At 33.2% G+C, this 58,009-nt stretch overlaps 9 protein-coding genes across 20 annotated transcripts; 6 read left to right on the top strand and 3 right to left on the bottom strand.

Annotated features, from left to right (window-relative positions):
• Positions 1–239: 239 nt before the first annotated feature.
• On the bottom strand, positions 240–4,583 carry LOC124842435 (iron-sulfur assembly protein IscA-like 1, mitochondrial). Its single transcript, XM_047318912.2, has 3 exons — positions 4,227–4,583; positions 3,141–3,258; positions 240–665 (listed from the first exon to the last, which is right to left on the bottom strand). Exons 1-3 carry the CDS (start codon positions 4,414–4,416, stop codon positions 569–571), a joined length of 405 nt encoding a protein of 134 aa, XP_047174868.1. The 5' UTR covers positions 4,417–4,583; the 3' UTR covers positions 240–568.
• A 594-nt stretch (positions 4,584–5,177) lies between these two features.
• Positions 5,178–11,677, top strand: LOC124842434 (cell division protein FtsZ homolog 2-1, chloroplastic-like). Its single transcript, XM_047318911.2, has 8 exons — positions 5,178–5,372; positions 5,635–6,368; positions 7,641–7,940; positions 8,312–8,402; positions 9,486–9,610; positions 10,240–10,332; positions 11,143–11,208; positions 11,315–11,677. Exons 2-8 carry the CDS (start codon positions 5,742–5,744, stop codon positions 11,441–11,443), a joined length of 1,431 nt encoding a protein of 476 aa, XP_047174867.1. The 5' UTR covers positions 5,178–5,372; positions 5,635–5,741; the 3' UTR covers positions 11,444–11,677.
• Positions 11,678–13,813: 2,136 nt separating this feature from the next.
• GNA1 (glucose-6-phosphate acetyltransferase 1) lies at positions 13,814–20,391 on the top strand. Of its 2 annotated transcripts, XM_088116771.1 has the most exons (4): positions 13,814–13,968; positions 14,068–14,606; positions 20,136–20,193; positions 20,302–20,391. In XM_088116771.1, exon 2 carries the CDS (start codon positions 14,074–14,076, stop codon positions 14,539–14,541), a length of 468 nt encoding a protein of 155 aa, XP_087972897.1. In that variant the 5' UTR covers positions 13,814–13,968; positions 14,068–14,073; the 3' UTR covers positions 14,542–14,606; positions 20,136–20,193; positions 20,302–20,391. The 2 variants fall into 2 exon arrangements, with proteins under 2 accessions (XP_087972897.1, XP_087972896.1); XM_088116770.1 differs by having other exon boundaries at positions 20,136–20,391.
• A 6,470-nt stretch (positions 20,392–26,861) lies between these two features.
• On the top strand, positions 26,862–30,177 carry LOC124842438 (protein BIC1-like). Of its 7 annotated transcripts, none has more exons than XR_015786537.1 (3): positions 26,863–27,586; positions 28,325–28,489; positions 29,797–30,177. XR_015786537.1 is itself a non-coding variant. In XM_088115041.1 (3 exons), the coding sequence occupies exons 1-2, from the start codon at positions 27,078–27,080 to the stop codon at positions 27,889–27,891; spliced, it is 585 nt and encodes a 194-aa protein (XP_087971167.1). In that variant the 5' UTR covers positions 26,863–27,077; the 3' UTR covers positions 27,892–27,939; positions 29,797–30,177. The 7 variants fall into 7 exon arrangements, 6 of the variants coding, with proteins under 6 accessions (XP_047174872.1, XP_087971167.1, XP_087971168.1 ...); XM_088115041.1 differs by lacking the exon at positions 28,325–28,489 and adding an exon at positions 27,816–27,939; XM_088115042.1 differs by lacking the exon at positions 28,325–28,489 and adding an exon at positions 27,816–27,934.
• LOC124842436 (protein CIA1-like) lies at positions 28,568–34,641 on the bottom strand. Of its 4 annotated transcripts, XM_047318914.2 has the most exons (10): positions 34,159–34,634; positions 33,890–34,036; positions 33,572–33,790; positions 33,378–33,442; positions 33,131–33,196; positions 32,967–33,038; positions 31,514–31,576; positions 30,965–31,034; positions 29,552–29,635; positions 28,568–28,881 (listed from the first exon to the last, which is right to left on the bottom strand). In XM_047318914.2, exons 1-10 carry the CDS (start codon positions 34,330–34,332, stop codon positions 28,816–28,818), a joined length of 1,026 nt encoding a protein of 341 aa, XP_047174870.1. In that variant the 5' UTR covers positions 34,333–34,634; the 3' UTR covers positions 28,568–28,815. The 4 variants fall into 4 exon arrangements, with proteins under 4 accessions (XP_047174870.1, XP_087971163.1, XP_087971164.1 ...); XM_088115037.1 differs by lacking the exons at positions 28,568–28,881; positions 29,552–29,635 and adding an exon at positions 30,127–30,359 and having other exon boundaries at positions 34,159–34,639; XM_088115038.1 differs by lacking the exons at positions 28,568–28,881; positions 29,552–29,635 and adding an exon at positions 30,127–30,364 and having other exon boundaries at positions 34,159–34,639.
• A 6,133-nt stretch (positions 34,642–40,774) lies between these two features.
• Positions 40,775–42,194, top strand: LOC124842437 (ribonucleoside-diphosphate reductase small chain-like). The gene has a single exon (XM_047318915.2). It carries the CDS (start codon positions 41,084–41,086, stop codon positions 42,071–42,073), a length of 990 nt encoding a protein of 329 aa, XP_047174871.1. The 5' UTR covers positions 40,775–41,083; the 3' UTR covers positions 42,074–42,194.
• A 1,807-nt stretch (positions 42,195–44,001) lies between these two features.
• LOC124842442 (ubiquinol-cytochrome C reductase UQCRX/QCR9-like family protein) lies at positions 44,002–46,605 on the top strand. Its single transcript, XM_047318921.2, has 3 exons — positions 44,002–44,237; positions 44,322–44,369; positions 46,323–46,605. Exons 1-3 carry the CDS (start codon positions 44,118–44,120, stop codon positions 46,371–46,373), a joined length of 219 nt encoding a protein of 72 aa, XP_047174877.1. The 5' UTR covers positions 44,002–44,117; the 3' UTR covers positions 46,374–46,605.
• Positions 46,606–48,611: 2,006 nt separating this feature from the next.
• Positions 48,612–51,698, bottom strand: LOC124842432 (pentatricopeptide (PPR) repeat-containing protein). Of its 2 annotated transcripts, none has more exons than XM_047318908.2 (2): positions 49,765–51,698; positions 48,612–49,550 (listed from the first exon to the last, which is right to left on the bottom strand). In XM_047318908.2, the coding sequence occupies exon 1, from the start codon at positions 51,693–51,695 to the stop codon at positions 50,247–50,249; it is 1,449 nt and encodes a 482-aa protein (XP_047174864.1). In that variant the 5' UTR covers positions 51,696–51,698; the 3' UTR covers positions 48,612–49,550; positions 49,765–50,246. The 2 variants fall into 2 exon arrangements, with proteins under 2 accessions (XP_047174864.1, XP_087972555.1); XM_088116429.1 differs by having other exon boundaries at positions 48,612–48,926; positions 49,410–51,698.
• A 168-nt stretch (positions 51,699–51,866) lies between these two features.
• Positions 51,867–55,478, top strand: LOC124842433 (heme-binding-like protein At3g10130, chloroplastic). Its single transcript, XM_047318909.2, has 8 exons — positions 51,867–52,243; positions 52,335–52,421; positions 52,520–52,590; positions 53,257–53,358; positions 53,500–53,604; positions 54,329–54,464; positions 54,874–54,983; positions 55,079–55,478. Exons 1-8 carry the CDS (start codon positions 52,024–52,026, stop codon positions 55,151–55,153), a joined length of 906 nt encoding a protein of 301 aa, XP_047174865.1. The 5' UTR covers positions 51,867–52,023; the 3' UTR covers positions 55,154–55,478.
• The last annotated feature ends 2,531 nt before the right edge of the window (positions 55,479–58,009 follow it).

Consider the following 58,009-nt stretch of genomic DNA (forward strand, 5'->3'; position numbering starts at 1 on the left):
GATTAACAATTTTCAATTAATGAAGCATCTCGTGCCATTATAGTCAGGTCAAATGTGAAATACAAACATAATAAAAACGTGAAATACAAGAACTCAATGCAGTTTCTTTGCCTAGGTCCAAGCTTGTGTAGCTTAAGGCCATGCCATTCAACCAGAAATGATAATTCGTAATAATTCAAGTGAAAGCGTGATATATAAGCTGAACAAAGAATTCTAAGAAAAGTTTCTTCAGTTCTGAATGCATTGAATGATATTTTAAACTTAAATTATTTCCAAGATATTATTAAACTACAAAGTACAATTTTCATGATTTAAAGAATTACATGATGAATAAGAATCATCCGAACAAATGATAGGCCTTATTAGCATCAGTTCCAGAGAACTCGTATACTGAGACCATGTCAGTCTCAGTATCCATTTGTTCTGAACACCTAAAGCTCTCGTTTTCCTCGTTGAAACAGGCAGAATTGTAGAAATCCATTAGTTTTACTTGTATGTCTATCTATTCGTGACAGAACTACTTTATACGTGAGGATCCACAGCAAGTTGAATAGCGATTTTAACCATTTCATGACTTAGAAGAGCCACTACTGCCTGTTGTCATGAAAGATTCACCACAACCACACTGGCCTTTAGAATTTGGATTGACGAAAATAAATTCCGATCTGACAGGAGAAGCAAAAAAGAGTAGTGGTTAAAATAAAAGCAAAAATAACAAGGCAGCAGTTCACATTAGGAAAAAAAGAAAGGAAGAAACAGATGAACCAAGCAACAAAAACGAACACAAAAACTGTACAATAATTTTCATGCCCTTTCATTAACAGCGTCCTTCAGTGATGCAGACATTTTTCTACATATATTTGAGATAGAAAAAACACTATTCATTACCAGAGGTAAGCATAACACAACGCACAGGAAATAATTGACTACTCCAAAAGCTCGAATTAACGAACAGTAAGAGTAACAGAGGTGGTATATAGTTTCTGTCACAAGCAGATCAGTGCCCAAACATGTAATTCCTAAATGAAGATAAAACGTAAGCTACATTCCGTTGAAGAGAATCTAATCAAATTAATGTCTTTTAAAGCTTAATATATTAATGCATTTGGGTTTCAATTCTGCCTCTCTACACACACATATTCAGTATTTAGAAATCATAATAATGACAATATGTCTGGATTCAACTCTTACAGCAAATATGTTATGCTTGCAGTAAGAACATATTTGCCTGTGACTTAAACTGTATAATTAGCTGGTTTGCAATAAGGAGAAAGTTTTGTGATGGGACGATTTCATACTATGCAATGTATGTGTTTATCAATATCTGTCATAAGCTTGAATATATTTGTTTTTGAGTAAAAGTTTCTGCACGACTGATTATGTGTCTCTGTTGAATAACTCTGTAAATTACTGATTTAGCGTATCTCATCTATGAAACAAACAGACTTCTGCATGTCATAAGTCCTGTACTTTACACATTGCAAGTGTTAGTTACGCTCTTAACTGTTTTATTGTATAAAGAATTCAGTGAACTAGCCAATGGTAAGCATGGTTATCAAACTCTCGAGTTAACTCGTCCCAAACCTGGCTTCCAAGTTAACTCGGAAGTAAACTCGTTTTCTGTGTAAACTCTGTATAATCGACTGTGAAATCGGTAGATCTGTGTAGAATCTCGAATTTGGAGCGATTCTGCGAGCTTGAAAGTTATATATTTAATGAAATGCATCAAAATTAATGACAATAATCCAAGTATTTATGTTTTACAATATTTATTTTTATGAAAAATATAACTATAAATTTTATTTATTTAAAGTTATATAATTTTGTAGACTTATTTGAATTAAGATATTATTTATATAATTTTTTTTCATCTGAAGTAAAGTCTTACGAGTTTACGAACCGAGTTTACGTAAACTCTCGAATTTGATAACCTTGATGGTAAGGTGCACATTTCTTGAGGTAATCTCAATTACTTAACAGGGATGAAATGCTAATTCTTATTTGTTTTATTTAATCACAGGCCAACATGGTTGGATAAAGAAAGGAGATAAAATAAATTAGAAGTCATTAAATTCGATCCCACAAACACCTCTAGACTACTAGTTTTAATACTCAAAAATTAACAAGCATTAAATTCTGTTACAGTAGTGGAACACATGCACTACTTGTTTTAATACTGTGTTTCTTTTTATCTTTTCAAGGTGGAAGAGCCCGAATGTAACTTTTGTAGACACTTCAACAGATTTGGGTATGGTTTAAAGTGAAGTTGATGCCACCATGACAGTATGACCAGATTCGTCCACAATAGTCTAATTACGTGGTTCTCCTAAAGAATAACAGAAAACAGTTACCAAAACATTCACGCAAACCTCATTGCTAACATGGATATACTTTATAAACTAAATTCCCTTAAAAATGATTCTATACATGTTTTGGAAGTAATAAAGTATGATTATTTGATGATCGAATTACATCATCTGTGTTGAGTACTGAGAAATAAGATTTCAAATCTACCTACTTACATAGTTTGTAGTTCGTGCTCTACATATTAGTTGAATGATACAGATCAATAATTAAGATCAATTAGAACACACAAATATCCGGAAATATTCAATTAGAAGTAAGCGAATAACAAGCTCAAACATCTGATCTACTTTCTTTCATGTGCTATTATGTCATAATGAGTCCAATTTTAACCGCCAGAACCACAATAGACAGAAATCCTCAATATCAACTTTGAATGAGACTTATCCCTAAAATATTCAGTTTTACATCCAGAAAATTGGTACAGCGGATTCAATTAACTAGAGTAAAAATGAATTATTAAAAATATGAATACTTCCCAATTTAAGTCAGTTCCCGTGGAAACTGATAATTGGTAGAGGATGAATTTCTAAATCTAAAAAGAAACCAACAGAAAAAGGGATAAGCAATCAACAACTGATTTTAATGTAGATGGAGCAGTTTAAAACGATAATCTTAACATATCTGAGTCCCAAGTCCCAGCCAAAACATGATTACCGCTTATAGATAGATTTATCATCCCATTCTCAAATCACAATACAACAAACAAAACATAGCAAAAACAGAAGAAAAATACAAGTTGAGCATGAAGAAAAAGTGTTAGGGAAAATATTTACCTCAGTTTGTCATCTACAAAATCCATTTTAGTTCCAATGACATGCATAAGGGCCTTTGGATCAATCAATATCTTAACACCCTTATCCTCAACCAACTCATCAAACCTTCCTTTTTCATCTGTCAAAAACAACAGGAAACTTAAATAATGCATCCATCTCCAGCTCACCACAATTGAAAGTAATAATCAGTAAACAAAAATAGAAAATTCCCAATGTATTAAACTTTTATCCATGTTACTCGTATTTAGGACTTGAGATTTATATGAGAATATATTACCACCAAAGGTCAATTTTGCTAATTTACCTTAGTAGTATTTGACATACCTCAATGCATGTGTTTGACTAATGGTGGGGGGCGAGGGGGGGGGGGGGGGGGGGGGGGGGGTGTGGGTAGATGTGAACTAAGACAAGTTAAGAACGTTTAAATTTTCAATACACTGAATGATGCATGCAGCAGACTTCACCCAATAGATAAAAGTCCTTCTTGTTGACTGTTGCCATCACTTACATTCGTCGTCTTAGAACTTACGTAGTTGGTCACTTCCTTAAGGTATGACTTATTTCATCATCTTAGATGTGACTTCAAATTTTACTTACTCATTTTAATCGTCCATAACTCTTATTTCTGAAGAATATGAATTAAGCATTTTCACGCTAGTGTGCTTAAACGCGGTATGTATATGAAACCAAAGACACTAAACATCCAACGAAAAAACACAGTAAATAAATCCAGATTATGATGAGACGCAATCTCAAAGACGATAAACATAGGAGCATGGCATAAAAATCGACAAAAATCGGTCACTCCCAAGCACCGATGCAAAATTCCTGGAAAAGCAAATCGTCGAACACTCCTTTCGAAGATTAAAAAACCGAATGGATAAACATATGCGTAAGAAAGGTAAGTTCACGAGCATAAGCTAAATCATTTAGGATCAACCTTTCTCCTATGATTAACCGTAGGGATTCCAGGACGAAAAACTCGTAATCAAATTGAATTCAGCTAAGTTATTAGAGAAAAAATGTTCCACAAATCTACAAGATATACGATATTTCCAGAATAGATTAACAGAAAGAGTGAGAGACCTGCGTAATTGAGGGTGTAGGATAAGCCGTTGCAGCCGCGAGCCTTGACTCCGAGCTTCAAGAAGGGCCTCTGACGCTGCTGTAGCAGCTGCCGTATTCGCGAGGCTGCGGCATCCGTCAACGACACGGCTTGGCGGCGCGCCGCCGTCCCTATCTTCTCCGCTGCCACGCTCATCGCCTTCGAAGCCATCGAAAATTAACTATCCGTGTCCCGTTGTTTTAGGACGGTTCCTCTCTTTTTCAGGTTTGGCGCGTGGCCACCACGTTTGTGGCTATGCTAGGCTATTCGTAGAACGTTCCCGATGAAACCTATGCTCTGTGCTTGTGTGGCCTAATTATATCTGTCTGTCACCTCTCCGGTAATTTTATCAGAGCTCAAACAACAATGTACAGTTATTAGACAAATTATATATAAATACATTAATAATTCAAAATAATTTTATATCTAGCTATGTATGAAGCAAATATTACTTATGCGATAAGTCAGTATTTTGACACGAATCATTTACACAGATGCAAACATGCAATTAATAAAATTTACCTTTTTAGATAATAAAATAAAATTCATTTATTGTTCAATAACTTATGTAATAATTTTATACTCTAATATAAATATACATATAAGAAACTTGGTAATTTTTATAATAATTATTTAAAATTTGTAAACTTATTTCTGTGATAAATATTTAAAAATTATTTGAATAATAATTTTGTTGGTTAATGATGTTAAATAATTTATACTGTCAGTGACTATTAACTTTATTTAATTAAGCATAATTTATATTGTCAGTGACTATTAAGTTTATTTAATTAAGCATAAAATATATTTAATTATTCATTTTCATTTAATTTAAGAAGATTAATTTTGTTCTAACAGGTTGTTGAAAAGAAAAGCCCTCTGGTCGAGTAGGGGTTTTCAATTCCAAAGCTGTCCTGTCTGTATATGTTGTTGGCGTTGGCATTGGGACGCTCATCGCACCCAAACAAAACCCACCTTGCGGACCAATTTCATTTCTCACTTATCAACAAAAACAAAATACCTCAAAATGCAGACACGCTCGTTCTGAGAGAATAATTCCACTGCTCCTCTCCATATCACCACTCAAATGCTTCTCTCACTCTCTCAGAATCCTTCAGTTTTCACAGGTTTTCTCTCTTCCTCTAATCTCCGCAATCTTTTGCATTTACTCTTCAACTTTCACATTACACATCTCCATTTTTATGCTTTTTAAGTGTAACATTCGCCGATTCTCCCTTTTCGCGCATTTCATCCACTTCTATTATCACCGTTAACCGCACCGCACTATACTAACTACACTCTGGCGTCGTTTACTTCATTTTTTTCACGCATGACCTAAAATTCGGTGATTCTTTATTGCTTTATTTACTTATTTATTTTCGCTGACAGGTATAGGACGAAGGAATTTCGAGCGAATTGCAACATTCACGTATTGAATTTACTGCTGCTAATTTTTTCGTGAATTTATCAGAAGCCGCTATCTCAGTACTGTGAAAATGGCTACCTATTATGCACCTTCGAATGCTAGAAATTCAGCGGGGGTGCTGGCTATTGTTGGAGGAAGAACAATTTCTGAGAATCACGGTGGCAGATCGTGCTCTTTGAAAATTCAAGAGGGCAAGTACGTGTTTGGCAGCAGCAGAAAGTGTGGTTCGATTCAAGTGAAGTGCTCCACGAATTCCCACAGTATCAGTCGCAAGGATCCTTTTCTGGATCTGCACCCTGAGGTTTCGATGCTTAGAGGAGAAGGAGGGAGTGCATTGAATAACCCTGGACCTAGAATATCAGGTGGAAAGGTGGCTGAAAGTTTAGAAGCCAACATGAATCCAAGTAACTACAATGAAGCTAAGATCAAAGTCATTGGTGTGGGTGGAGGTGGGTCAAATGCAGTCAATCGTATGATAGAGAGTTCCATGAATGGTGTGGAATTCTGGATTGTTAATACTGATATTCAAGCCATGAGAATGTCACCAGTCATTCCTCAGAACCGGTTGCAAATCGGTGAGGAGCTTACGCGAGGTCTTGGCGCTGGTGGTAACCCTGAGATTGGTATGAATGCTGCCAAGGAAAGCAAGGAATCAATACAGGAGGCAGTTTATGGATCTGACATGGTCTTTGTCACTGTATGTTCTGTTAACCACTTTTCCTTAGATATAGCTTATGCTAACTGCATGGCAGGTTTGCATTGTGAATTTTATTTTTAATGCCTTTCTCACCACTACCTGACATGGTTTTATCATATAAGCTCTTTGTAATACCAGAATATATGTTTGTAAAATTAAAATTTGAACTAGGTTGTCGTTGTGTATTGTGTATGTTTCCGTAGAAAAATAAACGACTGGGTAATAGAATATGTCGTGGAAGGTGGAATAGGCCACAAGGCTATAAAGGGACTAAATATGAGGGGTTACACTGGTGTGGGGGCTTAAATGTTTATTATGCTCCCTTTATCATCTGTATGGTGGTGGCATTCAAGTGCATGGTCTAAGTTATTTGACCTTTGTAACTTGGCACTAATTGTTTTGTGAACCTCTCTTTTGGATTTTACATTTCTCCAAGATGTTTAAATTTGGGAGTATCTTAGCTATATCTAATGGCTCTTTATCACATTCATTTTCTATGTATGCTCTTAAATGGTCTTGGACTGTTAATTCTTTTGAGGAGGGGGAACTTTAATAGAGATGAAACAGAGATTGTACAATGAATCCAAAACAAAGTCTTGAATAATATAATCATAAGGTAAGTTTTGACTAAAAACTCCCTCACTAAAATAAAAGAGCACTAGCTCTTTCTGATGAATGAGAATTAACATGTCAAAATTGATAAAACTCCTTACAATAAATAGCAACACCTGTGATAGCTGTGTAAAAAACTGCTGTACACATCAATCACCATACAACTTAGTGGCTGGCATTTCCACTCTCATTGGAAGCTATCATTTATAATCACATGCACTTTGTCATTTTTTCTTTTCTTTGTGAAAATATATATATATTTCATTGTGGATTGCCACCCTTAGATTGTCAACTTGTCTAAAAGTTGCTATAAACATATCATTTTCCTATGACGTCACTTTGAATCATAAATTATGGGTTTTTTTCTTTTTAAGTAAGCAATTAAAAAGTTGAAATATCTATGATGGCAAATAACGTGCATGCAATGTTTTCTTTATCAATTTTAGGAGGAAATTATTAGGACATGTATAAAATTCTGGTCTTTATTGTTTTCAATTTTTTTTATTAATTATAATTGTTGATTAAGGTCTGTTACAAACAAGGAACCAGCAGTTCATGATTTTTTAAATCCTCAACTTTATCATTTTTCAAAATTTTCCAGTTCTACAAAACTGTTCACTGTTGCCAGTAAATTTGAAAAACTAGAAATCATTTGTGCAGGCTGGAATGGGTGGAGGAACTGGCACTGGTGGAGCTCCAGTTATTGCTGGTATCACAAAGGCAATGGGTATACTGACTGTTGGTATTGTCACAACTCCCTTTTCTTTTGAAGGAAGAAGACGGGCAGTTCAAGCACAAGAAGGAATTGCAGCCTTAAGAGATAATGTTGATACACTGATAGTTATTCCAAATGATAAACTGCTGACTGCAGTTTCTCAATCTACACCTGTAACTGAAGCATTCAATTTGGCTGATGATATTCTTCGACAAGGTGTACGTGGTATATCTGATATTATTACGGTATGGAATCACTAAGATCTTTGAACACAAACAATTACATTCCTCTTGCTTCTTTTTTCTCCTATCAAATCTTGATTGTAAATGGAGTAAAGAAGGAAGAAAGAATGATATGGAAACCTTGAGGGATTTTTTGACAATTCACCAGTCCTTACCTGTTTACTAATTTGTTTAATATGTTAGTTCAAAATATGTTTTACCATTAGTTTATTTGCTACAACTCTTACATTTTCTGCTATCAATTTTGAATGCATATAGACAAAAATACTCTGGCCATCCCACTAATCAGATGACCTTGTTATATATTTCCCATGTCTCAAAGTTGATGGTGTTAGTCTGAAATCACTAATATTTATTTTGTTAATTAATTGCAGATACCAGGATTGGTGAATGTCGACTTTGCTGATGTTCGAGCTATAATGGCCAATGCAGGTTCTTCACTTATGGGGATAGGAACTGCAACTGGTATGTATGGGATGGGAACTGCAGATGGAGATCCATTGCTGGTCCTGAATCCTGATCTTCTATTTTACCTAAATAACTAGCGAGTTTTCCGTACATTGTATGGTTATTTCTAATTTAATTAAATTTTAAAATATAAATTTAAAATAAAAAGTATCATTGATTCATTGTTGAGAAATCAGGTATCTTTAATAAAGAAAAATGTATAGTAAATGTCTTCACTGTCACTAGATAATTTATGGTAATAGATAGTAATAAATGAAAGAGATGATACTTTTGAAATTAATAAGATTATGAAAATGAATTATTTGAATTAATACTCATTGATATATATTTGTGAAGGAGGAGGGTTGTGTTGGCCTCTTGGTAGCCAATGTAAAACTCAAATTTTCTATGATATATCAAATTAAAATTCGAATTAGGAATGACTAGATTTAAAAAAATTGTATTTGAGAGGAATACAAATTTTGTGAAAGAAGTGAGATACTTGATGTAGAAGTTACATCTCACGTGGCTTGCTTAGAAAGAGTGTATGTCCTGAAATTCCTCTCGTTTTAAAGCTAGTACTCAAATTTAATATATGGCAATGGGTTGCTTCTAAACCTCTGCTTTGCTAACTAAATTATATTAATGTCTGTAGAGGTATTGTGTTGCTTGAACTATGTATGAAGAAAGGCAATTATAAAAATTACTATCATATGGATCATGTCTATAACTAAAGGGGAAGGATTATTTGATCGAAGTTGTTTTAGAGGCATTGCCTTGAGAGTTGAAAGCTTCAACTTGCAACTGTCTTATATCGCAAATCCAAACAAAGCAAGATGAAGATTGTATAATGAATTCTGAAGGTCGTGGCACTTTAAAGTTGTGGAGAAATACACATTGATGTAGAACATTCATTCCCAGTCCTCGACAATAAAATTATAACCCTGTGCTGATCAATTATTAAAATATAAATATATTATATTATTTCTGTACACTACTTTATGGGGAAGGAGGAGGGCCTCCAAATTGATGAGCATATCTTGTTATAGTTTCATTTATTACTGAAAAATTGAAATTTATCTTGCTTTTTTTATATTGAAGGGAAAACAAGGGCAAGAGATGCTGCGTTAAATGCCATCCAGTCACCTTTACTAGATATTGGCATAGAAAGGGCAACTGGAATCGTATGGAACATAACTGGTGGAAGTGATTTGACCTTGTTTGAGGTAGCTAGCAATTCCTGGTCCTTTACAGGATTATCTTTACTTTATAGTCGTTTGATCTGAGTACGTACAAGATGCTTTTTTCCCCTTATTCTTTCTTTCGTTCTCCTTTTTTTATTTTGAAATACAATCTACCCCTTTTCCTTTGGAATCTGGGTCATATAACAAGCACTGAAGTTACGATTTTCTGAATAATTGAACCTTGTGACCATGTGCTGAATTCCATCATGATACCTAAATGGGGATTAAAAATTGTGAATTGTATAAGTTTTAAATGATTGAGATGATTGTGAATTGTATAAGTTTTACATGGATGTGATATTAGGCAAGGATTAAAAATCTGAGACTTCAAATATATGTTAAAGACACCCAAGTCCATCTAGTAATCCACTTACTATAATTCTGTAGTCATACTTTACAGGCAAGCTAGCTTGTTTTTGAAGCGACTAAATAATTCTTCGAGGCATATGTTGGCATCCATTTCGTGAGCAAAGAAATAAAATAAGCAACCCTTCGGTTCTGAACTCTGAATGGCTACCTGTTTAACAATCTGCAATCTATTAATTTCGTCATACTCCATGTATTTATTATGGTCTTTTGTATGCTATGGATATAAATATTATCATTTGCAGGTAAATGCTGCAGCTGAAGTTATATATGATCTTGTGGATCCCACTGCTAATTTGATATTTGGAGCAGTAATAGATCCATCACTCAGTGGTCAAGTAAGTTAAGCTGTGCAAACCCTTGAATATCATTTATACCAACAATTATATGTCATGTCAATATTCCTCTTCCTATGGATATGAGTTAGGCAACATTACCACTGTGCAGTGCGTTCAAGACCTAGTATTATCCTTTTCTTTCTAGGAAGCACACACACTTCAAAATATTCGCCATGTACGATTATCGTTTTTTTATAAATTACACTTTTCACTTGAAACATGCTTAAATTGCAGTTTTTACTTCTCATCTAATTTGATAGAATAACTGAAAATTTCAAAAAATGTTTTATCATTCTCTCTCATGGGATTAGTCCTTTTTTTTCCTTTCCTAATATGTTTTCTTAACCACTTAGGATTATTATTAGAGTAAGTAAATAAATAAGGGTCCTCTTGGTTGTATGAACATGTTGAATCCATTCATACATTGTAATACATTTCAGTTAATGTCAATTAGTATTTCGTTCTTTCTTATCTATCCTCCTCCTTCTACACCTAAAATACCACAACTCAAACATAATTTTTAAAATTACACTCTCTTTTGAGAGATGAAATGTGCTACTATGAATGCCATTCTAAAGACATTTGTCCTTTCTTTTACAGCTTTTAATGTCACCGAAAGTTAATTTTGAGCATTCTATTGTTTATTTAGGTCTTCAGAGGATAAAATAAAATGTTAAACTCTCCTATGGCTTATGAACTTAAAACATTGATTTTCTCTTTTAAGATTTGTGCTTTTATGTTAATTTTATGCGACATATATTTTTTAATACTCATACTGTTCTATCATTTTTTAAATTTGGCATTTAATAGGTAAGCATAACACTAATTGCAACTGGATTCAAGCGTCAAGAGGAAAGTGAAGGGAGGCCTACACAGGTATGACCTCTTCCCTTCGTGCGCCAATTAGCCACCCCTATTCCCTGTGCCTCCTCCCCTCTCTGGTACAATACCTACATGATGGTGATTTTTGTCCAAAATGCAGGGCAGTCAACTCATACAAGGAGAAACCATTGGTATCAATAGGCGGTCTTCCTCTTTCACTGATGGTGGTTTTGTTGAGATCCCTGAATTCTTAAAGAAGAAGGGGCGCTCACGTTATCCAAGAGTTTAATAACCTTTCTCTCAAGTTCTTTAATCCCTCGCATCTCTTTACCAGACAAATCTTAGGGATACAAATCTCATCAGTTTAGGCATTAGGTCCTGTTTTGCCCTCTTTTACATTTTTAGGTCATTTTGTGTATACAGTGTTCAGGAAAGCAAAGCACTTTCCAAACCTTTGTGTTGAGTTGAGGCTTGTTGGAATGTTCTAATAAATTTATTAGTTTGTACTTTTGTACAGAGAATATATCAGTATGGTCAAGGCTTGTTAGTGTTACCAGCAACTCAAGATTACATTCGTGTACATGACAATTCTTGGTTCCGAAGACAAAACCGAGAACGTTTCACTTTCTCAAAGACCAGGGGAAGCTCTCGTAGTCTATCTATAATGGTCTGTTTTTGAGAAATACAGTACATGAAAATAAAATGGATGAGGAAAAAATGTGACCATAAAGGTGTTTGGTGGAAAGGAAATAGATAAAGGATAAGGAGAAATTTTGACAAAAAATAATAGATTGAAAAAGTATTAATAATGAGACTCGCTTTTTTTTTATCTTCATCTTCTCTGTTTATTTTCTACTAAATTATCAAATTAAAATTCATTTTCTGTATTTCTTTTCTCTTCCAGCCAACCATCAGAAAGGATATTTTTACTGAGAATCGTAGAAGTAAGTTATTCTATTATATTTTAAATATGTTTTCATATAAATTTCTCTTTTTATTTTCCCAATTAATGTTTTAGGATAAATGTGGCATGATAGCATGACTCGTGAAATAGTGTTTATTGTTGATAGAGTAAGACATTGTATAAAATTTGTTACAAAACTTTGTATATTTATTATGAGGATTATGTGATTGATTGACTTGATTCGTTTACAGTGCCGAGTTTTGTAATAAATGAATATTACGAAAATTAATTCTTAGTTATGCATCATGTAATCACGTAAGCCGAAATTAATTACATAAAAGTATGTCGAGTACAACTAATACAATTTGAATATTTAATTTCAGTTTTAAAACTAATTATAAATTTTAAGTCGAAATAGCTTTAAAGAATTTGACGTTGAAATAAAAATATTTATATTAAATTTGGATATGTGTGTATGTGTGTGTATATATATATATATATATATATATATATATATATATATATATATATGGTATTTTGAATACAAATTGTAAGAAGTAGTAACTGAAGTAGAGAGATGGAGTGAACGTATATATATGTATGGACAAACAAAGGCATGTAATTGGGAGGATCAGAAAGGTCACTCACAATTAAACAAAAACGAAAGACAGAAAACAAAGTAAAGGAAAAAGGTGATCTCAGTCTTACCATCTCAATTTCACGCATTCATTCAAGTTATGCCTCCTAAACTAGGTTTTGTCACTATAATAAATCTTAATTATCAATATAGCATTTTTTTATTAATATTATTTTTATCTGCTATAAATATCAATCAAGTTTCTATTTTCTTAAAGGTTACAATTGTTGGCATGCTTAAATGAAGCCCTATGATCAAGAATAAAATATTATTTTCTCTGTTTCAATTTTTTTTTCCACTTTATATGATGTTAATGTTGTCACACGAAGACTAAGAAATACATGTTTTAACACAAACATTAAGGAATATCATAAAAATTATTATGTACCTTCTTTTTCTATTTTTTTTAATTAATTATTAGACATTTACTCCCACTAACTCGGAAAAAAATGTTGAAATAATGATATCATATGATTACTGTTTTATTTCTCTATCCTCCACTTTAATCTATTATGAAATTTATGAAATTGACAGAAGAAGTTGCCATTGATCACAATATTAAAAAATTATTTCTCCCTTTTAAACTTAGGGGAAAAAACTACAAATATATTTTCTGGCACCGGAAGACTGAGTACCTCTCTCATCAAAAGCATGTCAGAACACAAGTGTATTTTGGAATGAAAAAGGAAAAAGGAAAAAGGAATTTTGATTTACAATTGTTATAGAAATTAGGGTTAAATATGTTTTTAGTCCCTAAATTATTGACCGTTTTTGGTTTTCGTCCCTCTTCCAAAGGTACAATTTAGTCCTCAAAAGTTCGTTTTAGTCAAAAAACGAACGTTTTGAGGACTAAAACGAGGACTAAAAACAAAATTTTGAGGACTAAAACGAACGTTTTTTTAAAGAACGAGGACCAAATTGTACCTTACTTTGGAAGAGGGACGAATAGTTTAGGGACTAAAAACATATTTAACCCTATAAATTATAACTTTTGTATTTCTGAAGAAAAAATATTTCTCAAGAAAAATAGAGTGAAAAGTAAGGAGAGAAAATGTTATCTGAATGTAAAAGAAGTTTTACTTTCAAAGTACCATTATCGACGAAGAAAATGATAAATATTAGCACCGTGCGAGAAAAAGAGCGGAAAAAAAAAATCAGATAGCTCAACCTGATTGGCTAAAAGAAAGAATCTCGCACAGACACAGGCAAATGCGGATGAACGTCGATCCTCCAAAATTCAATCATAGGAATCGTGTTTTCTTCAGAACAGAGCGTAAGAACGTGAAAAAAATAATCGGAACCTCTATGATTGCAATTTTTTTTCATTTTAGTTTTTGCATTTCGTAATTGTGATTCGGTTTGAATCTCACAGGAGAAGATGGAAAACAGTGAGGAACAGAAGTACGGAGTTCGGAAATTAGAGATCTCAGACAAGAGCAAAGGCTTCATCAAGTTGCTGCAGCAACTCAGCGTTTGCGATTCCGTCTCTGACACAGACTTCGAGAATCGATTTCGAGAGCTCAGTGCCGTTGGAGATGATCACGTTATCGGCGTGATTGAAGACGAGGCTTCTGGGAAGATCATTGCGACGGGGAGCGTGTTTATTGAGAAGAAATTTTTGAGAAATTGCGGCAAAGTTGGGCACATTGAGGACGTTGTTGTGGATTCCAGTGCACGTGGGAAGCATTTGGGAAAGAGTATCATCAGCTTCCTGACAGAGCATGCGCGTTCCATGGGATGCTATAAGGTCATTCTTGATTGCAGCCTCGACAATAAGGCGTTCTACGAGAAATGTGGCTTCCACCACAAATCTATTCAGATGGCTATGTATTTTGCTCACAACTAGTTTGCTACTGTCTCGCCTTCGTTGATGTTGGAGTCGACAAGCCCTGGGAGGCTAATAATGTTGGGGTAATGAAGCTTCTGGACTCTGTGCTTAATTCAATTACGATTATGTTTCATGCCGTGTGATGTGCTTTTTTTTTTCTGAAACGATAAATTTGGTCGCTCAAATTGACTGATGCTAAGTTGGATTGAGTTTGGTATTATCGGTATCTTACGAGGGCTATTTTTAAAAATAAATTTATATTCTTCATGTTGATCTTCGGTTTAAGCTTTCGACATTGCATAACCTTTTAAAAGAGATTACACGTCTAATATTTCTAATGATTTGGTTGCTACGATAATAGTAGTCCATGATATTGTTAGGCTTTCTTAGTAAATTGATAAAATCCTGTTTTAAATAGATCTCTGACGATTTCGGGTTTTCTACGGCTTCGTATTGGATTATACGTTCGTTTTAAACTAGTCAACTGTAGCCAACATAAAACGGGGCTGATCTTTATGACTACCCTGGTAAGGGGTTAAGACTTGGTTATTGTTGTTTTGTGATGTATTTCTTCTTGGACTATTGGTTTTGTAGACTATTGGTAAGGGGTTAAGTCTTGGTTTCAGTCAACTCGGTATTTCTTCTTACTGGAAAACATTGCATGATTGATTACATTATTATTAGTTGTAGAATTAGATTATGATGTATGTTATATTCAGTTGGATTAAGCTGGATATTGCTCTAAAGGTTTTCTATTAAAATTAGAGCTCTACTGGTAGATTCAGAACTGATATAATAGTGTAAAAATTGGAAAGGTATGGAAGCATTAGGGGAATGGTTTTGATTTGACGGATCCATGATTGTTTGTAGTTTTTACTAATTACTGCTATGTTTAGTTCTTGTTAAATAATTCTGAATATGTACATGGTCCGTTGAATTTTGTATGTTTTTCTTGATGTCACTTATGTAACTACTGCCTATTAGGCGTTGCCTATGTTCCTTGTTTCCTATATTTGATGCTATTTTATATGTTGCTGTTGAATTCAATGTGTATGAATGCTACTCAAATGCTATTTGCAGAGTTTAATATCACTATTGTATCTGAGTCATCATATTGTCTGGGATGACATAATTTTGGACACTTCATAGTTTGCTTGCTCCAATCAGTATCAATCGTTTTCTCCTAGTTTTGTCAACATAATTATCAATTTTCATTTTTTCCTGTGCTCTGGTTCTTTACCTTCCCCAACATAAAAGAGACAAAAAGAAGATTTTTTGCCCCTATAATATCAAACCCCGTCCATCTCCTAGCCTCTGAGATTACCCATTCCCTTTTCTTTTTCCTTGTATTGAGAACTCAAAATTTCTCAGGTGGCACAAGTTGGTCCTCAGTTCCAATTCTGATGTTCCTCCCCTCATAGCTAGTTCTTTCACTTGCCGGCAAGCTTGCTTCTATCATCGACCTCTTTCTTATCAAAGGGGGATATGGTAATTAGAAATCTATTAGTCAAAATAAGGTAGCATACAACATTCGATAGATGTGCTACAATGAAATGGAACACAGTATATGAGTTCTGTGTCATGTTTGGTTCATTTAAAAATATTTTAGAACAAACTTGAGGTTAGAAAATGGTACATTTTGGTTCTGCTGAAAATTGGAACCAAGGAGAAAATAACAGAATAGGATGTTCCATTGTTTTGTTAATGCACGTTCTGCTAGTCATTACAATTATTATTATTATAATTTGTGGATACAATCAAACAGTGTACAAATCTTGTTGATAGGGGGTTGAAGGCTCAATTAAAATATATGTGGTGGTTGATATTCCATTAATGAGAATGAGTGTTGCCACTGCCATGTCTCCACTGTCCGCTAATGATTACACCTAAATTACTCATTTCCTTTGGTAGTGACATAGTTTAGAGAAATTATATTAAATTCAACACAATAAGAGGGTAATGGTGATAAACACTTAGTCGGTTTTGCCAAGCTTATCTGATGGAAAAGTGGCTTGCTCGAAAACTAAATGATGGAAGTGGACCAAGACACTATTCACTGATCTGCAAAATTGACACCAATGATGGAACATGACCCAAATGCAACTCATCCTCACTATACCTATAATGCAAACTACTATGATCCCAAAAACTATCATGCAAACTAAAATAACACGAATGATCACGCATGTTGTTGTGAAGAAGAAAGTTTTTTTTTTCACTAAAGGTTTTCAAAATTTTCACAACTATGAATGATAAAATTGTCACAAACAATTTTCCTTTTTTTTTGTGGAGGATTTCTAAATAGAAGCTAATGATGAAAATGTTCTAAGTAGCTCCGAGGAAGGAGATGTGACTCACAAGTGGACAAGTTTAGAAACCAAGTCCTTCCTAGACAAAGTTTCCTTATATTACTTCTACCAAAGTTTCAAAGTAAAAATCTTCCAAAACATTTTTTCCCAATAATGTATGTAGAGTGTTCCTAGTAGCCAAAGAAAGGTTTATCTACTTGCAAACAAGGAAACACCCTATATATATAGGGAAACAAAAATTAAAGGAATAAAAGCAATGTAAGAAGAATAGTATAATACTTCACTAAACTAGGCAAATTCTATTTGAAAGTGCAAGTGACACTTAGAACCCCTTGACACACATTCACTTCTAAGGTGTGTATAATTTTATTACAATGTTTTAGCCAATGAGATAGGATTGTACCAAAGGCATTTTCCCAAGACAGCAAAGCAAAAAGGAAATAAACAAAAGTTTACAATACAATAAAGCAAAATTACACAAATGTTTTGTGATACAAACAACACACAAAAGAAACAATCTCAAGAACTGTCTTGGACTTCTAATCCTCCTTTTTTCTTCACTCCAAAGTGCTTACTCTCTTTGTGCCACTTCAAAATGCCTCTTTGTAGCCTCCTTTGTCCAAGTATACTGGTAGAGAATCTCTATCAAGCTTCTTCCTACCTTTAGGATGCTACTTTGAGAAGTTAGTCAAATTCCAAAAGAAACACATATTCCAAAGATGTAATCCACTCAAGAGGTCAAAGGAATAAAAGCAACAAAAGTACAATTTGAAAAGCTAAACTCAAAGTGAATATAGATGAGACAAGACTGATAGAATTCCAAAAGAAAAGACAAACTAGAAATAAGGCACACAAGGAGATAAGCACTCAAAAGAAAGTCCTAAGAATGGATTAGAAAAACCAAAACAAACTAAGAATGCAAATGATGTTAATGTATTTGGTCTTTTAATGTTTCACAAATGAAGGAACAAAGAATTCAAGGAAGATCCCCACTGGATATGAATTTAACCAAGAAAGGTTATATAAGTGTAAAGGTTTTTCACTTCCAAGAACAAATTCAATTTTTAATTGATTTTACTTTTGTTTTAATTGATTATGTACTGTTGTTCATCAATTTAAATGTGCTGTCACACTTATTTTCAATTATTTCCCCTTCTTTTGGCTTTTTTTTTTTTATCTTTTCAATTTTCTAGAGGGGTATTGTCTTTTCCTATGTATCAATTTCAAACAACAACTAACATATGATGTTTGATTTGAACTTTAAATTTCTCATCATCAAAGGCAAAGAACCAAAATATAAAATAAGAGAATCCTAAGGAATCAAGTAATATTTAGAAAACATCAAGGAGACACAATAGAAACCTTACTCTAAAGAACTTGTTACGAAACTAAGAACAAACAGGAACTCAAAGGCTTAAATATTTTGTAAATTTTAGATTTAATGATGTAAAACTAAAATAAAAAGGTTAAATCAAGAAGTAATGATAATTCAGACTAAACACGACGTTAGACAAAACATCAAGATGATAAAATTCAAAAAAAGACAACACCAAAAATTGCACCATTTAATCGATTAAAGAAATCATCTAATCGATTAATACTACCATAATCCTATTGAACACATGGAAGGTTCAAGAAGAACAAATGTGTTTGAACCAAGATATAAAAACATAAAGAAATGAACATATCACTCAACACAAACGCATGTAGACATGTTAGGCAAGCATGAAACAATAAGGAATTGAATCAAGAACCATGAACGAAACCCATGCTTTTGATGCCAAAAGGATGCAACCTTTGTTACTTATACCAAATGATGGGAAAGTGGTTTGCTCAAAAACTAAATGATAGAATCGGACCAAGACACTCTTCACTTATCTACAAAATTGACACCAATGATGGAACAAACCCCAAAGGATGGAACATGAAGCATATGAAGGAACAAGCTTTGGTGCCAAATGATGGAAACCCATTTCACACAAGTTGAAAGAGACTCCATGGAGATGATGCATGGGATGCAGAAGCATGTAAAGATGAAGAAAAATGGAGTTTGGAGAGTGGTTTGGATGTGTTTCTTTAAGGAGGTTGGGTCAACCCTCAAGGTAAAGGTCTAGGAGAAGTCAAGAAGATAACCTATCCTAGTGAACTTGGAACAAAAGAAAAGTTGCAAAATTTGAAGAATATCTCTATATCATTTCCAAGTTGAATTTACAATGCTTGAGCACTTCCATTTATAGATGGGGGAGTGAACTCAAGTCTTAACAAGAAGAAAGAAAGAAACGGTGAATCTGAAACAGAAAATCTCTAGATCTTTCCTCAATAGTGACTAGTGCATGTACCTCTGAAACTAAAGAATTCAAGAATCTTCTTAGTTTCAAATGCATGCACCTTTAGAGGATGTTTGGGCCCACAGGCAATGTTTTAAGATTACTTGAGGTCTAAGGTAGCCCAAAGAACCACTTAGCTGCCCTAGTCACTCAAGAGTCATGTTGGAAAGCCAAAACTGGAGTTATGCAGAACGTTTTAATTGATTATGGTATTACATAATAGATTATATAAGAGAACTACACTCTTTGTTAGATGTTGTTTGTTTTAATCGATGTTTTAATCGATGTTTTAATCGATGTTTTAATCGATTAAGTTATTTATATAAACGATTAATTCGGAGACGGTTCAATCAAAATGGCCAAAATACAAACTCAAATGATATGTAAGTTTGATCCAAATATAAAAAATAGAGAAAAGACTTTTTACACAAAGAGAACGATAATCCAGTACAAAATATACTACTACTAATCATATATTTACAATCAAGAAAAAGGATTGGGTCTTCCTACTGGCCCATGTTGTAGCTCTCTGGATGGGTTTCCATCATTATCTTTTTTTATAGGTGAGGAGGGGAATGAAATGGCAGAGGTAGAGAAAATTTTGGAGTTGTACTTAATGACTAGCTGACACTTGGAGTTAAATATTTGTGGCATGTGCCCATTTTCTATTTTATTTTTATAATATGAATACTCACTATGTCTGACTTTTGAATGTTTTTTTTTCCTCATTTATGCAATTTCGAAGATTAATCATAGTTCATGATCTCAACTTAAAAATAGATGGATGCCTAAGTATGGGCATATTTGTACTTCCAATCCCATATGTGCTAGTAGAAGTATGCTAGTAGTTATGGTGTATAAACCAATTCCAAACCATCAATTTTATGGATTGTAGTTTACATTGCTGTTATGATCGCTTACTATTTAATCTATTTAGTATTTTACCCTTGATACATAATTATATTATCTTGTGCAGAAGCGATATGAACGCATTCCGGTGCTAGGGCAAAGGAAGTCAGACTAATGACCAGTTTGTGAGCCTTTTTCAAGTTTTATTATGTTAATGTAATTTGAAGTGAACGTGAGGAGCTGGAAGCACTTTCTATTTTTTGCACTAAATACCTTATGCTTGTCTCTTTCAGGCTTGTGCATGGTTTCGTTTTCTGGCCTTTGAACCATTGCAGAATTCTGTATTTTTTTAAAAGATTTATCTGGAATCATTGTTATGCTAATTGCAGATTTCAACTTAGCTTATCCTTTGAAAGTTAAACGTGGAAAATCATTGATGCTCATTAAATTTCATAAAATTAACCAATGACTGAACAGCTGCCGATATTAGATTGAATGCTGCTGTTTACGGAGTTTATTGTCACCAATTGATGCAACTAAAAAAAACAAGGAAAAATGATAAGCTAGCTTATAATTGTAAGAGTCAAACTAGCCTTGGATAACTTAGGACATTGCGAGGAGCAGGCTGAGGAAGGCCGACTGGTACATTCCTAATAATCGCAGGTCAGCTGAAGTGTGAACGTAGCAAAATTGATTAAACTATATATTTATGAATATCTGTCTTATTTCATTTGCGTTTTATAACCAAGAGTCGGTCAAAATTGTTCCATTAAGCCTTAATCCAGGTGAGCTAAGGTAAGAAAAAAAAAACATGCTGAGCTAAAACCTAAATCATTTTGAAAATACTTTTTAATCGAAGTTGGGTGACTGATAATATAATTTAAGTTGAGTTGAAGAGATGTTGGTTTACGTCAAGTTAAATATATTTTTATCAAGTTGTTTGAGATTGACATGAAGATGATTTAATCAATAATGTCCTAATAAAAAATGTCTTGTTTGCGATTGAAGTGGAGGTTATTTAGGCAATGAAGTCCAAGTCAAAACCAACTCAAGTAAAGTAAAACTCAAATTTGACCGGATTAAGAATAAAGTAAAAAATAATATGTTGAGGTTAATTAATAATTTAGTGAAGTTGAAATAATAGGCTTATATAAAATAAAAATTATTTTAGTGAAGCGGAATTAAAATTATTTAGGATGATTGCAAATTGAAATTTTAAAATTACTTTGATCAAAATCTTATTAAAATTATTTTGATCAAATTGAGTTTAAAATTATTTTTAAGAACTTGAAATAAATACTGTGAAAAGTTAATAAATATAGGATTTATATGTTTTATGTTGAAGGAATAAAAAAATTATATATTTTAAAGGGAGTGAAATTGAACTTTTCTTTATTTAAAAACTAATATAGAATTTCTATTCAAAGTTAATATTCAATTCAGAGAGAAAATAATGAATAATATTTCAAGATAACTTAACAAGAAACTTACCATTAAAGAACATTACATCACACCATTGAAATCTTGAATTTTCAATCATCAAATGTAATAATAATGATTGTTCTTCTTTTGAGATTCCTTGATGCTTTTTCATTCATAATATATTCATTCTTTATTGAAAACTTGGACCGATTTAACTTTTATCCCTCTTCGACAAGAATAATGTTGAAGTTTTTTTTTACTTCAAAATAAATATAAATATTTTTTAACTTCTTTATAAATGATTTTGAAATTAAATGAAAGTTTAGTTTTTTATTAAAATTAATTTAACCTTTCAATGTCAATTCTTGAAATTTTATGGGAAGTATTTTTTTTCTTTTATTTAGTTGTTGGTTTTAACTTATATATTTAAATTCTTCTATAATTTTCTTATTCTAAACTATCTTGTTGCTTTCTTTTATATTTCGTCTAATGAAAATAGGGTTTTCTTAATGATTTTCGTTATCTTTACTTTTATTAGGAAAAAAAATTAAATGTTATATTTAGAATTCTCACAATTCATTGACACATGTTTCTAGGGCATCTCTTTAAAAATGATGACGAATATGACTTTGAAAAAGAGGGGACTAGGTGGTTCCAATGATATATTTATCTCATTGTATAGAGGATATGAAAGCATAAAGTTTGATAAAATATACCATTAACTATATTAAACTATTCAAAATGGGTATATTATTACATAGAAAATCAAGGATATATACCAATCTATGTTTTTACATTAATGTAAAAGTGTCATCCATAACAAATTGTGTTTTTACATTAATGGAGATTGGATGGAACTTAACTTGTGAAAGTGATTTGATTTTCTTTGTTTGAAGTTGCTACCTATGCCTCGTTCTTTGCATTAGCTTTACTAGGTTCTGTATTTACAAAATGTTTTATCATTCTTTCATGGGATTAGGCAGTTTTTTTTTTTTTCTTATCCTAATTTTGTTTTCTTAATTACTTAGGATTATGATTAGAGTAAGTAAATAAATAAGTGGTCCTCTATGTTTTATGAACATAAATGCATTCATACATTATAATACATCTCAATTATTTAGTTACAATATTTTTTTCTTTCCATGTCTAAATTTCCATAATCCAATCATTTTTTTTAATTACACTCTGCTCTTTTGAGAGATGGGAGATAAAATGTGTTACTATTCCTTTAAGTCTTCTCATTTCTTTCACAACTTTCAAAGCGTCCAAAAGTTCATTTTTAGCGTTATTTAGTTTTTCAAGAGTGTAAACTCCCCACCTATATGATTCTAACTTAAAACATGGATCCTCTCTTATGAGATTTGTGCATTTATGTTAATTTTATACTACATACGTTTTCATTGTGACTTATTTTCCAAATTTATCATGTAATTTGGTTAAAATAAGTTGAGTCTAATAACATTTCATTATTTTTTAAATAATATTATATTGTATGACTCTTTAATAACATAGATCAAATATTTATATAGTTAAACACGTTATAAAAATATTCATCATAAGATTGAACGATTGTGATCCTTAAGTTAAACTGTCAATCGACACATCTAATGTTAATTAACTTGTGACAAATTATAATTATTACCAATTAGATGATAATTAGATTGTCATTAATTTAAAGTTATTTTAAAATCTATAATTATAAATTTGAAATAAAAAAAGATAATGACATTTAAGAATATATTGTACAAATAACCTTTAAATTAGACCAAACAAGCTGTAACAAAAAAATAAAAACATCCATATCTTCAAAACATTTACAATGCAACCCAAAACAAACATTAATATCAATATCTACATATTTTTAAGATTTAGGAAAAGAAATAATATCACATATTAAAATTATTAGTATACTTAATAAAATTAATACAATTTCAAATAAATATTCTTGATTTCACATAAAATAATTGTGAATTTTAAACTGAAATGGTTTTAAACAAATATTAACTTTCATCATTAATTTTGAAAAACGGCGACTAATTTAAAATATTTTAAGCTTTTGTTTTAACCATGCCTCCTAATATAGTTAAAGTAATGAAAGCATTTCAATGAGAACCTTTTGTAGTTAATATTTCTTTTTTGTAATAAAAAGCATTATAAGCATTAATCCAAAACCACAATGAAACTAATTGGAGTTTTCATCATTACTCATTGCCAGCTTTTCGGGTTTTCTAGTTGACTGGATCCTAGTTGTGAATAATAAACAGACATAATTGCAGTAAAATAAATAAATAAATAAACAGACATAATTGCAGTAAAATAAATAAATAAATAAACGAACATAATTGCAGTAAATAAACTAATATGATGAAACTTTTTCTGATCATACAAGGAGATGTACAAATGTACGTTGAATTGGATGAAAAGATGTCTTTGTCCATAAGCAAGCTACTGTTTTCTGATAAGGAATTTTAAGTTTCAAAGAATTTAATTATTTCAAATTTAAATAGATCTTAACTTATTATTATTATTATTATTATTATTATATATATATATATATATATATATATATATATATATATATATATTCTCTTAAATTGAATTACTCTTTTAATTTTTTTTTCTATCTAAATTATTATAAACTTTATTGAGATATGAAAAATTAAATTGTTTCAAAATTGAATAGTTTTTTTTTCTGATTTTATTTTATGACATATTTTATTTTAATTGCCCGGGTGCAAATAACGAGTAAAACGAGACAAGTGTTCTACCCATGCATAAAAAAATATATTTAAATATTATTAAACTATATTATAACTTTAATTTTTTTATCATTTTACATAATTAAAAATAATAAATAATTGTAAAAAAAATAATAAAATGTTAGTAGTATATAACAGGATCAATTTATTTCAATTTAATTCAAATTCGTTTATCCCACAGATTAAATTAATTAAGTTTAATTTAACTCACGTTTAAAATAATTAAATTTTTTTCAATTAAATTTCATAATGAGTCAAGTAAAATCATAAATTTAACTTATATTGACATTTAAAATCTCTAATTTAAACCCTATATAAAATAAATTATTCAGTTTTTTTATGAGATAATAATTTTTTAAGCGCTTTATAATATATTTATATCCTATTTTAAGTTTATTTTAATAAATTCTTCAAAAATAACTTAGATTTTTAAAGAGGCATCAGTCCAGAGCTCAATCCACAGTTATTTAATTTTCTTTACATTATTTGTTATATTTAAAAATTTTCTCTCTAGATTTTTTTCTCTTACACTCATCCACAAGTACACATTAATAATTTTTTTTCTGTATATTAGTGGTATCTGTCCTATATATAATTACCCTGTTGAAAGGACACAAACATGATGTGCATCTCAAATTTCACAATTGAATTGATGTTTTTCTCTTGTCAAAAAAGAAAATCACAGTCAATATAAACAATAATGTGGTATAGATAGCTCAAGCTATAATCAAAAACTTTATTTTATTCGTTATTTGGCCGTTTGTGTATGAAATAGTTCTGGAGGGAAGAAAATTAAATAAAGAAAGAAACTATAAAATATTTTAAAAAAATGTTTTATTTCATTTCTTTTGCAAGAATTGATTCTCTGTTATTTTTCGGGTAGTTTAAAATCAGCGTAAGTATTACTTATACAAATTAATTTTGTTTATAGACTAGATTTTAAAATATAATTATTATTGGAGCGATTAAAATCACCCCTATGGTATAATTGATTGTTTTAATACTGACAAATAGTGTTATAAACATAATTATCTATATATTTCATTATAGTATGTATTATGAGAAAATAGTTAATGCATATAAAGTAAGTTTATCGTTTGAATGAAAAATCATGGAGGGTTCGGAAGTGATAAATTAATATAAATATTGTGAATGAGAACAAAGTGAGTGGTATAAACCATCGAGAGGAGTTTATAAAGATGCAACATAATATTTACACAGAGAGATTATGTTCGTATATAAAATATACACTTTGAAGTATTATTCGTATTTGATTATGAGTATTTATAATTAATTACTGTTTATCGTAATAAATCATGTGTGTGTTTTTGTTTTCATTTTTATTTTTCTATTATAATAATAATAACACACGATCATTAAATTCATTTATCGCATCTACTATTTCTTTTAAACCTTTCAAAGAAATCTTATATTTTCTAAACGTTAGTATAAGGAGTTGATTCATAGGTTTTTTCTTTTTCATTTTCCATTTTAACTTTTACCACTAAACCAATATTTCATATGTAAAATACCATTAAAACTATGATTAAAAGATAGTTAAACTTTTTAATTATTTGTACACCGCACAAGTGCAAGTTAATAAGGATAATACAAACGAGTGAAGATATAAACAAGAAATATTAGCTTATTTAAACAAAAAATATATTTATAATACTAAATTTCATTTTTTTAATATTAATTTCAGTGTCAAAATATTATTATAAATATTAGTTAAAAGAGAACGAAAAGTATATTTATAATACGTATATTTTTCGAACATTAACTTTAGTGTTAGAATATAATTGTACATAGAAAGATTGAAAATCCAAAAGATTAAAGACAAAAAAAAATGAAGAAATAAAAAATTTATTTTAATACTTTCAACATTACTAAAGTTAAAGTTAAGAATAATTTTAATTTCTAAAACTTCTTTAAACACAAATCTGAAAAAAATCAAACTTTAAAGTGAATAATACATTGTAATCAATCTAATTCCAATAAATGAAAACATTAGCTTCATAGAATACTTATCTCACCGAAAAAAATAATAATTTAAAAGCACTTAACACTTAGGAGTGGAGGCAATAATTTTATAAAGTCAATTTATAAGAACAGAAAACACAGTGTTCTTGTGAGAAGTCTGTGTTAGAATAAAAGATATTTTAATTTAAGCGGTAACCATTTTTACACTCATTATATATATATATCTGGTGTTTCATCTGATATTTTTGGTGTGTTGAGGAAAAGAAAAATGGTTGAATTTGTTGTGTTTTAAAACTTAATAATGAAGAAAAGGTTATTATGTGATAGGAAGAGCTGAGAATAATATTGTCGTAAGGGAAAAAGTTTGAAAAGAATAAGAGAAATATCTTTTCTGGCATCTAAAGCGTATCTGTCTCATCAAAAGGACGTCAGAAGAGAGAAGTGTATAGGGTATGAGTGAATGATGATGAAAATGAAAAATATTACCATGGGAAAAAAAAATCAGATAGGCGAAGGTGATTGGTTGAAAGGGAAGAATGAAAGAGGCATAGGCATATGTAGAGGAACGTCAACCTCACAATCCTCCAAAAATCAATCAAAGGAATGGTGCTTATAGAAGAGGCTCTTTCTTTTTCTTTTCATTCCATTTTGGCATACTTATTAACAGTGAGGGGAGTGGGAATTGAAACACCACACAATAAGAATCCCATCTCAAACAAGACACGTACGTTTGTCACTTACCATACAAAAGAAACTCTGTGGGCGACGTGTAATCTAATTTCCCACCCACTCCCTTTGCTTTATTCCCCACACAACCTTCTCCAATTTCAAATCTCTTCTACACAATTCAAACTCTCTCTCTCTCTCTCTCTCTCTCTGCATGAAAAGATAACAGCCAACCCTTCATGGCTCACCGATCCTCTGCTGAATCTCATGACCAGATTCCTTCAAAGTCATTGGACCTTAACACTCTCCATCCAAGTAAAGATATCATCAACATGGAGGAGCAGCAGCAACAGCAACAGCAACAGCAAGACCCCTTATTCTCCCTGAGCAAAATTAACCGTGATGGTATTGATAGAGATAAGGGTGTTACAGAGGAAGACCCGTCTGCTTCAAAATCCCTTCTTTGCGAGGAGGAGAAAATGGCATTGCAGGAGGCTGCTAAGGAAAGTAGTGTAACAGAGGGTTTAGAAGAGGATAATGGACGCGAGAGGCTGAAGCGGCATAGAGTTGAAGTGGCTGGGAGGGTTTGGATTCCTGATATGTGGGGTCAGGAGGAGCTGTTGAAGGATTGGATAGATTGCACAGCATTTGATGCCCCTTTGGTTCCGAGCAGAATCTCCACTGCACGAGAGGCTTTGGTTGAAGAGTGTACAAGAGCAAATGCTGCAGGACTAAGAATAGAGAACAGGTGTTAGATTTTTCGTTTCTGTGATTCACTTTAACGACAACCACATATTCATCACGGATTGTTTAGTAATCATATAATCTTTTATATAATCCGATTTGTTTTTTCTTTATGACAATTACGTTTTCGGGGATTTTTATGATACATGTGAAAAACTCAACCAACATTTCGGAAGTTAAAATTTGTAAACTGTCAAGTTCTTATATTTTATTCATTGTGACTGTGTTTTCAGTTTCAGCACTTGTCTTTCTTTCGAGAAAAAACAAGTCATTAGTTCAAGCAATTTCCCAAATGGTCTCTCGCTCTGAACAAACCTTGACCCTTAAGTGCCTGAGTTGAAGCTTCCAATGTGTAATGTACATAACTTTCAGCCTTCGAGAAATAATTACGCTTGTGTTTTAAAAAGTTTAGTGCATTGGAGTTAAAAGATGCATCGTTTCTAACTCAAGCATATTTTATTGCAACAAATGCCAACGATTTAAACGAACCCAATTTGGATAGAAGAAATTTTATTTACTAAAACAGAAGTGCATCTGTTTAGTCACGATTCATCAAAACTCTTTCAAATTGTATGGTCAAATGTCAAATGTTCCAGTACTCATCAGAATTAATATAACAGTTCTATCTACAAAAAAAGTGAAGGAATAATTTGCATTTGGACCCTCATGTCATCTAACTCTGTAGTGTATATCTCGATATTTATGATGCTAATTTTTTTATACACTAGTCCTTCCTGTGCAGTATACATCGTTGGCCTTTACAAATGACTTACCGGGGGCATACTAGTGAAAATGTGAAATTTACGGCTAACAAAATTTAGTGAAAACTCAAATGTAGCTTTGTGACCCGTCAAGAAATTGTAGGCATGGAAATCAATTCGAACATCAAGTTGCCACACCGTTATTAGTGAGTATCCTTACTTTTCACTCTATCGTTATAACTAACGAAAGTAAAGCATATTTACGATCCCAGTTCAGCCTAGAGTAAGAAAATTTTAGCAACTCTTGAGCAAAAATGTAAAGTTTAGTTGACAGTAATTACAATTTACAGTCACACTCCTGACTTCCCTAAAAAATACAATAATCAATATCTGTTTCAAATTTGTAGTAAATATAACTTAAGATAATAGAAAAAGAACTATGAGGGTGCCTAGACATCTAGCACTTCTATAGGCACCAATGTAAATTTTTTGTGCTACTCATACAGCAAATGAGAAAAAACTATCATCATCATTATGATATCAACTCCCACACCTTGATTGTCCCATCATCGCTTGCAGAGGCTAGCAGCGGCTTCTCCTATTTAGTAAATAAAACTGTTACCAATTGCAGAGACAGACACAGGTAGGAAAAAATGCTAATATAGGTCACCATTCTCTAAATATGTAAACGATTGTTTGATTTAAGAAAAAATAATCGTTTCTATTTTCTGTTTACTTTTAATACAGAATTTACTTTCTAGTTTGTACTTGATTCTTTGAAAGATTTGAGCACGAAACAATGAAAAGAATAAAAAGTTATCTTCATTGCTCCTATACAAATCTTAAAAAACAGGAAACAAAGTTGTATTTATAACTAACAGTGAAAAAATAAAACTTTTTTTCTCAAATCAAATGGCCCCTAAGATTTTGTAAGTTATTAAGTTGTCCTAAGCAAACTACATTTTCTTTTTAAATTTCTTTTAACACGAATGAAAATGTATTTTATCCTTCGTGATGCAAAGTCTACCAATGCCTGTCAGTTAAACACATTACTGATAATAGATGCCAACAAACCACGATTACTTCATTGATCATGCAAGTTATCACAATGATATTAAGAGGGCATATTCAGACACAGACACGATAAGCTAAGAGCATTATCTAATTTAGCAGTGAAATCCACTATTCCACCCACTCGATGTGTGTGGAAAGAGATACTCATTGCATTATCAATGCGTTTCCATTAGAGTAGCGTCTGAGAATCTTACCCCAGGGCTCCACTGCACAAAATTTACATCCATGTCATGGGCCTTCTCTTTCTTTAGCAGCAACTTGTAGAGAGGACCACCAACCTAAGCAATAAAATTGTCAGTTTTGACCTTTTTTTTTCTAGATAGTGGTATGCATCTACAATCTACAAAGACACAGTCAATTATTTAAAATCCTTGTGTTCAATTTTGGTCATTATTTTACCACACAATCATAGAATCTCATAGTAGTTTGAATTTTTCAGGGACTTGGATTTCAATGATTTATCTCTTAATAACAGCACAACTGTAGAGGTTCAAAACACCCCAACGTTCGCAGACACCGAGAAGAGCATCTAAACAAAAGGATCCGATGCAAGTACGAAAATATACATTGAAATTGAGAAGGGAGATTATTATATTAAGAAAAAATGGAAACCAGCTGCTCCAGCTTGTCAGTAAACTCAAACAGTATGCAAGAACATCATGCTAATCTCTTCAAAATAAAACACTGTTCAAATAAAAACTAGATCCAGATAAAGAAAGTTGCGAATACAGTTAATATTATGACTGAGTGACTGGGCGTTGTCTGCATCTATGTTGTAAATAAAGAAACATTTGGCATTGGTTTGTCATGTCTTTTGCTACTCTTGTCCTTGTTAGCAAGTACAAACAGATCAAGAAATTCCAGGCTAATGATATGCACAAATAACCAATAGCACTATAGAATCACGAAGTGTCTGATTTAAAGTGCGTGATTTTACAGCAGAAAGGAAACTAGTAATGGGCACAAAGAATCCGGTGCTTCTCCTTTCTGTGCAGACTCTTCCTACACTTTAGAATAAACATGCAAGGATAAAATATCGATATGCTCCCACTGGCATCCCTACTGAATTAAAGTTACAAGTCATGATAAACAGTGACACTTGCTCTCCCCACCAGAAGTCAGAATGAGGAACAAAGAGGTCCTTAGGATGAGGGACCAACAGCCACAGTTGATCAGCAGATTAGATTTTCTTATCTTTAAAACCAGTAAATTCACAGCATAGGTTAGCTGGACATTTAAACTTTAAACCAAACAAAGTCTTTGCAATTTATTGTGCAGCACCAACTAAGTAACTGATATTCTCTTCTTAATTAGGATACCCAATATATGAGAGAATTCTCCAGTAGGAGAACACGTGCACTTTTCTGAGTTTGAGACATGAATATTCAAGTTAACATTCCCATCTTAGTTTCTAAAATATTCAATTAATAAATTAGTCCCAATCATAAATACTTAATTTTTTATAATTACACACTGCATCCTGACAACCGAATTTATCCATTAGGCAATAAGTACACAAAGTACATTAGGAATGAATAACCACAATGTGTCATTTGAACTGCTTATGTTATTGGGTAACTGCGGTAACTAGTAAACAATAGGCATACCTGACTTTCATTGTCATCCACAAAAAGGCGTATAGCATCATCAGCGGCTCCACTGGCAAAGATACCTTCTCTGTCATACCAGCACACAGGGTACATAAATGTCAGATTTATAAAAAGAAATGAAATAAGATGATACATCTCACATCTGATATCATGATAACAAACAAGTCATTATATTCATCTGGCAATCAATTAAGAAAATGGAAAGCAATAAGTGATGAACTAACGTTTGATCCACAGAATGTTGCATACATAAAAAATCATTCATACACTTCTCAAAATATCAGTGACCCAAAGACTGAAAGAGGGTAATCCATCCACAATGTACGAAGAAAGTCAGCATAACTTTTAAATATGGGGGTTGACCATAACATAATAGCTCCTTTAATCCATAATAATGTTGCTTAATTTGACATCATCAACATCGGGAATAGACATAGATAAAAATAATGGCATTCTCAAAGGCACACATATATTATAGATAGAAATTTCGTTAACAAAGGCAGCAAGTTTATGTAAATGCCCAGTTAGACGCAAGTGTCATTTTACCTTGACCAATGAACTGAGAAAATTGTCCGATCATGATACCCTGTAAGAGTGCAAAGATGTCTCCTGAAATTCCAATAAGAAAAAATAAATAAAATATCCGGAAAGGAATAGAGTATATTAATATGCCTTCATTATTAAGTGATATGCTATAGTAAAAAATAGTATTATGAACATAACCAACCTATGCGATTGATTTTATAATATTTGAAAGAAACTACCGATGGTGTTTCAATCTATTCCAAACTATTATATGAATATAGCAGAATTGATAGTCAGCTATAGTAAAAATTAGTATTATGAACACAACCAACCTATGCAATTGATTTCATAATATTTGAAAGAAACTAACGATGGTGTTTCAAACTATTCCAAGCTGTTATATGAATATAGCAGAATTGACAGTCAGATTACAACTTCAAAGATCAGATATATCAAAATTAGACATTTCAAAATATTGAGTTTAAGATAAAGTAGGCAGGGGAATCGTGAGACAATAGCAAGCAAGCAATGGATCATGATGTAGTCAGTATAGTTATCAATCTCAATGGACACAGTACAATGCCTAACTCTAAACTCGCTATAGCAGGATAACAAGATGGACACTATTTTAAATAATATAATACAAACTAAAAAGTTTATAGTGCGCATATAAATCCTCAAAAACAAAAGAAAACCCAAAACTAATGAAATTCAAAATAAATAATAGAAGTCACAGTTTAAGCAAACAACCACCATCAATCTAGGTTCAATAAAGACATAGTAACGAAGTCAAAATTTGAAAGAAGATGACGCAATTATTAGAAAAAATAGATACAAAACTATATCAAATTATGATAATGTGAACTGGAAAGTTGAATGGGAGAATAAAGGATGAAACAAAGGAAAAAAATATATCCTTAAAAGTCTGAAGGAAGAAAGGTCAAAACAGAGGTAAACTTCATAGTAGCCAGCTATGCTATTTTTGCCATTATTATGACCGAATGACAATTATTGGAAAATCTTCACTATTTGAATCCCATAGCAAACCAGGGCAGCTCCAGTCCACTACAGCGTGATATTGATTAGTGTGGAGGGATTAGAGAAGAGTTCCTAAAATCAGGATGTTAAGAAGGGAAAGAATTAAGCATTAAATATTCAAACAAAATCTGGTTTATTTACTTCTATTGTTCCACTCGAGACTGTTAAAGAGCTACAGGTTATGTCATGATACACTCTACTTCCAGTCCATACGCTTTATCCCAAAAAGTAGGTCCTCTACCACTTTACAATGTTCCTCTGGAAAAACCAGTTTCAAGATTTAAAGCAATAATCCATAATAATAACATCCGTACATAAATGTGAATGGCTAGCATCAAATAACTTCTAATAAAATATGAGATGTCCAATACATATTCTATAGAAGGGGAAAAAAATAATGTAAGAGATGCAAAAAGGAAACTAGTGAAATACTAACCAGGGTGCAAACCCACCACCAGATTGAATCTCTGTGTTTTCTGTTCCCCAGACCTTCACGGTAAGATCATCGCTGCCATGAAGGTTTGCCATAAAAAAATGTCACAGAAGTTAAAGAAAATGATAAAACAATTAAACACGCGAGCAAAATAAATTTTGGCATACCTACACGAAACCATTCTGTCACCACTCGCATTGAAGGAGAGAGCCCAGACAGTGGAAGTATGTCCGCTGATAAATAACAATGTTTAAAATAAATAAATTAAATTAGAATTAACAATAACGATAATGGCCAACATATATGCAAACTACATTTTACATAACATACGGAAAAAAACACTCGTTGCTACAAAGATAAGAAAACCAAGAGGCTATAGACTTGAAGGTGATGGAAGAGATCAAGAAGTAGTACTTATTAGGCACCCCAAGGGTTTGGACGCATTGCCAATCGTCACTATCACCTTCATCCGCCCAAACCTGAAAGAAATGCAGTGTTAATTTTGTACATTGCTCAATCATTCATCCGCAAAGGAAGCAACCACAAGTAACAAATAAAGAAAAAAAAATGAAAATAAAAAGGCAGAGCCACTTTAGCCTCAGCGATACCTTAATATTATTATCATAACTACACGAAAATAAGATATCCTCTGTGGGATGCCACTTCACCATTTTCACATCCTGCGCGTGTCCTTGCAGCACAGACACGCACTCAAACTCATTCCCGGGCAGAACTTCCCATATCCAAACAGACTTATCTCTACTACAAGTCGCAAGCAACGTGCCAGACGCATTCCAACACACACTCTTCACTTCATTTTCATGTCCCTGTAGTAAAATCGCATTCACCTCAAAGTAAAGTTCAACTATCAAAGAATAAACATCCTAATTCAACAAACAAAAAGGTTGAATTTAGCAATAACCTACCTCCAAAGTAGAAACACACTCAAAATCGCCACCAACATTTTCCCAAATGGCAGTGGTGGCGTCGAAACTTCCAGTGGCCAAAAGCTTCCCCGACGGTGACCAAGCACAAGATCGAACAGTTCGAGTGTGTGTTTCTTCCAAAACCGCCTACATTCCATTTCCACAATCAAAGTAAACTATATCACACACACAATTTTCTTCAATTGTAAAATACATCAGAGAATTGAATTTCGCAACGATTGAGAATGAAAATTGATATGAGAAAATACCTTGCAAGCCCATAGACCAGAGGAGAGGTTCTGCTCCCAGATTCGGACGGTTTTGTCGCCGCTGCAAGAAGCAAAGACGAGCGGAATACCGGCGTGTCCAGTGGCGGGGTTCCAATCCAAGCTCCAAACCCCATCGGTGTGACCTTCGAGTCTCTGAATCTCTTTCAACTCCATCGTCACCAATCGCCTTCACTCTCAGCATACACCGTAAACACTGACCCGTTTCTTGATTCTCAACTTTCTACTCTGCTATTTCCTACTTTCTCACTCCTCTCCACGCCACGCGTCAGAGAAAATTAGTGAAAATGATTTTAACAAACAGACAAAAACAAATCACCAATTGGGCCGCCGCAAATTCACCACGGGGTGAGCGCACGGGAAAACTAGCTACCTACTGATGCACCGTTTTTGGGTAATCCATGGGTACCTATCAAAATTATACCATTGTTTTAGACTTCGAATATACAATTCGTATGAATCATACAGAAAAAAAAAGTGCCTTGTAATACAATCACATTCGAAACTAAAACGATAATTTCCTTTTTCTTATACTGAATTTACTTCCTATAAATAATAAAACGTGTTATTTAATCCTACACAAATGGGGAGGGATTGAGGCAAATAATAAAATTTAATTGAGCATTTAGATGATGTTCAAATTTTGCAAAAAAATAAAGTCCATTATTTTAGAAATTTTTAAGGGATCTGTATAAATTTAGGTTGCGCTTAATCGATTTAAAGCATCTTATATTTTATTTCATCTAAACTCTATATTTCAGCAAGTTTATTTAGAGAGATTAGATGCATTTTATTACTTTAAAGAGTTAACTTACAATACAGCTAGTTTCGTATTAAAACATTGTTTACTTATATAGGTGTTTTGGTTGAAAGATGATAGTAACCATTTTTTCTCTTTCTAAATTATAGCCTTTTGATATAATTGTAGATATCATTAAACAATTAGGAAAAAAAATTGTGTTGTGGAGTAAAGTAGTTGGGAGGATGGAGCGTATGATTAATAATAGCAAAACTTATTTTGTTGTTAATATTCTCTAATTGTTTCATCGTTCAATATAATAATTTATTAAGTGTATTACTAAGGTTAAATTCTATTTTACAACATCTCAGTTTGTATATGTGATACTTTATAAATTATGTCATAAGAGTTATAACAATCATACATAATAATAAATAAACAAAATTAATCATAAATATATTATTGTCAATGGATTATTGATAACCGTACTTCAAAATCTTTTATTTTGTTTAGTTTTTTTATGTTCTTTTCATGTGGTTGAAAAAGACATAATGCAATGTTTTTTTAAGTTGGGTTACACCGATCAAGTTATTTATGATTTAAAATGATTAAGGATTATGTTTTACTTTTTATGATTTATATATTGTTTTAGCTAGTTTAATTGTTTTTTACATTGTGTAGTATTCTTTTGCCTTTTATATTTATTTTACTATGACTGGTGATAAAAAGATTAATTAAATGTCTTCATCTTGATGAGGTGATGAGGTGAAGGATAGAGGTGTCTCTCTTAAATGTGTTCACTTGAGAGACATGATTTGAATAATAGAGAATTGATGAATTTTAGAAAAAAAATATGTGTTTTGTAATTAAGAGTACATCTTTTGTTCAAATTTTATTTATCTTTTATTTTGTTTGTTTTTTTATGTTCTTTTCACGTGGTTGAAAAAGACATAATGCATTGGTCTTTTTAAGTTGTGTTACACTGATCAATCAAGTTATTTATGATTTAACATGACTGAGGATTATGTTTTACTTTTTATGATTTATATGTTGTTTCAACTAGTTTAGTTGTTTTTTACACTATGTAGTATTTTGTTGCTTTTATATTTATTTTATCATGATTGGTGATAAAAAAAATGATTAAATGTCTTCATCTTGAGGTGAATGATGGAATTGTTTCTCCAAACTTGATGGAGATGTTTTGATGAATAAAAAATAGATGAATTTGAGAGAAAATTATGTATTGTTTTTTCAAAGGGATCACAAGTGATGGAGAGTAGATTTGAAACTAAAGTTAGTGAGGGATTTGATTAATATAATAAAAAAAACAATGAATTAAAAATTAATATTATTAAATTATCCCTAGTTATAAAAGTAATTTAAAACGATATTTATGATTAATATATTTTTTTAAACACAAAGTTGGTTATCTTCTTCTCCAGACATTCAAAGATTGTTTGAAACAACTTACATATCAATGTCTTTGCATGATCTAATGTTATGATTATTTGTCTTACCTTCATATGATTCGTTCTCTTCACATTTGGTATTCAACTTAACTTCACTGCCACTTTAGTAAAATCCGCAGAAAATAAATAAAATAATATACATTTTATTTATTTATTTTATACTAAGATAAATTATTTTGGTCGTGTATTTACGTGTTAAAAGTGCTAAATTAATAGGTAGAAATTAATTACAATTATATTATTTTGTCTTATCTCTATATGATGCATAAAATATGTGTTAGATATCATTGTTTGCATTTATATATCTGTAAAATTGAATTGGTTTAGTGGTGATTAAATTAGATATTATTGAAAAGGTCATGTAACCAGTAAAAAATTGCTTTTTAACTTGCGGTATAGGCATCGGTTTAGGAAAAATCGAAGTATATCAAAACGCAGTGGCATTTTTGTAGTTTAGGTGAACTTATACGTCTCGGTTCAAGGGAACCCGAAACATATAAGTAATATTACCTCGATTCATAGCAAAACCGAGGCCTAAAAGTTGCCTGACACGTCTGACTGCAGTGAGCCTATGGTTTTGATTCAGTAAGAACCAGTGTAAATCCATGTTTATGCCTCGGTTTAGGCGGAAACCGAGGCATATAGCTATTTCATTTTTTTTTTTAGGACTATATGCCTCGGTGGAGAGTGAACCGGTGCCAAAAAAATTATCCTAGATATGATGTTTCATTTTCCATTTCCCATTTCACGTTTCACTTTCACTTTCCCTCATCCCCTCCCTCCTCTCCAGCAACCCCTCCCTCCTCTCCTGCAACCTCTCATTCTCAAGTCCCCTCTCCCTCAACTCCATCATTCTCTCACTAGACCAGATGGCTTCTCCCTCTGCATCCCCAGGACGGTGCGGTGACGGTGCGACGACGCGAACCGAGACGAGATTTGACGAGACGAGACGAGATGAGACGGTGCGGCGACGGTGCGGCGAGGTGCGGCGAGGCGAGAAAGCTCTGACGGCGCGGGGAGGCGAGAGAGAACGCGACGGCGCGGCGAGGGAGCTCGCGACGGTGCGGCGAGAGCCCGCGACGGTGTGCGAGACAGCCCGCGACGGCGGCTGCAATGGCGGAAACCCTTTTCTGCGTTTTTTGGTTTTTGATTTTTGGTTTTTGGTTATGTTTCTTTGCAGGTGGATGGCTCAATGGATCTCTGATTTTTTGTTTTTGGTTTGGATATCTGATTTTGGTTTGGATCTCCCGTCTGCTCTCTCTGCTTCCTATTCCCCCTTCTTCTGAGTTTGACAAATTTTGTTCAAAGACCATGGATATGAAAAACATTGCAGACAAGAGAAAGAAGTTTAACCACAAAAAGAAAATAAACAAACATAAGAACACTGATCTCGGTTCAAAATAAAAAAATTAAAAAACTTTACTGCCTCGGTTGTCTGTGAACCGAGTCATAATCTGAATCCTTTTGATTCGGTTCAGGAGCGAGCCAAAAAATCCATTTTTTTACCTCGTCTGAATATGCACCGGTTGTAAAACCGGTGTCTTTAAGTGAAAATAACCGAGGCGGTATACCTTAATTGTACTAGTGAACTATTTATGAGTACTCATTTTTCTATTAAACATTGTTACGCAAAGTCACTGACTTGTGTCTTTGACAGGTACCCTCCCATACAACTTGGACAAAGGAGAGAGCATACAATGCAATTTGGATAATGGAGATCATCAGGAAACTCATCCAATCTTCAGAACAACTTGAAATGTTTTAAGTAAGGGATCTCAATCTTTATCCCAAACATTTACTTTTATTATTTATTAAGTATTGTTGTAGATAATTGTTTTATATTTCTATACTAATATATCAATTCTTAATTGTTTATGGTGTAAACCCTTTTCTATATAATCTCATCATTACTACTTTGGTAATTACTTTTATGTTATGATGGTAATTATTTTTACCATCTTATAAAATTTGAACAAGCATGCAATTGTACTAGTTTTGTTTCCCTTAGTGTTGTGATAAACAGTGTAAACACATTAAATTTGATTTTGAAGTAAAATGAATAAAAAAAGAGTTCCATTTTAAAATAAAAAGTTGCATTTTGTATTTTTTAATTTAATTGTATTACATTTATGTTTTATTTCATTACTCACTAAGTTCATAAATTGAAATACGTTATATTTTTATGTTTGTATTCTTTAAATAACGAAATAATAATAATAATAAAAAGATTAGTTATTGTATCTTAAAGTAGAATCGCGTTTTTAAACAAGTTTTTAACTAAAATCGTGTTTGTATGTTTCTATACAAAGTTAAACACGTGTCATTTGATTCAAGATCTTGAATGTAGTAATAATAATAAAAAAAAATTCACACTTAATATTGTGAATTTGGACAATATGAGTAATTAAATTAATTTAATTAAAAATCACAATGAAAAGTTAAAATAAATTAATTTGTTGATGTATATACCTTGTCAAATATAAGAGATATCGATTCAATTTGACTAATATAAATTTATAAAATATTTGAGATATATTTATTTTATAAATATATAACTAAACATCGTTTAAATATATTATCATATTTTTTGATATTATATATTTATTAAATATTTGATATATAAAGTAATACTATGTCACGTTGTTATTATTTTTTCGCTAATTATTATATATTTAATAAATTTTTATATTTATTAATATTATTTAATATTTTTATGACATTATTCATTTTTACATAAAAACTCATAAGGTCATGAAAACTTATAAATGTAAATGGTATTGCGCTAAAAAAAAATATATATGGTTGTCTTTTTTTTACTCATATACTTATATTGATTTTAAAGTTCTCTTGCTAACTTAAGCTATAGAGAATCAAATAGATATTTACAACTAAAATTTTGCTACTTATTTAAAAATTTGGGGTTAAATATGTTTTTCGTCGTTTAAGTATCACACGATTTTGGTTTTAGTCTCTATTCGAAACTTTGACGGTTTTTAGTTTTTATAGTTTTGAAACTCTTACTATTAGTCCTTAAAATTGGACGACATTAACTTTTAATAGACGTGGCTAACGACCAACCCACGTATGATGCCACCTTCCCTGACTACTTTTAATTGACGTGGCAGTAAAGGTGTGGTGGTCGGTCGACCTGGTGGGTGGTCGGATGTCTGGTGGTCGGTCGGCCTGGTGGGTGGTCGATCACTCGGACTGGTGGTCGGCCGACCTGGTGGGTTCTATTACAATCAACAGAACAATGCAATAGAAACAAACTATATAAAAGACCGAACGGTGTTGGGCAAAGACCGAACGGTGTTGGTGACGGGTGGAGTTCAATATATGAAAGACCAAACAGTGTTGGGCAAAGACCGAACGATTATGGTGATGGGTGGAGTGCAATATATGAAAGACCGAACGGTGTTGGAAAAAGACCGAACGGTTATGGGCAAAGACCACCATGCCGACCACCAAACCGAGTGGCCGACCACCCACCAGATCGACCGACCACCACACCTTTACTGCCATGTCAATTAAAAGTAGTCAGGTGACATGATACGTGGGCTGGCCGTTAGCCACGTCAAACAAAAGTTAATGCCATCCAATTTTAAGGACTAATAGTAAGAGTTTCAAAACTATAAGGACTAAAAACCATCAAAGTTTCGAGTAGGGACTAAAACCAAAATCGTTGATACTTAAAGGACGGAAAACATATTTAATCCAAAAATTTGTGTTTCGAAACCTGAACCGTTAATCAAATATGATAAACAAAATATAAATAAAAAAAGAAGACAAATATAAAATGAGAGTTTTACAAAATACATACAAAATAATGTTAATCATAATAAATTTAGTATTAACAAGAGTAATTATATTGATTATTAGCTATGACAATGGATTGCATCAACACAGATAATGTTTATATATTATCTGACCTATAATAAAAAATTTCACTTCTTACCGGTTTAAACAATACTTACGAACTAAAAGTTCTAAAAATAAGTAATTTAGAAAAAAATATTTTATAAATTTTTAAAATAAAATCTAAAGAAATAAATAAAATTAAGTATAAATATAAATTAAAATTTAATATTAATTAAATTTAATCTAATAAATTATAAATTAATTTTAATTTTCACTAAATTTAATTTAATAAAATATAAATATCCACAAATAAATAATATGATATCGCTTTTCATCCATTTGTAAATAAATATTAAAATAACCATTAACCATAAATAATAAATATACATAATTACTAAAAGCTGTATGATTATTTTTATCATCTTAATTATCATAAATTATTATATAAAGTAATAATAGTAACCATAGTAATGAAATTGAAAACAAAAATTAATAAAAATGATAATATGATAGAATTTAAAGTTTTTGCTAAATCACTTTAACCTCGGAAGACTCCTTCAACAGTTGTAACTTAAAACACTACTTTCTCTCTCCTATATTCTTCTAGTATTTCTTTTCCGGAAATACCTAAATTGCCCCGTCCCTCCTTTTAGTCCTTCTTCTCCCGCAAGATTTCTCAAAATTTTAAAATCACCCGCTGCCTCTCTTTTTTTCCTTCAAGAATTTCAAAAACCGAAACCCAAATCTCTTCCTATATAAACCCCTCAATCTCCTCCGTCAAGCGCCAATTCTCTGTTCTCTTTTCAAATTTGAATCCAGCTTCAATTCAAGAACCACGACAATGCCTGCAATCCCCGAAGAGCCACTCCTGGCCCCGAACCCCGACCGCTTCTGCATGTTCCCAATCCAATACCCCCAAATCTGGGAAATGTACAAGAAAGCCGAAGCCTCTTTCTGGACCGCCGAAGAGGTTGACCTCTCCCAAGACCTCCGCCACTGGGACTCCCTCACCGACGGCGAGCGCCACTTCATCACCCACGTCCTCGCCTTCTTTGCCGCCTCCGACGGCATCGTTCTCGAAAACCTCGCTGCCCGCTTCATGAAGGAAATCCAAGCCGCCGAGGCTCGTGCTTTCTACGGCTTCCAGATCGCCATCGAGAACATCCACTCCGAGATGTACAGTCTCCTCTTGGAAACCTACATCAAAGACTCCACAGAAAAGAATCACCTGTTCCGCGCCGTCGATACCATCCCCTGTGTCGCCAAGAAGGCCCAATGGGCCTTGCGCTGGATCGATGCCACCGACTCCTTCGCCGAGCGCCTCGTCGCCTTCGCCTGCGTTGAGGGAATCTTCTTCTCCGGCAGCTTCTGCTCGATATTTTGGCTCAAGAAGCGTGGCTTGATGCCCGGTCTCACCTTCTCCAACGAACTCATCTCGCGAGATGAAGGGCTTCACTGCGACTTCGCGTGCCTCTTGTACTCTCTCCTCAGGAAGAAGCTCACCGAGGAACGCGTGAAGGAGATTGTGCGCGAAGCGGTTGACATAGAGAGGGAGTTTGTGTGCGACGCGCTTCCTTGTGCGTTGGTGGGGATGAACGGGGAATTGATGAGTCAGTATATTGAGTTTGTCGCGGATCGGCTACTGGGTGCGCTTGGATGCGGGAAGGTGTACGGTGTTCAGAATCCCTTTGATTGGATGGAGCTTATATCTCTCCAGGGGAAAACTAACTTCTTTGAAAAGCGCGTTGGGGACTATCAGAAGGCTTCTGTTATGTCTAGCTTGAACGGTAATGGAGGGGCACATGTATTCAAGATGGACGAGGATTTTTAACTTTTTAGAATCTTTGCTAATTATTTTGTTAGTATTTTAACTTCACTCATTCTAATACTGCCTGTATTTCACTGTACCATATCTCCAGTTTACAATAAAGTTGTCGAATTGATAAAGAAAATTGTGTTGTTGGTGCCCAAAAGGAATTTGATTCTGTTTCCTTGTCAACTTTTTACTCTGTTGATTTTTAATTTTCTTTGAATTCTTTACCATGTGATAGTTAGAGTTTTCTTCTTAGTCTTCTTTACAGTTTTGTTTCAACTCCAATGAGTGTCTTGGGCTCCTCCAATTCTATGTAGAGATGTATTGTGGACGGTGGATATATCATATTAATTGAGTCGGTTTAACAAATATCCTTTTGTCAGCAGCTACCATGTTGTATTTTCTTGAAGTTGTGTCTGGTTTCTTGAAGTGATAACTGAGATGTAGGAAGCTCTTGCTGTGGTAACTGCAATTACAAGACATATACGGAGATTGTTGTCGGTATATTTCGGTGTTTAGTTTATATCAGAGTCTCATATTTCGTATAATTATTTAATCTGTGTTGTCGTTAGAATATCTGTGTAAATTCAGCTCAGCTGGAAATTGCAGGGGCAGCAGGATCACCACCACCAATGTCATGTTCGAATGTGTATGTCGGTTTGTCTCACAACGCAGCCTAATTGAATATTTATGTTTTCCTTATGCAAAAATTGTCTAATGCTTTTTAGAGGTTTTTTCATCATTATGTAAATCATAATGATATAAATTTTTTAAAAATTTCGCAGATGAAAAAGTTGTGCTGAAGTTACCGTAGATGAATTGAAATTGTGTTAATTTTAAAATAAAATGAATGAAAATCCTATGAGTTGTGATGACTTTTAATTTGAATGAAATGAATCGGAATTGTATTAATATATCATTATTTTAATTTTAGATTATTTTTTATATAAGTGGTCGTAACTTGATACTCTTTCAGTTGATAGTATACTACTTTATTTCATGTGTAATTAAATTGTTTAGTTTTAGCATGATTTCTTGTTTATGAAATTGTAATATTTTAACAAAATTCTTTTAAAACCTGTATTATTTTGATAATTTCATAATAAAATAACATTAGAAAAATTACTTTTCAATAAATAGCAATGATGAAAAGAGAAACAAGCAATATTATAATAATAATAATATTATTATTTTATTACTAGACTCTTGCGATAAAGAGTTTTGGACATGTATAAGCAGTTTTATTAATTTTAATTATTTATGCAGTTCTTACTAATGTATTGCTCTGTTTCTGTCTGTCTGTCCATGATGCATCTAATAAATTCCCTGAGGTGATAAAGATGATCACACTGCAAAAACTATTTTGTATTTTTTTGCATAACTGTTGGTGAAGTTAGCAATCCCGATTGCTAAGCTAGGAAGCTAGGCTTTTCCTCTTCTTTTTCTTTGAAACTTGAATGCCCTTATATAGACATGAAACAACTGTTGTCGTTCTTATAAAAAAAATACAAACATTTTATTCAACAATTATTATTTTAAGTGCGTATTATGATAGATAATTGAGGATTTCATGATTTTTCATTTTAACACGGTTTTCCATGTAAAATATTGAATTATTAATTACTAAAAGAATGTTGCAAAATGATGTAATGTAAGAAGCATAACGGCAAGTAAAACAAAAGTTCTAACCCATCTTCACCCTTTTCAATTCAGAGCTTATCACAAATTAAAATTAAACTATTTTGAAATAGAACTAATTAATAAAGTAATATCAGAATAAGAAAAATAATTAAAGGCATCGTGGAAGTTTAATTGTGGGTGCAGGAAGCAGCCTGAACTGTGTAAAGGACTTGAACCCAGCCCAGCCCATTAAGAGCAAATTGGGCACACAAAGCGGTCCGAGTGGGCCCGAAAAGTCCGTGTGAAACTGTGATACCGATCTCAACTCAGTTTTTCTTAGCGTGGTGAAGGAAGAGAAATAGAACAGCGAGAGAAAAAGAGAAAGGTAACCTAGACCTAGATTGGTGAATCGAAGTGAGGTGCATCTGCAAACTCAATCGCCATGGAAACTGTTGCTAGAAGAAGAGGTGGAGGAATTTTCGAAAGCCTTTACAAGGTTGTTATGCGTCGCAACTCTGTCTATGTTACCTTTGTCATCGCTGGCGCTTTCCTCGGAGAACGGGTCCGTTACTTCCTCTTCTTTTTTCAATTTAGGTAATTGTTGTTTTAATTTTCTTTTGCTGAGGATTTCAATACTTGGTTCCAGGCTGTAGATTATGGAATCCACAAGCTCTGGGAGGCTAATAATGTTGGGGTAATGAAGCTTCTAGATTCTATCTTTAATTTAATTGCGATCTATGTTTCATGCTCTGTGATATGCTTTTTGTTTTCTGGAAACGGTAAATTTGGCCGCTCAAATTTAGTTGGATTGGGTTTTGTATTATCGGTAAATCTTAGGAGCTTTTTTTTTTAACGTTTTAAAAGAAGTTAATCTTCTAATTTTTATAATGATTTGGTTCCCAACTTGTTATGATCATAGACAGTCCATGATATCTTTAGGCTTTCTTGCTAAATTTGTAGCTCCGGTTTTAAATAGTTTTCTGTAGATTTCGGATTTCCTATAGCTTCCTGTAGGGTTATATCTTCGTTTTAACCTAATCAATTGTAGCCAACATACGATGGGGTCGATCTTTGTGACTACCCTGGTATGGGGTGAGACCTGATTGTTGTTGTATTGTGATGTATTTCTTTTTAGACTATTGGTTATGTAGATCAGGGTTTTCAATCAACTCAGCATTTCTTCTTATTGCAAAATAATACATGATTGATTACATCATTATTAGTTTTAGAATTAGATTATGATTTATGTTGTATATAGTTGGATATTGCTCTAAAGGATCTTGATTAGAATTAGAGCTCTATAGGCAGATTCAGAACTGGTATAATAGTGATAAAATTGGAAAGGTGTGGAAGCATTAGGAGGAATGGTTTTTATTTGACTGGTTCATATTTGGTTGTAGATTATAGTAATTACATCTATGCCAAGTTCTAGTTAAATAATTCTGAATATGTACTTGGTCTGTTGAATTTTGGTAGTTAGATAAGGAGGCTTGACTATGTTCGTTGTTTCCTGTATTTGGTGCTACTTAACATGTTGCTGTTGAATTCAATCTATATCAATACCACTCAAAGGCAATTTGAATAGAGTCTAACATCACTATTGGACAATCATAATTTTGGTTGCACCAGTCCATATCAATTGTTTTGTTCAAGTTTTGTCAGCATAATTATAAATTTACCTTTCCCCAAGAAAAAAGAGGCAATTATAAATGTTTTTCTCCCTATAATTTCAAACCCTGTCCACCTCTTAGCCTCTGGGTTACCCTTTCTCATTTCATCTTCCTTGTCTTGAGAACTCAAAATTTATCAGAGGGCACGAGTTGGTCCTCGCGATCAATTCTGTTTCCTTCCCCTCATAGCTAGTTCTCTCTTTTTCCAGTAAGCTTTCTTCTATGTTTGACCCGTCTTAGCAAAGGGAGATGTTGTAAATGGTAAATCTATTAGTCAAAATAAGGTAGCATAATAACATTTGATATATGTGCAGAACAGAATGAGTTATATTTCATATCTGGGTCGTTTAAAAATATTTTAGGACAACTTAAGGTTAGAAAATATTACATTTTTGTTCTGCTTAAAAGTGCACAGAACAGAATAGGATATTCCATTTTTGTTTTGTTCGTGCACCAAATGCTACGTAAGTGTTTCATTATAATAATAATTATTTGCTGAAACAGGCAAACTGTTTACAAAACTTGTTGGTCAGGATTGATGTCTCGATTAAAACATATGCTGTGGTTGATATTCCATTAATGAGAACGGGTGTTGCCACTCTCATGTTTCCGTTATCTCCAATTCAAATGATTATTAGATAAAATACATGCCGTGGTTGATATTCCATTTTTATATTTTATTAGTTATATATGAATACTCACTATTTCTGACTTGTGTATTGCTCTGCCTCATTTATGCAATTTCGAAGGAATCGCAGTTCATGATTTCACTTAAAAATAGATGGGATTCCTAACTATGTGTAATTTTGTATTGTCGATCCCATCTATGCTAGCAGAAGTATGTTATTGTTTATAGTGTTAAACCTATTGCCAACCATCAATTTTCAGGATTGTGGTTTACAATGCTATTGCGATCGCTTACTATTTAAGCTGTTTGTTATTTTATCCTTGATACATAATTATATTTTCTTGTGCAGAAACGATATGAAGACATTCCTGTGCTAGGGCAAAAGCTGTCAGAAGAATGACTAATTTGTTAGCTTTTTTCTAGTTTTATTATATTCTTGAAATTTGAAGTGAACATTAAGAGCTGGAAGCCGTTTCCATTTTTACAATAAATACCTTATGCTTGTATCTTTCAGGCTTTAACTCTAATGCGTGGTTTCATTTTCTGGCCTTTGAACCATCGCAAAATTCTGTATTTTTTTGAAACCATTTATCTGGAATCATTGGTTATGAAAATTGCAGACTTTCTACTTATCCCATTCTCTGAAAGTTGAAAGATGGAAAATCTTTGATGCTCAATATATTTAAAAACATTAACTAAATGAGTAAACAACTGTCTGAGTTTATTGTCACCAATTGGTACAAGTGGATGAAAGAAACAATGAAAAGTGCTAAGCTTACAATTACAAGTCAAACTAGCCTCAGTTAACTAAGATTCTGCGAAGCATGCATTTTAGTCGTACAGAAAGATGCGACCTACTGCTAGCAGCAACTTTTACTCGAGGTAATAGATCACACATCTACTATCCAATTGCAATCTTAAATTTTCAATCTAGCAGCAACATTACTCGAGGTAATAGATCACACATGCAATCTTAAATTTTCAATCGTTGGACATAATGGTAATGATTTGTTTGACTAAATTTGTTTTTCATAAAAACAAATCATTCTTTTCGTTAAAATAAATATCCCTTTGTATCTGGTAAATAGTTTTGAAATTAGATGAAAGTGTTGCTACTTTCATATTTGATCATATAAAAATAAGTTATTTTCCATTTCTAAAGATATTCATAATCCTCACCCTATTACGAAGACAAAAATATTTTTGTTATATTTAATTTTTTAACATTTCATTGCTAAAGTTAGCATAAGTTACAAGAATTCGAATTACCAACTAGAAATACTATTGAATTTTAACTCTTACTATTCTAGGTTGACAATTTTTATATTTAGATATATTTAATATTTTTGTATTTTATTTTTTATAGTGACCATTTAATATACATATGTAATTTAGTTATGTAAAAAATACTTTAACTATTTGATAGACATATTTTTATATGTAAAATTTACATGTGAAAATAAGATCTTACCTAAACTATTATTTCAATGCATTTTACATTTTTCTAACAATTTTGTGCTAGCAATACATGGTAAAGGGCCAACTATAAAGTAAATATTTAAGAGCTAAAAAGTTATTTTTGTATTAATAGTGTACATTGAAAATGTAATTTTATTTTAATTTGATGAGATGGCTATGGTTTTCCAATCATAACCATTTGCTTTAATTGAAAATATAACCTTTACTAGTAAAGTTTTAATCATTAAAAACAAGCTTTTTCTTCTGAAAAGTAAACTAATTATAATTGTACTTTTAGTTAAAAAAATGGAGATACACTTACTCAATAAACACTTCGTGATAGAAATTGATCTCAGTAGTTTCAAATACATTATGTATAAGCTTTCTATTGCTTTCCAACATAAATGGTTGAAAAGTAAAATTGAGGAGTGAAGTGAAAATCGCAGAGATATTGTGTGCGAATATTAAAATCAAAGCGTGAGAAGGTGGAAAAGAAGCGGAATCTCTCTATTGTTGGAGATGATCACGTTATCGGCGTGATTGAAGACGAGGCTTCTGGAAAGATCATTGCGACGGGGAGCGTGTTTATTGAGAAGAATTTTTTGAGAAATTGCGGCAAAGTTGGGCACATTGAGGACGTTAAAGAGAATCATCAGCTTCCTGATGGAGCATGCGCGTTCCTTGGGATGCTATAAGGTTCATTCTTGATTGCAGACTCGATAATAAGGCGTTCTATGAAAAATGTGGCTTCCAGCATAAATCTCTTCAGATGGCTATGTATTTTGCTCACCACTAGTTTTCTACTATCTCGCCTTCTCGTTTGGTATGCAAATTTATTTCTCATATAATTCCCTACTTTTGTTTCCTTTTACCTTCAGAAAAATTCCCAGACATTTCTGATTACAGTCGCCTTTGTTCTTTTTCGACCTTAAACATGTGTTTTGTTTTTGGAGTTAATTTTTTCAACTTTTGTATGTACTTCCAAATAGGTCATAATGTAGATGGAATGGTGCATGCTTCATTTTTCATTTACAAGGTTTTAGAATTTGTATTGAAAATTGTTCGTCCTCCCGTATTGTGAATATTTTTTTAACTCAAGTCTCGTTATACATATCACGTCCAACCTTCCACCGTGCTTACAGCTCAATCTAACTTAAAATTGTTAGAAAAACTATACAAGTATAAATCCTTTTTGCCTATTACATGAATCTTTCTGTGATGATAAAACTACACATAATACAAAACTGAAGCTATTAGCAATTTAAAAATGAACTTCCAGTAGCATACATGGATCGGACAACATATGGCAGTTCATTTGATATAAACTTAGTGATGAACATCTTTGCAATATTGGCAGAAATCCCATAGACAAGATTGAAGAATCCAGCCGCATTTCACCAGGGTCACAAATGAATCCAAAGGAGGCAGCATGGAGGTTGCACTTATGGAGACAAGAATTGAGCTTATGCAGCCGCAGTCATAGGATTTGTCTCCACTAAAGCAAAAGGTGCATTTCAGAGGATAAAATATAATCATTGATTAAAGAATTAACAAAATAATACAAATAACTTTGTTATATACGTTCATGTATTTGGTCATTATCACAACAGTTAATTTTCTAAATATAAATTCATTATCTTCTAAAGTGTGTTCTTCACTTTATAGAAGCCAAATATGACATACAAACCAGATAATGAAGTGACATACAGCAATTTGAACTACGCATATTGCAGATTTTAAATAGCATGACCAAAATTGTCACATGAGAATATGCGGCGTAAAAGAGGAAATACAAAAGGATGAAAACAACGTGGTGCATATTTAGCCTTACATCCTGCTATGTCATTTTTGGGATGATATGTTTGTGGGAAAAAAACAAAACACTAAAAAGCAAATTCCGGCCTAAAATTGGCCAAAACTGTGGGGATATCTCCTAGTTTCCCTAATAAACTACTGTCATCATACAAACTGTATATACCTTCTTTTTTCTTTCACCCTGTACGTCCGCCCTGTCGATTCTGCGAAGATGATCCAATGCTTATTAATATCTGTTAAAAAATCTACTAAAAAATTATACATCTCTTTGATTTGTCAAAACATGTTGAAGGTGTGCAAGGATCTGCAGACAAAAAGGTTGAAAATTAAGTAATTTCTTCACTGTTGGCCCAAAACATAATTAGTTTTCGTAAGAACCAGAAAAAAATAGCAAATATGCAAGGGAAAAGAGTAAATGACGACTTAAAATTATTTCATGACTATGCCTTTAGAATTTGACACAATACAGTAGGCACTAAATTGACCCTTCAGAAGTTTGACAAGCAAACTTTGGATACCTTTGGCCTCAACAAAAGTACTGCAATTGTCCAAGTACTCAACAACACTGCTTCCAGCTTGGTTTTGAGTTCTTAACTATAACAACACTCCTTTCTGAACCGATCAATGGTGAATAGATCAAATGATACCACTTCTGGTATTTAATCAAGTGGCATTAACACAGCTCCAATGGCATATGTCCCGGTCAAAATCAATGGGACAGTACTACAGCCCCCATGACACATCTCATGGGCGAGTGCAGATTATCTACTGGTTTTTCGGTACTACCGTCTACAGTGCCTCCAATTTACACTTATTTTGCAGAGAATCCAAATTCCTCCCATCAAGAAGTTGCAGTTATGAGACAAGGAGTTTCGTCGTTTCAATCCACCACACATGTTTCCAATTCCCTTACCAGTTCAGTTCAGAATCATTTCACAATCACCTTGGCCCATCAACACTGTCAATTGAAATCCAAGTTAATTCTTAAATATTTGCATCTTCATCGATAAAATTTGTTTACTTGATGGCATGTAGAGGGCCTGCAATTAGACAATCCACTCATCAACTTATTATATGAAGCAAGATTAGGTATAAACCCCCTATCCAACATTTCATTCACCAGAAACTCTCCTTTCTCCCTCCCTCCCTCCTCCGTATACCCTATTACCAAAGTCCTATAAGTCATGTCATCCGGTTCCAAACCCTTGCTCAAAGCAAGTAACATCAATCTATTCGCCTCATCGGTTCTGCGTGCATCGCAAATATCCCGAAGAACACAATTGAAAGTCACAACATCCAGCACCATACCCTCATCAAGCATCCTTTCCACCAATCTCTGCACCTCATCGGTCTTCCCCAACCCCCTCAACCCATCAACCACAGCAATAAAAGCAACCAAACTCGGAACACTCCCCCCATTCCACAACTCATAAACAACTTCCAACGCTCTCACAGCACACCCTTGCCCACACAAAACCTCCACCAAAGCAAAACAATCAAACCCCTTAGGCAAAACCCTCTTTTCGGAAAACTCCAGCAACAATTCACACGCCTGTAAAACCCTCCCTTCCTTACAAAGCCCTTGAACCAAAATCTCACAAGTAACACACGAAAGCTCACACCCTAATTGAACCATCTCGCGAGCCATCTCAATGGCGTCCTCAACCCTCCCCTCTCTAAACATTCCCCTGATCAAGGTATTGAAAGTAACCACATTGGGCTCGCACCCCATTTTCCCCATCTCTTGAAACACATCTAACGCCAACGCGAACTGCGAGTTCCGACAGTAACCACTTATCAAAATGTTGAAGGTGAAAACGTCAGGCTTAACGCGGTGGGTAGCCACCATCTCGCGGTAAAACTGGAGGGCTTGGCTTAGGTTACCGCGTTTGACGAAGGCGTGGATGAGGACGTTTAAAACGGCGACGTCTGGCTTGGAGTCGATCAGTTTAGTCATGGAGTGGAATGCGGAGAGGGCGTGGTGGAGTTGGGAGGATTTGGAGAAGGCGTGGATGGCGTGGGAGAAGATGGGTTGGGTGTGGGGGCAGCAGAAGATGGAGGGAGAGCAGGGGCAGGGGTGGGTGGCGATGAGGTGGAGGAGGGCGCGGAGCTGGGGGAGGCGGTGGGTGGCGGCGAGGGTGCGGGCCATCCAGTGGAACGTGGCGTGGGTGTGGTGGAATGAGTCGAGGGAGGAGGCCCAGGTGAAGAGGTGGAAGTCGAATTGAGAGAAGGAAGGGTGGTGGTGGAGCTTCGATTTTAGGAAGTGGAGGAGGGTGTCGGGGGTGAACGGCGGGGCCCAATGGGCCTTCAAGAAGTCCAGGAAGCGGGCATAGTGAACTTGGGACACGGGTGTGTCTGAGGGTGGAGAGGGAAGAGGGAGGTTGGGGATCGCTGAAGAAGGTTTTACTGTTGCCAATGCTCTCGCTTTCATCAACTTCTTCGACGCCATTTTCTGTTTCTCAATCAGACCTAATAATTATCTTAAAATGTTCTTAAAGTGAAAAAAAAAAGTTGTCCTAATTTTCTTGTTTATTGTAAATTGTAAAAATAATTTTAAAATATTTATTAAAACATTTTCGCAAGAGGAGAAAATCACAGAAGCTTGTAGCAGCGGTTCGGGGGTAAAGTATCTGCAGAAGATGGACACGTATAAATAGTCCGTGCCGCGAAAAATCATAAGGACAACAAGTGGACCGAAATCGCGGAGAGCAACAGAAATTTCAAAACGCAGAAGTAGAAGGAAGAAGAATCGTGAATCAAATTCGATTGAAGAAAAAATGTTTCCTGTTTGCAACCTTTCTCCTGTTTCTCTGCAACCGGGCATGGTGATTCCGGTTCCCGGAAAATCTACCGGACAGTCTTCGTTTCTCTCTGTCACCAACTCCTCGTCTTCCGGCGAGAGAATCAGCACGCGCCCAAGTACTATTTCGCCATTCGAATCCCGAATCTCACTCGTTTTCGCTCTCGCTTCTCAAGCCAACTCTCTCAGCCAGCGACGTAAATGTTTTTCTCTATCCAACTTTGTGATTTCTTTCCTTCTCTTTCACTCTTGAATCTCCCTAACTAATAACTAATTTTCGTGCCGCAGTTCTAGCTGACGTTGCTGCCGAGACTGCCAAATACTTGTTTCCGAAGAGATTCGAAAGCCGTAATCTCGAGGAGGGGTTGATGAGTGGTACATAATTATTTTTTGTCCTATAAAACGCAAATTGCTGTTATAATGTTCACTTTTCTTGCGTAATTAATTGTTTCGGTGTTGGAGCTTCGTTGCAGTTCCGGACCTTGAGACTGTCGAGTTCAAAGTTTTGGGCAGAAGGGACCAGTATGAGATTCGGGAAGTTGAGGTGTGTGTGTGCTAGCTCTCTTTTCTTTGAAATAAATTTTATACTTTAATTCATTTCTTTTATAATTCTACATATATGTGCTTTCTAATATTTAATGCTAGAGTAAATTATACTTATCATCTATGAGATTTTGTGAAAATGTTTTTCAAACTGCCATTCAGGACCTTGAGCCATTCGAGTTTAAACTCTTCTTACTTTTTTAACATTTACAACAACCTCTCTTGTTGGATAGCAAGGCGTAATGTTTTTCAAAGAAGTAAGAGGGTTAGTTTCATGTATAAGAAGTGTCCGTCCGCGTAATGTTTTTCAAGCAATTAAAAGATGTTATTGTAAGGGTAAAGAAACACTGAAGTTGTATAATTTCACCAAAATCCTAATAGATAGTTAGCGTATTTACGCATAATTTTTTTAAGCGTTGCACTTAGACAATTGTCAGCCAAATATAATAAGTTATTGCATTTAGTGATGGAACATTATAACGTATCACGTGCTGTATCTTGCTTCTGTATTTAAAAGACTCTCCTTTCTTGATTTTCGTAGTCTTTAGAGGTTATATGTTGTTAATTAATTCCTTACATTTCCATGCCACGCTAAGTGCGTTGCTGTCACTGACAAACCATCCGGTCTTGGTAATGTCTTTCCTTGATCTGATGATTATCTTTGCAGCCTTACTTTGTGGCTGAGACAACAATGCCTGGGAAGAGGGGATTTGATTTCAATGGTGCTTCTCGGTCCTTTAATGTCTTAGCTGAGTACCTTTTCGGTAAGGTAGTTATATTTTAGAACTAACGACATTCATACATTTTAAAAATTTACTGTGTTGCATTCGATCACTACCTCCTTTTATTTTCCCCTTTTATTTTGAGAGAAGACATAAGTTATATATGTGTGCTGTTGTTTTCATGGTAGAATACAAAGAATGAGAAAATGGAGATGACTACACCTGTTTTCACTAGTAAGAATCAATCTGATGGGGTTAAAATGGATATGACAACTCCTGTGTTAACAACAAAGGTATTATGTTTATTTTATGGATTTCGTGAAATATCTCATTGACAATCTTTATCTTTTTTTTTTATATGCATTGCCAGCAAGTTTAGCATAATTATATCCGTTTCAGCAAACATAACTTTAGCAACGTACCTTTATATAACTATAGCAAACATTGTCAATAATGGCAGTGAAATAATTGCATCTAACTTATTTTCATGGTCTGAACTTTTATACACTATAATTCACAATTTAAAATCCATGTTTCTGTAATTCAGGTTCAATTGAAATAAATCTTTCATAATGATTCAGTAATGTCTAAACTACCCTGGCATATTTTTTCAAGCTGATTTTTCTTAACTTTATCCAAATACATAGTTAAAGGTGACGCCTGAAAATTCTATCAAATTCGTATGTTCTTTAACACATGGTCTAATTAATATGTAAAGTTTAAGTGTGTGAGATTGGATAAATTGATACTATTTTCCATCTTATGAATTACCTATATCTATCCCAATTAGACGGCGTTATAAGATAACACTATTATTTTAACCATTTAGTTCACAGGTTCCTCTTTCGTTGTTTTTCCCTTTTTGTTTCTGTTATGATATAGCCAGTGTGTGGATTTTGTGATATTATTTTCTGGAAGTTCTGTATTTAATAATCAATACAACTATTCGATTAGGAGTTACTTTTTAATATATATTTGTAATTTATGATGTTCTAATTTATTATTGTATTATCTTAGATTGAAGATCAAGACAAGTGGAGAATGTCTTTCGTCATGCCATCAAAGTATGGTGCTAACTTGCCACTGCCTAAAGATTCCTCTGTGACAATTAAAGAGGTGCCCCGAAAAATAGTTGCTGTAGTTGCCTTTTCAGGTGAGTTCTTGCCTTGGACATATTTCAGTAATTTGATTTCATTTCCCTTTTTAGGTTTTAATTGCGGAAACCCATTACTAGTGTAAATATTTAACTACCGGACAGTGTACAAATACAACACAATTGGTTTATTTCAATTTTTCAATCACATGTATATTTCTATGTATTTACGTGTGTATATGCATCTCGACGTGTTCCATTTTATTTTTTGAGAAAATGTGTTGCATTTTTATTTCAATTGAATAATGGTATGCCTGGGCATGAACCATAGTTGGTTAACCATAAAGTTATACAATAGTAAACTAGACCTGTTAAATGTTTTTATTTCAGCATAAATGCATAAAATTTTGTTCAAATTTAATTTAAAGAGCTCGATCAAATAAATAATTTTCTTGCCTTTGAGAATCAGGTTTTGTGAATGATGAAGAAATTAAGCAGCGCGAACTGAAACTACGAGAAGCTTTAAAAAGTGATAGTCAGTTTAAGATTAAAGAAGGAACTTCAGTAGAAGTTGCACAGGTTAGAGAATCTTAATGCAATATTGGGGTTAAAGGGAAGTTTACCCTTTGATATTTTTTTCTTCAAATGTAAATTGCTTTTTTATTTGCTTGCAGTATAATCCACCATTTACTCTTCCATTTCAACGCCGTAATGAGATTGCATTGGAGGTGGAATGGAATAATAAGTAGGAATAGTATTCACCAATTTGAGGTACTTCTGAATTTCCACCACTGATGCTGTAAGCTGTAAAGGTTGACCAGTTCAATATCATGTATCGGATTGCAATAATAGATTTTTTGTTCTCAATATTGATGCATGTCTTGTATTTTATACATACACACACACAATATTAGAGTGGGAATTGTACAATCAATGATGGAGGATGTACCAATTAATGCATGTTTAAATCTAGCATTGTAAAATTACATTTGGATGTTTTCAGAGAAATTACTTATAAAATATCTGGAAATAGAAAGACCTGTCAATATTAAGATTCCCCATCTTTTTCTGTTATATATGGATACACCTTTTGCTTCTATTTCTTTTAACTATACTTCTCTGGTGGTGTGAGGCGGAAGTTATCTAATAATTTGACACCTTTGTTTTTCTCCCTTTCGTTCGTTGCTGTGCTTCTAAACTTGTGTCAAGCGGAGGTTTATTCTTCATTTGAAGCATTAATGTTCCTTGCTATGTGATGAAAGCATAAAAAGAACAGCTAAATCATCCATTCACAGTGTAGAGAAAGATTATATTTTGTCTGAAATGATCAAGAACTGTTCCGTATCTGATGCCAGACTGACACCTGTCTGATTCTTAAGCAGTGCCTAAGGGACACCTATCTTATTCCCAAATGGTTCCTTAATGCCTTTGCACACAAAAGATTAGATCAATCTACGTAGGATTAAATAGTTCATGATTTTATTGCTTCATAAAAGATGTGCTTCGAATGCTGAAGTGAGAAAGTATTTGAACTAAATCAAAGACAGTTCCTAAAACAAATCAAACTCCACCCAACTTGGCTATATATTTAGTAGGTGTATGTGTAACTCAACATTTCAATTTTCTTTTTTATCCTGGTTCTGTTCTGTTGATATTAAAACAGAGTGGAAATATGTAAGGTGGGCAGTGACAAACTCTGTGTCCACTTTTTATATAATGATGGATCTGTTGAAATTTAGCTTCAATATTCTAGATGTGTAGCTCTTTCTACGGATAAAAAATATCTGGAAACCAATAGTTTATTATTATGTTAATGACTAAGAGGGAAGGATACCCTCTAGGAGTTAGGCATAGTGCTAAGCAATCTTTGCTCCTAGTCCTAGGGGAGGATAAAGGTTTGTGCCCTGAAGATGCAACTTCTGAAGAGGACTAAACCTTATTGCTCCGTACCTGAAAGGACTAGTCTTACGCTTGAAGGATGCGTGAATACCTGTGAAACAAATAAATAACTGACAGGAAAAGAGTGTGAAATACTGCATTTTAAGAAATGGCATTTTACACAAGGCAATATGTTGGTACGGTGTCAATTGTGCTATAACTGAGATTTGAAACATCTAAATTTTGATGGTTTTTGTAGAGTCTTTTTAGTTTGTGGATATTATATGAAGAGAAGATTTTTATTCCATTTTTGTTGCCTTTATGATGGCAGAATATAAGATTAATGAAAACTTAAATATAATGTTTGTGAAGTTTCCTGGACTTCATGATCTCTTCCTTATCTCAAGTGTCATATATCAGTTTGGGAGGGTTGGATTGAATTGTTTATGTATGTATTGACAAATATTATCACACACAGTAGCAATCATCGCTGGTTTTTGTTTTTGACAATAGTACCTGTTCTAATAAAGAATTGATAATTGGTAACTTTAGAAGCCTACCACGTTGCCATGGTTGTTATGTATTAGATACATTTTTTAAAATTTATTTAAATTCAAATAAAGTATACTTTAAAAAAGAACAACCCCTTTCCCCCAAGTGAGCTGCCTTATGACAAAATTGATTGCTCATTAACCTTCCCCACCTTTTCCTTCTCTTTGTTGTTTTCCTGTTCCTCTTAAATATATGATTCTTTATGCCTTGTCACTTCCAACTTCCTTTGTCTTGTGTGCATGACTAAAAAAAAACACTTTTTATTCGTCCTGAGTTCTACTACCTTTTTAGGCTAGTGACTATTCCTCCCATAAGTGTCTAATACGGTGGCTTTAACAAGATGGTGATTGCAATGGGATTTGAACAACTGCACTGCAAATAAAGTCTACCCACATGGTAACTTGAGTTGCCTACTAAGTCACACTAGTTGAATTTTCACAAAACCAATTTAAAATGATAACTTTATTCTATCTTTTAGAACGTGATTCTGTGTCCTCACGTTAGCTTACTGGTATAGAATCTAAACATTGCAATCTGTTGCTGCAAAACAGTAGCAGAAATTTTTATCAACTGTGTTGGTACAATGATTATTGCCAAAACATGTCTTATGAGAAGGCAACCTTCAGTGGTCTGTTGTTTCTCACATAAATGTTGAGATAGATTAATGTGATACTTAAGTAGGAAATTTGATTAATATTGTACGGTTTTGATAATTTAAAATAATCATGCAGATCTAAGTGGTAGAGATTAAATCTATATTCACCATAAAAAATAAAATGGCTGTGGTTGAAATGAGAAGTTTTACACTTTCAACGAATATAGACGTTTTATCAGGAGTTGACCCGTCTCATCCGATTATGTATGGACTATGGAGTAGTGGCAATAATGGGAAATTGATCCAATGCAATAACAAGGAGAGCAGTATAGCATCATATTTTCGCCATAAACTCCAGTGTGAATGGCAAACATAATCATATTTTCTCCATTATTTATTCCTTTCATGGAACTTGTATTTGCATTTGAAAATTCCGTGTGAATGCACACTTTACCTAGAAGGCTGGGTGGTAATAACTAATAAAAAAAAAATCAGTGATTTCTAACGAATTCATCACCATACGATTTACAAGCATGCACAAAATAAAAATACATTTTATATTATTTTAGTTCATATTTAT

The sequence above is a fragment of the Vigna umbellata genome, chromosome 5 (assembly GCF_029865625.1).
Source record: "Vigna umbellata cultivar VRB3 chromosome 5, Vumbellata_1.0, whole genome shotgun sequence".
NCBI lineage: Eukaryota > Viridiplantae > Streptophyta > Magnoliopsida > Fabales > Fabaceae > Vigna > Vigna umbellata.

What these genes read in the sequence shown, in the direction of transcription:
- LOC124842437 (XM_047318915.2), top strand. Translation starts at nt 41,084, where the DNA reads ATGCCTGCAATCCCCGAAGAGCCACTCCTGGCCCCGAACCCCGACCGC.
- LOC124842433 (XM_047318909.2), top strand. Translation starts at nt 52,024, where the DNA reads ATGTTTCCTGTTTGCAACCTTTCTCCTGTTTCTCTGCAACCGGGCATG. An exon ending in CTGAGTACCTTTTCGGTAAG is followed by an intron (nt 53,359 to 53,499) that starts GTAGTTATATTT and finishes TTTTCATGGTAG; the next exon opens with AATACAAAGAATGAGAAAAT. An exon ending in TGCTGTAGTTGCCTTTTCAG is followed by an intron (nt 54,465 to 54,873) that starts GTGAGTTCTTGC and finishes TTTGAGAATCAG; the next exon opens with GTTTTGTGAATGATGAAGAA.
- LOC124842434 (XM_047318911.2), top strand. Translation starts at nt 5,742, where the DNA reads ATGGCTACCTATTATGCACCTTCGAATGCTAGAAATTCAGCGGGGGTG. An exon ending in GGGGATAGGAACTGCAACTG is followed by an intron (nt 8,403 to 9,485) that starts GTATGTATGGGA and finishes TTTATATTGAAG; the next exon opens with GGAAAACAAGGGCAAGAGAT. An exon ending in ATCCATCACTCAGTGGTCAA is followed by an intron (nt 10,333 to 11,142) that starts GTAAGTTAAGCT and finishes GGCATTTAATAG; the next exon opens with GTAAGCATAACACTAATTGC.
- LOC124842435 (XM_047318912.2), bottom strand. Translation starts at nt 4,416, where the DNA reads ATGGCTTCGAAGGCGATGAGCGTGGCAGCGGAGAAGATAGGGACGGCG. An exon ending in CTACACCCTCAATTACGCAG is followed by an intron (nt 3,259 to 4,226) that starts GTCTCTCACTCT and finishes TGTTTTTGACAG; the next exon opens with ATGAAAAAGGAAGGTTTGAT. An exon ending in TTTGTAGATGACAAACTGAG is followed by an intron (nt 666 to 3,140) that starts GTAAATATTTTC and finishes TTCTCCTGTCAG; the next exon opens with ATCGGAATTTATTTTCGTCA.
- LOC124842432 (XM_047318908.2), bottom strand. Translation starts at nt 51,695, where the DNA reads ATGGCGTCGAAGAAGTTGATGAAAGCGAGAGCATTGGCAACAGTAAAA.
- LOC124842442 (XM_047318921.2), top strand. Translation starts at nt 44,118, where the DNA reads ATGGAAACTGTTGCTAGAAGAAGAGGTGGAGGAATTTTCGAAAGCCTT. An exon ending in GCGCTTTCCTCGGAGAACGG is followed by an intron (nt 44,238 to 44,321) that starts GTCCGTTACTTC and finishes ACTTGGTTCCAG; the next exon opens with GCTGTAGATTATGGAATCCA. An exon ending in GGGAGGCTAATAATGTTGGG is followed by an intron (nt 44,370 to 46,322) that starts GTAATGAAGCTT and finishes TTTCTTGTGCAG; the next exon opens with AAACGATATGAAGACATTCC.
- LOC124842436 (XM_047318914.2), bottom strand. Translation starts at nt 34,332, where the DNA reads ATGGAGTTGAAAGAGATTCAGAGACTCGAAGGTCACACCGATGGGGTT. An exon ending in GTTATGATAATAATATTAAG is followed by an intron (nt 33,443 to 33,571) that starts GTATCGCTGAGG and finishes CATTTCTTTCAG; the next exon opens with GTTTGGGCGGATGAAGGTGA. An exon ending in TGGATGACAATGAAAGTCAG is followed by an intron (nt 29,636 to 30,964) that starts GTATGCCTATTG and finishes TTTATTGCTTAG; the next exon opens with GTTGGTGGTCCTCTCTACAA.
- LOC124842438 (XM_047318916.2), top strand. Translation starts at nt 27,078, where the DNA reads ATGGCTCACCGATCCTCTGCTGAATCTCATGACCAGATTCCTTCAAAG. An exon ending in GGACTAAGAATAGAGAACAG is followed by an intron (nt 27,587 to 29,796) that starts GTGTTAGATTTT and finishes TGAATTTTTCAG; the next exon opens with GGACTTGGATTTCAATGATT.
- GNA1 (XM_088116770.1), top strand. Translation starts at nt 14,074, where the DNA reads ATGGAAAACAGTGAGGAACAGAAGTACGGAGTTCGGAAATTAGAGATC.